At 43.3% G+C, this 72,089-nt stretch overlaps 1 protein-coding gene across 2 annotated transcripts; it reads right to left on the bottom strand.

Annotated features, from left to right (window-relative positions):
- Nucleotides 1–34,603: 34,603 nt before the first annotated feature.
- On the bottom strand, nucleotides 34,604–70,098 carry LOC137384868 (ankyrin repeat and SOCS box protein 13-like). Of its 2 annotated transcripts, none has more exons than XM_068059479.1 (6): nucleotides 69,975–70,098; nucleotides 51,130–51,317; nucleotides 46,796–46,946; nucleotides 43,446–43,580; nucleotides 42,713–42,904; nucleotides 34,604–39,356 (listed from the first exon to the last, which is right to left on the bottom strand). In XM_068059479.1, exons 1-6 carry the CDS (start codon nucleotides 70,027–70,029, stop codon nucleotides 39,229–39,231), a joined length of 849 nt encoding a protein of 282 aa, XP_067915580.1. In that variant the 5' UTR covers nucleotides 70,030–70,098; the 3' UTR covers nucleotides 34,604–39,228. The 2 variants fall into 2 exon arrangements, with proteins under 2 accessions (XP_067915580.1, XP_067915581.1); XM_068059480.1 differs by having other exon boundaries at nucleotides 42,713–42,853.
- Nucleotides 70,099–72,089: the final 1,991 nt, after the last annotated feature.

The raw sequence follows: 72,089 nt of genomic DNA, 5'->3' as shown, positions 1-72,089 counted from the left end.
CAGTGCGCCATTTTCCCACACTCTCTTGGCCAGTCTGAACATAGCAGTGGAAGCCTTACCCATGCGCTTGTTGATTTCTGCATCTAGAGACAGGTTACTGGTGATAGTTGAGCCTAGGTAGGTGAAAAAATATAAAAAGTAAAAGGCTGGTTAAGTAGTTGGATGTAAGGTGCACTGAAATGTCCTGAGGTTCTTAATGCATTATATAAATGCAAGTTCCTTCTTTCTTTTAATTTGGAATTGACCTTTTGTTCTATGGCTTATACCATAAGAATCATAGAATCTTATGGCACAGAAGGAGGCCATTCGGCCCATTGTATCTGCACCTTCTCCTTGAATGATCTATTCAATTTAGTTCCACACCCCAGTCCTTTCCCCATAATGGTGCAAATTAACCCTCTTCAAGTAAATGTCCAATTGACTTCTGAAATTTTCTATGGAATTTGCTTCCAGCACCTTTTCATGTAGTGTGTTCCAGATCTTAACAACGCTCTGTGTGAAAAGATTCTCCTCATTTCCCCTCTAGTTCTTTTACCAATTATTTTAAATCTGTGACGTCTTGTTACCAACCCATCCGCTACAGGAAACAATTTCTCCCTACTTGCTTGACCAAAACCACTCATAATATTGAACAGCTCTATTCCCTTAATTTTCTCTGCTTGAAGGATTACAATTCCAGCTTCCCCACTGTCTTTACAGAACTGAATTCCCTCATCCCTGATATTATTTTGGTAAACCTCCTGTGCCCTGTCCCAGGAAGAATTTGAAAATACTTTTTCCTGAACACGATCTTACTCTTAAATGGAGTGCGAGTTGAATATATAGAGTTGAAATGCTGTACTGAATTTGAGCAAATGTTTCATTACATTCATTAACCAGCATAACCTCTCAGGCTTTTGTGCCTAATGCGCTGCATTCCAAATATTCAAATGTCCTGGAAGAGTGTTTCTGGGTGAGGGGAAATTTACCTGGCAGGGGAGAAACCATGATCAGTGGCCTTTGATCCTGTCCTGGGTATGCTTTGGGTAAAATGGCTATAACCAATCTTCGAGCTTCAGGCCAGGGAGTGCATAACACCGTTCGGGTGGTGGTGAAGGACAAGGAAGGAGATGCACCAGTTGATCATACATTCTTCATCAAGAAAATCCTCATCGATTGCTGTGGATTCCAAGCTACGGACATCTTCTGCCTGCAGGACTTCCCCAGCAGTGGATATTTCGACGTGACATTTAAGAACGTGGCTGGATGCATCAAGTTCCTGAAGGTGTTCAAGGAGAAAGGGGACCGGGCGCTGCTGTCCATCCTCAAAGCGGAGCCACTCTTCATACTGCTGTCACAACGGGACCGGGTGGTGACGATTCACCTCTACAACCCCCATGTTCCTGTGGTGGATGTACTCACCTTCCTCGCCAGGTACGTCGAGGTGGCCGGCGGCAGCACTGATGTCAAGGACCCATATGGGATTTGGACCAGCAAGCGGCAGGTCAAGGTGACCTTGAAGGTCGGATGCCAATGGAGCCATCATCCACCCTCCCTCCAGCTTCGCTATTGAGGGAAGTTGAGGCTTCTTGGTCTACGCTGGGCAGCCCAGAGTTTGTCACACCTGTGGCAAATCTGGTCACACGGCAGCTAACTGCAGCACGGTTGTCTGCAAGAACTGCAAGAAGGAAGGCCATTAGACCAAGGACTGTAAGCAGAGTAAGTGCTGCAACTTGTGCGGTGAGGCAGGCCACTTCTACAAAACCTGCCCCAAACGCTGCCTCAGTTATGCTCAGGTGGCAAAGTCCAAGAAAAGGCCAGGAGAAGGAACAGCGAATGCATCTGGAAAGGAGACAAGCAACCCTCTCTGCAGCGAGGAAAGTCCACCTGAGAAGGAGAAGGAAGGGGAGGTAGCTGAAACCAGCGACCCAGCACCTACCCTGAGCCCGGAAACCCCTCCTCCACAGACAGAATCAATGGAGGAGGAGGCAGCAGATGGACAAACTAGTCAGTGGAAAGTGGTACAAAGGAAAACCACAAAGAAAAAACCTCCAAAAGTGGAACAGGCCACCACCCAAACCAGTGGCAAGAGGAGGCTACCGTCTGAGACAGACTACAGCAGCTCCTCCTCACTGCACGAGGAAGTGCCGGAATGACGGCACCTGCAAAAGAAGCGGCAGAACTCAAAAGGAGCTGGAAGATAAAGCCCCCCAGTCCCCGGGCACTGAAAGCTGTGATAGGCCCAGTGCACCCCAAACCCAAAGCGCCGAACCTAGCAGCATGGCCAGCGCATCCCAGCTCCGGGACACTGAGAGCAACGACACGTCTGCCGCACTCGAGCTCCAGGAAGCCGGGAGCAGCGATGTTTCCGAGGAGGAACAGAGGGGAACAGCAGAGGACAGCCCAATGCTTGCTGCCTACAAGACCACCCCCCCCCCCCACCCGATGTCACCCCAGCGGAACAAACCCTGCATGAAAAACCAGGAGGGGATTCTGAGCCCAACGATCGTGAAACAGCTTGCGTACACTACGGGTATGCAGGAACATACCGAAGGACTGAGACTAGCAAGGACAAATAGTATGGGAAGCAACAACTAACTTAAAAATAGGTATAAGATTGCTTCAATTAACGTGCGTCTCATTAAATCTACTACGCGATGTGTTTCAACCTTGGATTACCTCGCCAAGGTCAAAGCCGACCTACTGTTTCTGCAGGAGTGTGGAATACCACACCTCAGCACCTACAGGCAATGGTTGCGATGGTGGTCCCACGGGCCATCGATCTGGTCATGGGGTAATAATTCCTGTTCCTCTGGCCTGGGTATTCTGCTGCGGGGATGTAACTTCACCATCTCTGAGGTTAAGAAGCTGGTGGGCGGTCGCCTCCTCGTAGCAGATGTAATGTACAACAATGCTCCACTCTGGTTAATCAACGTGTACACCCCGGTTCAATGCAGCGAGTGGCTGACCGTGTTCCAGCAGCACCCACTGCTGCTGGCGACGTCCAGGCCGGTCATTCTAGGCGTTGACTTCAACTGCATCATCGATGCGGCTGGACGATCCGGCAGTAACGACAGCAAACTGGACGTTACGTCCAGATTCCTACTGGAAACAGTAAAAGATGCCAAACTGCACGATGTCTTCAGCAAACCTGCAGACGGAGCGCAGCGTAGGTACACCTGGTCAAAAACGGACGGGTCTGCCCGTTCCAGGATTGACTTCCTGTTTGTGTCCCATGCTGTCACAGTCAGATCCACCGACGTCAAGCCAGTGTTCTTCTCCGACTATTGTCTCTTACTGGCCGACTGTCACTTACAGGATGACCAGCGGGTTGGCAGGGGGACATGGAAGCTGAATGTTATACTGCTAACCCCAAGAACATTGAGGAACTCAAAAGGGATTACAAAGGTTGGAGAACCATGAAACCCCTCTTTGAGTCTCCAGTTCACTGATGGGAAGCGATCAAGGAGAACATCTTCAAAGGTGTTCAGAGGGCGAGAGTGAGACAGAGAGAAATGTCCCGACACCAGAGAAGTATGCAAAATCTGCTCCGGCTGCAGTCGATGGGGGTCGAGGTCAAGGAGGATCTCCATGAGGTGAAGAGTCAGCTGGCCTTGCTCTTTGCCACGGAGGCCTCCATGATCATCTTCCGGTCCAGAGTCCGCTCCATTGAGCAGGATGAGACGTGCTCGCGTTACTTCTTCCAAAAGGTACAGAGAGAAAGCTCTGTTATCAGCAGCCTGAAGGAAGAGGATGGCTCGGTTACGTCTTCGCAGTCTGACATAAAAGCAAATCCTTTTATACTGGGCTGTCTGACGCGAAGCCCACAGACAGCAGAGCCTCCCAGTCCTTCCTGTCATCTATCACAGAGGTCTTAGATGACAGCATGAGGGAGAGACTGGACAAGCCGCTAACTCTGGACGAGCTGACAAAGGCCATCAAGTCCTTTGAGACGAGTAAAGCTCCCGGAAGCGATGGCTTACCGGTTGAGTTGTATTCGACCCTGTGGGACTGGGTCGGCCCAGACCTGCTGGAAGTATACGAGAGTATGCTCCTGGCCGGCAGCATGTCAGAATCCATGAGGAAAGGCATCAGCACCCTCATCTACAAGCAGAAGGGGGAGAGGGCAGAAATCAGAAATTGGTGGCCCATCTCACTGTTTAATGTTGACTACAAGATTCTGTCAAAAGTCATTGCCAGTCGAGTCAAGTCAGCTCTGGAGTTGGTGATCCACCCCGATCAGACCTGTACTGTACCCAGCAGGAAGATCTCTGATAGTCTCGCACTACTCAGGGATACGATCGCCTACGTACGGGACAGGAGGGTGGACACCTGCCTCATCAGCCTGGACCAGGAGAAGGCTTTTGACAGGATATCGCACACCTACATGATGGATGTGCTTTCCAAAATGGGGTTTGGGGAGGGAATCTGCAATTGGATCAAACCGCTCTACACAAACATCAGTAGCGCAGTCTCAATCAATGGGTGGGAATCAGAAAGTTTCCCGATCCAATCTGGAGTCAGACAGGGCTGTCCTCTCTCCCCGGTCTTGTTTGTTTGCTGTATTGAACCCTTTGCTGAGACTATTACGAAGGATGCGGGCATAAGAGGGGTGACAATCCCAGGCAGTGGAGGCACTCAGGTTAAAACCTCCCTGTACATGGATGACGTCGCCGTTTTCTACTCGGACCCGCTGTCTGTGTGCAAACTGATGAGCATCTGTGACCAGTTCGAATTGGCCTCGGGAACCACGGCAAGAGCGAGGCCATGTTCTTTGGGAACTGGGCTGACCGATCCTTTGTCCCCTTCACCGTCAGGTCAGACTACCTGAAGGTGCTGGGGATATTTTTTTTAATTATTCGTTCATGGGATGTGGGCATCACTGGCTAGGCCAGCATTTATTGCCCATCCCTAATTGCCCTTGAGAAGGTGGTGGTGAGCTGCCTTCTTGAGCCGCTGCAGTCCATGTGGTTCGGAAGGGCCGGGGCGTGCACCAAAACCTGGAAGGAGCGAGTAGCCAGGGTACAACATAAGCTGAGCATGTGGGAGCAGCGATCTCTCTCCATTGTGGGTAAGAACCTGGTCATCAGGTGCGAGGCGCTCACGTTGTTGCTGTACGTGGTGCAGGTCTGGCCCATACCCCACTCCTGTGCTGTGGCGGTCACCCGAGCTATTTTCCGCTTCATCTGGGGATCCAAAATGGACCGGGTCCGGAGGGACATGATGTTCAAACCTCTGGATAAGGGCTGGAAAAATGTACCCAACATCGCCCTCATCCTGATGACTACCTTTGTGTGTGGCTGCATCAAGCTGTGCATAGATCCCCGGTACGCAAACATCAAGTATTACTACGTGCTGAGGTTCTATCTGTCCCCAGTGTTGCGAAGGATGGGCCTGGTCACATTGCCACGGAATGCTCCATCCAGTTGGACTGTGCCGTACCACCTATCCTTCGTGGGAAAGCTTCTGCGGAAAAACACCTTTGACCACAGGTCCATCAGGCAGTGGTCTGCACGGAATGTCCTCAAGGCCCTACGGGAAAAGGAGACGGTGGATCCTGTCGGGTGGTTCCCCGAGCAGACCGCCAAAGTCATTTGGCAGAATGCCTCATCACCAGAACTTTCAAACAAGCACCAAGACATAGTTTGGCTGGTGGTGAGAAGAGCCCTCCCCATCAGATCCTTCCTGCACGCCCGGAGTCTCACCCTCTCCGCACAATGCCCTCGAGGTGGCTGTGGTGGGGAAGAGACAGTTGCCCACCTCCTCCTGGAATGTGTCTTTGCAAAGCAGGTGTGGAAAGAAATGCAATGGTTTTTGTCGAGGTTCATCCCAGCAGCTCTATAACACAGGAGTCTGTGCTCTACGGGCTGTTCCCAGGTACGCACACCGAGATAAACATCATCTGCTGCTGGAGGACTATCAATTAGGTGAAAGATGCCCTTTGGTCTGCCCAAAACTTGCTGGTCTTCCAGCGCAAAGAGTTGTCCACAACCAAATGTTGCAGACTGGCACATTCCAAGGTCCAGGACTACGTGCTGAGGGACGCACTAAAGCTTGGGGCAGCCACAGCAAAGGCTCAATGGGGAAAGACCACTGTGTAAGGTCCCCCCACCAAGCTGAATGGAGGGGCTGGATCCATGGAAAACCCCTCGAACTGTATCCGGAATATATTTGTTTGCTGTAAAATGTACATGGCATGTAAAATGAAATGGAAGGGTTGTGAAGCAACTCACTCCTGTATTGAAAGAAACTGATCTCCTTTGCTCTCTTTGTATTGTCTGACTTGGTGCTGTTTGGAACTGTTGTGTAATGCATTTTTTACAGATTTTTATGAATAAAGTATATTTTGGAAATAAAAAAGTTTCTGGGTGAGGTTACCCAATAAACATCAGCTGCTGCAAAATTCAACTCAAGAACGTTTTGTCTGAATGAGCTTCACGCCTGGGGTGGATCTGTGTTTTTTTGCTCGTTAAACGGGAGAACATTGGATTTCTTCTGTAATTAATCAACCAGTAGTGGAATTACATTCCCGGATATCGGGCATTTAATAGCCGAGAGTTCTTTCAATTTAATTACTGGCTTGTTAACTGCTTTGAAATGCAGGAATTCGCCCACATTTTTCTATCTTAAAAAGAGAATTTCAGGCCCAGCTCATATTTGCCACATAGGCAGCTGATATCTTGATTCAGTTTGCAGTACATTAATTCACACCTGTAACTGAAAATGCGTAGATTTAATTTTCTAATGATTTGCTTTGTGGAGCAGTGCATTGGGAGCAGTAGTAGTCCCATGTAGTAGCAGGAGAGGGATTTGTGTCTGTGATTCCTTCTCAGATAGTGAACTACCAAACCCCTAATGAGGCCGTTATGCAGAAGACATGAGCAAAGGCCAGACATTTCCATACAAGGAGAGACAGTTGCAGACCAAGTCACTGCAGTCCATTCAAACTCCTACTAACTGCATGTTATTGGGTGCCATTGATTGAAACCTTTCGGCTGTATGATGTGGGGAGTTTCCAAGAAATGAGGAGGAGGGAATATGGAAAAATAACTTCATCTGACAAACATTCTGGTCAAGGGCATGCATCTACAGCAGGAAATGTGGAGACTGAACAGTATTCAAACAGTAACCATTTCCCAATAACACTGTCTGATTTGCGCTATTTTTAATATACAGTACGTGGAAACTCCTTTTTATGCAAAGGACTGAAATCCACCATTTATCTTTTGTCAAACAGAGTGTGTCTATAACAGGAAAGATAACCAATTACTATTCTTGTGCCCAAAGGTATAAGCCAAACTCAACCTATCTATCCACTTCATAATCAGTCCACGATGGACCCAACAACCTTTCAGTTCTGGTGTAGTCAGCAGTTATCCACTGAGAAAAGCAAATGATTCAGAACCAAAGTATAAATTATATTCTGGTGTTAAACCCCAGACCGAACCATTAATTGAACCTTGCCCATTGTGTACAGGTAAGGCAAGTGAACTTCAGTCTCAGATTAAACCAGAACCAAAGATGGCTATCAAAACTAATAATAATAATACTTGCATTTATATATAAGTGCCTCAAAGAACTTCATACAATGAACTGTGCTTGAAATGCAGTGACTTAGTATGTAGGCACTTACAGCATCCATTCTGCCCAGGAATGTGCCTTAAACAGCAATGAAATGAATGACGAGTCAGTTTGATTTTTGCTTTAGGCAGAACAGTAGGAGAATGCCCTGTTCAAATCTGGCAATGGAATCTTTAACATCCATCTGCACAGTCAGCAAAGACCTTTGTTTAATGTCTCATCATCTCTGACAATGCAGCACTCTTCTGGTACTGCACCAAAACGCCTGCGTAAAGTCATCTCAAAACCTGTGATGGGGCTCAAACCCACTTCCTTCTACTCCAGAGCCAAGACTGCAACCAACTGAACCAAGCTGAAACACACTTAGAACAAAAAAAGTTCATTTTTACTAGTTGCTTGTTATTGAGATAATTCTATCAAGGCCTCAGTGCAGGACACTTTCAACGATCAAAAGATGCAGGAAAAAGCATGAGATAAATTTATTTTCCAACCAGATGTTTCTCCAGTTCCCCTTTGCAAAGGTTTAATTCTCTCAGCCCCAAAGTATTTTGTTGGAAATTGGAGAGGCACACCCACAACTCTGTTTTGTTTTCAGTATTTATATCAATTACAAGACAGCCATTAAACTAGGCTAGACGATACAAAGAGAGACCATGGTTACCTGCAGAAGGTTCAGTTGATTTCAACCATGAAAAAACTTTGTTCTGTGAGCTCTTTGCCATTTAAAGAAGATAGATTTGTATTTATATAGCATCTTATCATTCTCTCACAAACATACAATTCATTACTTTGATGTGCAGTTACTGGTTGTTAGGTAAATATGGTGGACAACTTCTGCACAGCAAGATCTCACAGATAGCAATAGTTATTTCAGTTGCACACAGCCCGATCCCATTGCAACGACGCGTTGATTTATCTTTTGCTGATGTTAATTTGAGGAAGAGGTGATGACCTGGCTTTATCACACAGACTTCTAACACGAAAGAAAAAATTCTGTCTCACACACACACACACACACATGCACACGCACACGCACACGCACACGCACACGCACACACAGCCTTAATTATACAGCATGGCAAGAACTTTTGTGTCTTATAGACAATGCTACTGATTTTATGTTTTTGCATAAAAGCGGAACAGAATTGCAAAATGCAATCAGCAAAATAACAATAACTTGCATTTATACAGTGTTTTTAACATAGTAAAATGTCGCAAGGCACTTCACAGGAGCGCAATCAAACAAAACTTGACACCGAAGCAATTAAGGCGATATTAGGACAGGTAACCAAAAGCTTGGTAAGAGAGGCAGGCTTTAATGAGCATTCTAAAGGAGAAGAGAGAAGTAGAGAGGTGGAGAGGTTTAGAAAGGGTATTCCAGAGCTTGGGGCCTAGATAACTGAAGGCACAGCTGCCAATGGCGGAACAATGATTCAGAGTTTGACTTTTTTAAATCAGAGAATCTATCTGTAGTATTACCCATTGAGAGATTGGCAGGAGAAAGAATCCCTCACCTGCACAGTGTCCTACCAGCCCCACTTTCCCCTGGTTTCCTGCCTTGGTGCTGTTTGTTTTTGGATTGTATTTTCAGCAGACGGGCAACTCTGGGTACAGCAATAATGACTGGCGCCTATATCACATCATAAAGAATAGTCTTGGCTCAACCATTCAAGAACATGACCAACAGCTTTCATGTGCCAGTCTGCTGATCTCCAGGCCAAAACACTATTCCAGAAGTCATGATTTTTAAATGTTTCTCGTAAATGCTCAGCAAATGAGATTATGATGTCTAGACAAGCAAAGCACTGTATTAACTCTTGGTACTATGCTTGTTTTTACAACCTACATTTTACTACTTCAAAACTTGTGCTTCTCAGCAAGAATCTAATGCTGTATGGAGAAAGAAAACTGAATGGCACCCAATTTATTTCTTTGTTTTTTTCTGTCTGCTTCAGAGTGGTCCAAGGGCATTTTCATTGTGCAGGTCAAATGCAGTAGGCATTGTAGGACCATTGCATTATTATTTTATATCTTTTTAAAATGTGTGTTAATTCTTGGGACATAGTCGCTGACAAGGCCAGTATTTATTTTCCTTGTGAAAGAGGTGATGGGCTTACTTCTCAAACAGTTGCTCTCCCTGTGGTAAGAGATGGCTGTTAGCCTATGGGTGCTCTCCACTCTCCACCCTACTGAAGCATTGAAAATTTGCACTGTGGTTCAGGTCCATTGATTGGTTACATAACATCCATTAGCTTTGATCTTAGTCATCACTATTTCAATCCTACACGTAAACGAGAGAATTAAATATGTTCAGCCTTTTTTCTTTCACCTTCCTCTCTCCCAGAGTCATTTTTGTACAGTCTGTTGGATTTCTTATGCTGCCATTGCTATGGTAATCCTAAAATCTTTTTGTTTTAGTTATTGAGAGATCTTGATGAACAGCCAAGGCCCATAATGTAGGGTGCTGCCAGGTTTAAATAGGATAGAAGAGAATATGAGGCAAATGACATTGTAGTGATTAATTGGCACCAAACTTGGGTTTTACAAAAAGCTTGAGGGTGGCAGGAAGAAGGAAGCGAGATGGAGTTCCACACTTTTTGAGGTCTTGATAAACAATCATGAATGAGTCACAGCCATATGAAAATTGTGTGATGTTGTATTTTGATGCAATTAATGTCATATGTTTCTAAAAGAAAATGAATAGAGGTTTGGCAAAATAAATAATAAGGCAAGTGTCACTTAGTGAACATTTTAGACATAATAGAACTGGACTATAAACAACCAATAAGGGAAATCTGCCAAGTTACAGCACTTTTAACATGGTGCTGAGGAGCCACAGAATGTTCAGAATCCTTTAACAAACTTCCTCAACCTTCTGGATTGCTTAAACCATAATTGTATTCTAGAAGAATTGTAGTAAAATAGCAGAAGTAGAAATTAAGTGGTTTACAGAGTTTAAAGAAATGCCTTACTGTTTTAACACAAGCTGTCAATGAAATCAATGAAGGAGATACCCATTGACAAATGTTAAATTGGCACCTCTGCATGTATTGACTTTCCACCAGTGTCAGGGAGACTTGGCACCTTGGGTACACAGCCAGTATAGTAGAGCTGGGAAAAACTGCAGTACATGTTGTGCACAAATTTTGGCTGTAAGCTTATCCATAAGCCTAAGTGACAATCTTTGTTGTGATGAGCTGCAAAGTCCATCTGCAGTACTGTGTAATGTTTCTATAAATATAATTTCACTTCTATTGCAATCTCTTTTTCTATTGCTGCCTTTTTGCATTCTCTCGGTTCATTAGCACAGTTTGGGGAGAGGTGGAGGAGCAGCTTAAGTCCCCACATAGGACATTCCCACTCATTCTGAATTCATTCCTTGGATTGATTAACCCAATGTTGGCTCTACCTGGATGCTAGTGAAAATCCTTTGGCAGAGGATTTATTCAATTGTAAGAACATAAATTATGGTGCAAGAGAACTGGATGGTGTCATGGGAAGGTGATAATGTTTGTATCCCAGAGAGATACAATCAAATGGCTGGAAGGATGGCTTCATCTCGATTAATCTTATGATAATCTTATGTCTCACCATTCACCATGTTCCTCCTAGAAGAAGTATTTATTCTGCTCTATTATTGATGCTGCCCAAGTGATTTAACTTCCCCAACAAGCATTCAACTAAATGTCTCCCTGTTCCTAAAGGCAGATAGAGGAAAACTCCAGAGTGTTTACCTAAACTGGGAAATATATGTGGTTAGAAAGGGTTCAGAGAAGGGCGGCTTGGATTATTCCAGACTTTAATTTATGAAGAAAAGCTCAAGTGACCAAACTTATTTTTGTTCGAGAGAATACTGAGACAATGATACAACTCTTCAAAAGTATGTAAAGTACAGATAAGATTCAAGTGAGCTATTTAACTTGGACAATGAGTAAAGGACTGGAGGATAATGGTGCAAAATTCACACATTTTGAGCAAGATTAATAATAGGGTCTGGGGGGAAATCAATAATTAAAAATTATATTCTATATAATTATACATAGACTCTGAATGACCTTTTCCCATTCCCAACTTTATTACTTAACTTTTCCATCTTGATCCATTGTCTTCCTTGGTCTGACAATGCCATGATCGCAAACACCCCGAAATTCTTCTGCCCCATGTGTAATAAATTAGATCATATTAATAAGTCTTCAATAAAAATCTACTGCACCATGTGAAGTCAATGGTAAGGTTTCTATGGAAGCAAGACTGAATGCCATCATACAGCAAGACATGGACAACATTCTGGCTTGGGCCAATAAGTGGCAAGTAACGTTTGTGCCATACAAGTGCCAGACAATGACCATGTCCAGCAAGAGAGAATCTAACCATCTCCATGGCATTACCATCACTGAATCCCTCAACATCAAACATCCTCAAGGTTACCATTGACCAGAAACTACTTAACTGGACCAGCTATAAAAATACTGTGACTACAAGAGACTGGGAATTCTGAAGCGAATAATTCACCTCCTGACTCCCCAAAGACTTTCCACCATCTCCAGGGCACAAGTCAGGAGAGTGATGGAATAATTGTCTGGATGAGTGCAGCTCCAATAACACTCAAAAACTTCGACACCATCCAAGACAGGCAGCCCGTTTGATTGACACCTCATCCACCACTTTAAATATTCACTCCCTCCGCTGTAGGATTTCACTCTTTTTGATCTTGGTAAGAGATCTATCATGACAACCAAAGGCTGTGCCAGGAATACTTTATTGTTATAAAGTGGAGTTTAATTTATACCAATATTTAGGCAACGATACACAGCAGCACATGGATCATAGACTTCCCGTTTCGATGTTGGATGGAGAAACACGTGACCACGAGTATTGAAGTCCTTTTGTTCCTCTTCTTGTCTCTCTTTCTCTTGGGTCTTCTTCTCCCTACATTTCGTCAATGATACACCACTTTTATACTTTTCCATTCGCACCCCTCCGCCAACCCTTAACCAATCTTACACCTCCACAATTGTCCTATTCTAACCTTGTCAATCACTTATCACTACACATCGGGTGGTTACTTGTAATTGTACCATTTCAGCTTGCTCAAGCACATTTTTGTTACTTGACATATTTTCCCATCATGCACCCAAGAGTATAGATTACCTAAGATCCTACACCACCACTGGCGCACAGTGACAGCAGTGTGTACTATCTACAAGATGCACTGCAGCAACTCGTCAAGCCTCCTTCGACAGCACCTTCCAAACCCACGATCTCTACCACCTAGAAGAACAAGGGCAGCAGACACATGGGAACACCACCACCTGCAAGTTCCCCTGCAAGTCACACCATCCTGACATGGAGCTATATCGCCATTCCTTCACTGTTACTGGGTCAAAATCCTGGAATTCCTTTCCTAACAGCATTGTTGTTGTACCTACCCCACTTGGACTGCAGCAGTTCAAGAAGACAGCTCACCACCACCTTCTCAAGGGCAATTAGGAGTGGACAACAAATGCTGTCCTTGCCAGCGTCGTGCACATACCAGGAACAAATAAAAAAAACTATGAAAAATAACTTGTGAAATTAAGTATTGTCCCTGGTCTCTCTTAGTGCTCCTCCATGACCTGTCATTAGGAGGTACAGGTGTCTGACCCTTTAAGATTCCCTCTTTCCCCATGTGGACATGCCTTCTAGTTGACACAATTGAAGTCGTGAGCTACTCATGTGGGTTGTTGTGAGTGACAGCCTGTGTCCTATCACTCCACTGCAGCGATAGTTCAGCTGGTGCATTCTTTGTTCAGAATGTATTGAGTTATAAAGCTTGGAGAAGTCCCAAGTTCAATCCTTGGCCAATGCTAAATTGGATGATCTCAGAAAAGGTAACAGTACAAAGTTGCAATCAGTCTCAGCACTCTCAGGCTGGGGAAAGGAAAAGTCTGACAGAATTCCTCCTCCTGCTATCCAGTGAACTCCTGCTGAAAATGGGCTTGGCTGTGTTATCACATCACAGTTGATTAGCTTGTTGATACTCAGGGGCTCACACATGAATAATAGCCATTCCATTGAAGTATTTGAGGTTGGTGGTGGAACCATCGCCTGGTTTGAATGGCCACCTTCAGGAAAAGAGAGAAGAAAATTTGATGGGGAGGGAAGTTGTGGGTACAGACAATACATGAGTATGGGGACAGGGCTGGGGGATGGGACTGGCTAAATGGTCTTGCAGAGATCTAACATGGGCTGAATGGCCTCCTTCTGTGCTGTAATCATTCTATGAGTAATGATTGTGTCTTGGACTAACATATTCATAGCTTTTACAGATACAATCTGTGATAACTTTTATGGTTTCCAGCACTGTGTATTTTTTTTTTGGTCTGTATTTGAATCCTTAAGACTTCCCTTTGGAATTTGACCTTTACTCTGTCTCCCGCTCAAAAGGATTTAGTTCCTTGAAACGTCAAACACCTGTTGCCAAATTTCAAGGATAAGCAACATTGAAAATATCTTTCTCTGATCTCACCCAGCAGCCATTCAGTCAAATTCCCCCAGCAACAGGATTCATTTACAATAGCCTGGAATGATGTTTTGAGTTTTGTTTAAGCTTTCTTTATCCCTTGCTCTCTTTTCCTAAAGGCACTGCTTCATGCTGGGGTACTGAGCAACACCTCACCCAAATATTCATTCTTTATGGAGGAGCCTAGTCAATGGGGTTGGGAGAGGCATAGGGAGATTGGTTAAGACATCATAACTGAACCCCATCCTCTCCCTGCCTGATGCTGACAGGAACACTTTGCAGCAGGTCGCACCAAATAGTGAGTGGGAGTGGGATCCGGTGCTGACTTTTTCCACCCTTCCCATCTCCTATCCCAGGGGCACTGAACTGAGTTGTAGGTAGCCAACAGTTGGTCCAGCTGAGGTCACCTAACACAGCACTTAAAGGATCAAACATGGAAGGATCCTCATCTGCACGGCTGGGTACCGCACCACATGTTTTTTGTTATTCTTTCGTGGAATGTGGGCTTTGCTGGCAGCATATGTTGCCCATCTCTAATTGCCCTGCAGAAGGTGGTGGTGAGTTGCCTTCTTGAACCACTGCAGTCCATGTGGTGTAGATACACCCACAGTGCTGTTAGGAAGGGAGTTTCAGGACTTAGCGACAGTGAAGCAATGACAATACAGACCCAAGTCAGGATGATGTGTGACTTGGAGGGGAACCTACAGGTGGTGGTGTTCCCATGCATCTGCTGCCCTCGTTCTTCTAGGTGGAAGAGGTCGCGGGTTTGGAAGGTGCTGGTGAAGGAGGCTTGTTGAGTTATTGCAGTGCATCCTTGTAAATGGTACACACTGCTGTCACTGTGCACCAGTGGTGGTGGAGGGAGTGAATATTTAAGGTGGTGGATGGGGTGCCGATCAAGACGGCTGCTTTGTCCTGGATGGTGTCGAGCTTCTCGAGTATTATTAGAGCCGCATTTATCCAGGCAAGTGGAGAGTATTCCATTACACTCCTGACTTGTGCCCTGTAGATGGTAGAAAGACTTTGGGGTGTCAGCTGCTGCAGATGCTGCAGTGCATTTTGTAGATGGTACACACTGCTGCCACTGTGCATCGGTGATGGAGGGAGTGAATGTTGAATGTTTATTCCTTGATCTATCAGAAGGAGCTCAAACAACACTGCTGTCTTTGTCAACTGCTCTTTCACCCTCATCATGGGCTTCCCAGATGATATTTTGCTTGAAGCTTCAAACCCAAGAAACATATTATTTAAAGTGTGGCACTGTATTCCCATTGCAATGTAATATGGAGTGGCCAGATACCAATCCATACTCTAAACTCTCCCAATCATATCGTACTTGTCAATATAGCCGGAAGGAGAGATGCTGAGGGAAGATCAGCTGCTTCTCCCTAGGGTGCAAACACTGGAATGAGACTCACACTGAATGACTCTCAGTTCCTAGCGGGCAGCCATTGAGTGACATTAGTAAAGATCTAGGCATCAGCAAAATATCTCAAACTGGTTGCAAAGCATTGTGAAGAGAAGAATATAATAAAATCGCATTAAAGACAACATTAAATGTTTGGAAGGAAATAAGTACTGGGTATGTGACTGCTCATTCAGTACAAATAGTCTAGTCTGCATCCATTATATCAACACTTGTACTAATTCCTGTTAAATTAATACACTATAGCCTTGTGGCAAGATATATTTCAAGCTTATGTATGTAGTTCCTTGCATAGCAAGTTCCCAGGATTGGCTGGGTTGGTTTGGGGGAGGGTGAGCCACTGAGCAAAGGTAAATTTCAACAATAATACATGCTTACAATACGCTTGCATACTTACATGTTATCCAGCGGCTGCTTTGAGAATTGTGCCCTCTTTTCCAGCAAGGCAATACAATCTCTTTCCAAGCCAAGGCTCAGTGGTACTATTGTTAGCCCTGAATCATAAGGTTGTGGGTTCAAACTTCACTCCAGGGACTTGAGTACCATAATCTAGGTTGGCAATTCAGTGTAGTACTGAGGGAGCCCTACACTGTTGGATGTGCTGTATTTTTTGGATGGGATGTTTAATCAGGACCTTTCTGACCCATCAGGTGGACGTAAAAGATCACATGGCACTATTTGGAGAAGAACAGGGGAATTTTCCTGGGTGTCCTGGTCAACATTCATCCCTTAACCAACACCACTAGATCTGGTCATTTACATCATTGTGCGATGTTGCTGTGTGCAAATTAGCTGCTGTGCGTTTCATACATTACAACAATGACTGCACTTCAAAAAATACTTCATTGGCTGTGGGATGGCCTGAGGTGATGAAAAATGTTTTGGAATACAAGGTCTTTTTTTCTTTAACTTTACACTGACCTGAAAATTCCAAGTAAGCAATTGTTTCCTTGTTAATTGCTCCAGTATGGTTATAGGGTGTTCGAATGATGAGTATGGAAGGCCAGGGTACAGCACTAGAGAGTAATAGCAGGTGGGACTACATTGTTGGTAAAATACCATATACATTCCTTATCTCAGCTGCATTACTGTGGAGAAGCACCAAGCAGAGGGAGTCCGCTCCCTGCAGAAAGGGTGGGACATCAAATTTCTCCGTCAGTCATATCACCTAGTGCAAAAGTGGGTCAAGCAGACCCAATATGTTCCAGGAATGATTAATGGTGTCTGTTGAGATATAACTTTGTCATAACTGCAGTCATCGACCGACCTGAACATTAACTCTGTTTCTCTCTCCACAGATGCTTCCAGATCTGCTGAGTATTTCCAGCATTTGCTGTTTTTATTTCAGCCTACCGATACTTTCTGGTGAGGTTCCGATGTGAAGAATAGCCACTCACTGAGGCACATGAGGAGGGGACATGGTGCAGGACATTTTTAGAAACCTAACAGTTTGAAAATTACCAGCAAGGCTACAAAAATAAATGAAATTTCGCAGAAAGAAAGGAGACAAGCAACCAAGAGATTAACATCTGCATTTGGTAATCAAAGAATGTAAGTTCTGTAATTGGATTCACATGAAAGATCCTTTCAAGTTGACATTTAAAAGCTGGTGAAATTTCAGCCAACATACCAAAAACATCCTGAATTATTCATGTTTCAAAGACGTTACAAATTCCACATAAATGTTTGAACTGTGCGTGTATCGACCAAGTCATTCGGCACCCAACACTGAGGAACACCAGCACATCTCCACGGCCTCAGGTAATAGGCCCAAGTGTCTGCTCTGTCAATGCAGGGCTTGAACCAGCATTAGGGTTGGTGCTTGCGGCAGGAGTATAGGTTTTATTTTTGTAAACCTACAACAACTTGCATTTTACACAGTGCATTTAACATAGCAAAATGTTCCAAGGCACTTCACAGGAGCATTATCAAATAAAAATTGACACTGAGCCACATAAGAAGATATTAGGGCAGATGGCCATAAGCTTGGTAGGTTTACAGAGCATATTAAAGGAGGAGAGAAAGGTACTGAGGTGGAGAGGTTTAGGGAGAGAATTTCAGAGCACAGGGCTGAGGTAGCTGAAGGCATGGCTATCAATGGTGGAACAATGAAAACTGGGGATGCACAACGAACCAGAATTGGAGGAGCTCAGAGATCTTGAAGGGTTGTAGCACTGGAGGAGGTTACAGTGATAGGGAGGGGAAAGGCCACAGAGGGATTTGAAAACAAAAATAAGAATTTAAAAATCAAGGCATTATTTAACCAGGAACCAATGTAGCTGAGTGAGCACGTAATTTGTGTGAGTTAGGATATGGCAGCAGAGTTTTGGATGAGTTTAAGTTTATAGAAGGTGGGAGATGGGAGGCTGGACAGCTGTGCATTGGAATATTCAAGTCTAGAGGTAACAAAGACATGAATGATTCAAGTTAAGCAAATGATCTGACTTTTTGCCACCTTGCATGACATTGTTGCTTTAATCAGTGACACTGTCAGCAGTTGTAATTCAAATGTTATTTTTGAGATGCAGTTAAAATAAAAGAAAAATCCCACTTATATAGCGCCTTATGTTAATCTCCCAGAGCTTTACATAATGAATTACTTTTGGAGTACAGTGACTGTTTATATGGAAGCAACTGCAAAATGTCATTCTATGACAGAAATGCCCATGAACAGTAATAACCTGATAATTTCTGTTTGGTAGTGTTGGTTGAAGGTGGAATAATGGACGGAGCACTGGGAGAACTCTCCCTTTTTCTTTGAACAATTCCAGGGTAAAGAAAGAAAAAATGCATTTGCATTTAAAAAGCACCTTTGAGAACTTCAAGATGCCTCGAATTGCTTTACAACGAATTAAATACTTTCGAGGTGTAGTTACTGTTGGCATGAAACTTGGCCACCAATTTACACAGATAATCTGTTTTATGAGTTGGATAAGGGATAAAAATTTGGCAGGATACTGGGGAGAACTCCCCTGCATTGCTTTGAATAGAGCCATCTGAGAAAGCAGGCATCTCAGTTTAACATCTCACCCAATAGTTGGCACCCGCAACAGTGCAGCACTCCCTCAGTAACGTATTGAAGTGTCAGCCTACATTATGCTCTCAAGTCACTGGACTGGGGCTTGAATCTCTATGTAAGCCATTTGACTCAGAGGTCAGATTGCAACCAGCTGAGCCAAGACCTCCTTCCAATTTTTCCCACGGTATCTTTCATTTCTAAGGCTATTGGGACCTTGATTTAATGTCTTATTCAAAATGGAGTTTGAGGCACTTCCCTAATACTGTACAGGAGAGTTGGGACAATTCCTATGATGAAATCCTGTTATGGTCATTAAACTATTTACAGTAATGGCATGGTTTGAACCAGTTCTTTGTCACGAGATGCTTACATGTGGTAGATCATGAAGAAATCAAAATTGCGCCAGCGCCCTGCTCATAAAATGATGGCAGCAAACAGGGTTGAACGACATCTGGTGTAATAAATAACTTAATTGCAAATGCAGGCATTTCAACATTGATAGCTTGGAGTTGTGCTGTGATATTAGGTGCAAACTTTTAACAGGTTTCTGCACAATGATTTTGTTATTTTAGTTGGGCAAGTGACCTGTTGAGTTCACATTGGTTAATGGATTTTTTGAAAGATTGCATAGAGTTATTTTATACAAACATGCTGATATCACAAAGCACACAGGGTGCAATCAGAAGTGCTTTTCTCAAAGAATCATAGAATGGTTACAGCACAGAAGGAGGCCATTTGGCCCATCATGTCCATGCTGCCTCTCTGGAAGAGCAACTCACCTAGTCCCACTCCCCTGCCTTTTCCCCAGAGTCCTGCAAATTCTTCAGTCATTCTCAGGCTGGGCCATTTCAAAACAGGGCTGTTCAAAGGTTGATATAGCTCTTGCAATAAGCGGATGCAAGCTGAAACTCTGTGGTGCTGATAAATGGCCTTTATTTAAGTCTGTGCAAAGAAAGGCAATCCACTTTATTAGTCATGTTCTAAATATGCTTGGGGGAGGGGAGTGGCTCCAGAAATGGATAAACCTGACCAGACCTAGTGCAGCATTCCAGCTTGCTGACTCAACAACTCATCCTGGTTTTTTGGTTACATTGACCCTCAATAAAACACAAGCACACAGTCACACTCACTCATGCACACACACACATACATGGAGCCGCACACAGACAGACACTGGCACAGACACATACTCATTTACACAGACGCACTCACTCACACCTATTCACACACATACACAGACACAAAGACCTATACACAAGACATACATACAGATATGAACATAGACATTGGCACGGACAGACACTCATTCACACAGACACACACTCACTCACACACACACATATTCATACACAGACACAAAGACATATACACAAGGCATACACACAGATACAACAGATACGAACATAGACATTGACACAGGCACAGTCACTCACCCACACACACACTAAGACATAAACACAGACACACTCAGACGCAATCTGACACAGAGATACACACAGACATGACCACAGACTCATACAGACACACACACATAAACAGACATGACCACAAACAGATACCACCCCACCCCTCCACTACGGACACACACACACGCGCGATGCACGCACCAATGCACAATTAGGCACAGCTGAGCTGACACATGTTTATGTCTATCACTCTCTCAGCTTCTGTAACTAAAGCTCAGACCCTTTGGCTGTGAAATTCAACTTCGTAGCATGACTGTTGTCAGAACTACGGAAGCCCCAAACTCGAAAAATGGCAACCAGAGTCCTTCCAGTCACTTGCAGTACGACAGGGCACTACCAAGGGTGTGCCATGCATGCACTGGAAGCATGCAGAGTGGGCAGATCATGATGTTAAATAGCCTGAAACAATGATCTGGCACACAACCTGCTGTTTTGGACTGCGCAGGTCCAGTTCACATCCTTTCTTAATCACTCCCAGCTGAACATGTGTTCAACTCCACCAGGAACACCCAATAATGCTATTTAAAGGCCTATCCATCCAACTTCAGGATGAGGTGCTTTTTGCTGGTACAGAGTTAGTGGAAGTGCTGTGTATTGTGTTATTGGAGATGTTTTACCACCTCTTTGGATTTTCAAAGGACTGTTGCTGGATCTTGACAAGGAGGACAGAGGAGTTGTTGGGGCTATCGGGAGAAAGCCTGCTTCAGCAATGGGGCTACAGTTACAGTCCCTCTTGGGCTGCAGTATGACTTGTGAATGGAGCAGAGGCAGCAGAGGGAAGAAGCTGTGTGCAGAGGGAGTAGGAGGAAGACTCTCAATAGAAGGCTGTATCCACCAAGGGTCTTTAGAGAGCACTTTTCCTACCTCCACCTCAGCCAGGAGCAGTGTGTGAGGTGCCTGTGTTTCACCAAGGAGGTGGTTACTGAGCTTGTGCCACCTTCTACAGCCGGACCTGCATCCTCACTCAGGGCACTCTGACGTACTCACCATCTGACCCGCCAGGACAAACCAGAGGCTGGCCACTTGGTGACGAGGTATACCCGCTCTACACCAGGCTAATGGCTCCCCTCCACCACCTGACCACACGAGGACAGTGCACATACAATGAGAGCCGTGCAGCAACCAGGAATATCATGGGCAAACGATTGGTGTGCTGAAGCAATGGTTCTGCTGTCTGGACTGCATCTCCAGGTTTGTGGTGCTCTGCTGCATCCTCCATAACCTTGCTATCCTGAGGATGCAGCCCTTACTACCAGGCATATGGTGACCACCTTAGGAGAAGAGGAGGAGGAGGAAGAGAATGAAGGGAGCAGGCATCCGAGACCCCTTCACTCCAGACAAACTGTCCATGAACGGATATTCAGACTCCGATTTCCCTGAGATGTCATTCCCACATTACAATCGCTCCACAATGTGCCACTTTTCCAGTCCTTCTGCTACAGATCATCACAGCATCCTCTCGGTGAAAATCCTGAAATAAAATCCACCAACAAAAAAACCATTCCATGACAACTTTATCCAACAACTCTACCAATATAATAACAATTCCAATAAGGTAATGAAGATTTTGACCCAGCGACAGTGAAGGAACGACAATAGAGTTCCAAGTCAGGATGATGTGTGACATGGAGGGGAACTTGTGTTGGTGTTCCCATTAAAGGCCTGCTTGGGTCTGCAAATGAAACCCGACCCGAGCCCGACAGAACCACATCCGACCCGAGCCCGACCTGGCCTGAGTCCTTTCACTTTTTCCTGCACCCGCCCGACCCGACCCGACCACCGGAATAAATTTGGTTATATTAAAGAGGTTGTGCTCTACCTTCGATGGAATCCATCACTGAATACTAGTGCGGAGTGTTTCCCGCCTTGATGTCCTGGCTGTCACTGTATCCTACCCAGCCCGACCTGACCCGAGCCCAAATGCCGGACCCGGAAGAGCGACTCGACTCGATCCGAACCCGACACGTCGCCATGCTTTAGTTCCCATGCGCCTGCCACCCTTATTCTTCTAGATAGAGGTCATGGGTTTGGAAGGTGCTGTCGAAGGAGGCTTGGCGAGTTGTTGCAATGCATCTTGTAGATGGTAGATGGTGCTGCCACTGTGCACTGGTGGTGGAGGGCGTGAATATTTAAGGTGATGGATAAGGTGCTGATCAAGCAGGCTACTTTATCCTGAATGGTGTCGAGCTTCTTGAGGGTTGTTGGAGCCACACTCACCCAGGCAAGTGGAGAGTATTCCATCACACTCCTGACTTGTGCCTTATAGATGGTGGACAGGCTTTGGGGAGTCAAGTGGTGAGTTACTCATCACCGAATTCCCAGCTTCTGGCCTGTAGCCACAGCATTTATGTGGCAGCTCCAGTTAAATTTGTTAAACTTACAGTTAAAAGGCAGTACTTACTACAAAGCCTATTGGTTTGTTTGAGGATGCAAACATGTTACAGTTCTGTGCTCAGTGCCTTAGGAATTACAAATCCAAATACTCATTACAAACTGCTAGTTTTTAAACATTTCTCTCACTCCCTCTACATAGCAATCTATATAATTCTGCACTGCATAATTATATTGAAGTTAAATTACAACATCATATAAGGAGAATTTAATTGCCTATTCCTTAATAACTTCCCAATCAGCTAACAAATATCACACCCATACTTTGTTATATTATTGATAGTTTCTGTCTTGTTCCATATAATTGCTATTCTACCAAGTGAAACCTATAATACCTATAATTATAACTCCATCTTTGTTTCTGTATCATTCATACCAATTAAAAAGATGAAATATGTTCAGCTGTTTTCCTCTGCACTGTTATCAAATGATTCAGTATGCAGTATGGCACGTACCTCACCACTTAATAGGCACAGACTAAAGGTTAACATTACTCCAATATAAAGAGGAATCTCTCAATTACGCACTATACAGCCTCGTGGACTCAACGTTGAGTTCAACAATTTCAGAGCGTGACTAAACTTTTTAAATATTTTTTTATTATTTTATTTTATTTTATTTGTTAACCATGTGCCTGATTTTTCATGTGGACAGAGCTGCTCATTATTCTGGCGATTAACACTCTCTCTGGACTAATGCTTTGTCTTTCATCACAAGCATTAACACACTCTTTGCCTTTGTCCCATGACAGCTTTATTATTTAATCTCTCCTGTGCTCTGCCCTATCAAACACCTTCCCTTTTGTTCTCTTACCCACCAAACCACCCCCAACCTGCCCCCCTTCATTTGCTTAAAACCTAATTCTTTTTTAACTGTTGGCAGTTCTGATGAAAGGTCACAGACCTGAAACGTTAACTCTGCTTCTCTCTCCATAGATGCTGCCAGACCTGCTGAGTATTTCCAGCACTTTCTGTTTTTATTTCAGATTTCCTGTATCTGCAGTATTTTGCTTTTATAAAGAGGAACCAGTGGTATTCTAACAGAGGCTAGCCTGATTAACCCTTTCTTTCCAATTGTGATATGTGAGAACTTGATTCAGATTTCAGCATTTTCAATTCTGGGTCAGAAGTATGTGGGTTTGAAACTCGTGGTAGAGCCATTGAGTCAGAATCTCCACTGACAGTTCAGTGTCTAACTGAGGGAATGCTGCACTATCAGATTTGACACCCTTTAGATGAAACATTAAACTGAGGCCTTATCTACCAGTTCAGTACCTGGAGAGAAGTTCTCCAATGAACTGGCTACTTAAAAAAAAAACACAGATTAACTGGCATTTTGCTTCAATCCTGTTTGCAGGATATTGATGTTTGCAAAATGGATTTCCATCTACTTATGAACTGAGGGAAGATGTAAGGTGTTCTATGTTGTGGCATATTTAGTTGTAATTGGTTAAAATCAGCTGGGTTTCATCATCCTTGCTGATGTCATTTTTACCCACAAGTGTCAGATCAGTGTAAGAACAACTTTCCAAGCTGGAGTCATCTCTTTACAGTAAGAATTACAGAAACAGGTGATTATATTCACAGCAAGCTGCAAACATCACTGAAAATACGAGACTTGCCAGCTCTAATTTAAAGTATGTTGACTAAAAACCATATGTCGACTATAAACCATGATGTTTATTGGGTAAGTGGATTTGCCTAAATTGGTACTTGATCTTACATATTATAAAAAAATGTTTCTGGACACTTAAACTGGCGTCTCTCAGTCTTTGCTTTCCCGTGTCCTGGGCTCCAAGACGGCTGGCCAATAACAGTACGTGTTGTGTGGAGGTTCCCTGCAGTAAATCATGGTTGCACTCCAGTGATTTTGAGAATGGGAAAAGTTGCCCACAGGCTGCTACTTAGGAATTATAGAATCATTTATGGCACTGAAGGAGGCCATTCGGCCCATCAAGTCCATGCCGGCTTCCCGACAACTTTACTGTACAAAGAAAACTTCATGCTGTTTCTGGAAGGGGCTTTTCAGACCAAACTGGAGGGGAGATTTTGCACCACTCTACGGGCAACAGAATCAGGGTTGCCTTGTCCCCCTGAGCTCTTCTTTCTCCTCCTGAAACATCTTTTTCACCTGAGCCATCCTTCTCCTCTGTGTTTGAAGCGTGGGGAACAGAATTACTTATTTTACAAATTGTCATGGAAAAGAAATATATCTCCTGGGGAGACAATCAAAAATATTTATTTCATTATCACTAATCACATCTTTCTCAAACTTCCAAATGCTTTGAGTAGGAATGTCCTCTCTCCCCTCTCCCTACTCCACACTCTCCCCTTCCCAACCCTCCTCTATGCCTGCTCCCCGCTCCCCAACCCCTCCCCCTTCTTCCCACTGCCCTCTCCCCAAGCATAACCTACGACTGATGCTGAGAAAAAACATGGAGAATCTGCCCGAAACAATTTAAAAACTTGGTGTGCATCATTCAAACCTACTGACCAACAGTAATCACCTGATTGTTCTTCGTGTGAAGATACCTAATGATCCTTTTAGCTGCTGTTAACCAGGTAACTGTTCAGTTTGGCAACTAATGGTCAAGAATCTGCCAGAAGGCCTACAGCTGCTGTTGAATTGCTATCTGCTCCAGGTCAACTTCTTCTGAAATTTAATTGTTGCTCAGTGATCAAACCAAGAGCATCACCAAACAAACATTTCATTTGATTCAAAATTTATGTCATTCATTTAAAGCTTATTTTCAATCCAATGTTTGCACATTTTCTTTAGAATTGATGTAAGGATTGTTTTCCTTTCTGGTGCCATTTTATGGACATTTGACGTTTTTGTAAACATTTGTCATTTGATCTGATGTAATAAGAAAGAAACTAAAAATAAAAAAAAATCTGCAAAGATAAAAAAGGCAAGTTAATGCTTTGAGTACAGACCTTCTGACAGAACAAGATTTTCTGTCTGAATAAAGTTGCACATCTGAAATTCAGAATCTGTCTTTTCTCAACAGCTGCTGATTGACTTGTTGCATTTTTCCAGGTGATCTGTTTTTACAAAACATTTACTTTATCATTGTAACCACAGATCCAAGAAGGCTGAACATGCTTGTGTATTGTACGGTACTGTGTTGGATTAGTATATAAGTAATATATTATATATGTAAAAATTGATTTATTTTACCCAACAAATAAATCTGCCAGATTCGGGAATCTGCAGAATTAGTACAACTGACAACCATCTGTACCTATGTTATATGAAAGAAAAGATGTACTCTTTGAAGGCTGAAAAAGTCTTTTGGTATTCAAAAAATAATTTATAAATGACAATTGGTCTAAATACCATTACCTTAAAGGCCCTATCAGAAAACATGAATTACATAAATCTTCTCATTTCATTCCAGCAAAGTTAGCTCTTGGGCCATTTTCCAAGACACAGAAACTGTGTTGAATGTAAAGCTGAGGGGAAATAAAAAGTGAGAAAGTGGAGCTACCTGAGGTACGAACTGGTGAAGGAGGTTCAGCCTAACACTGCTATCACCTCCAATGTCATGAGGAATATGAATTATATCGCAAATTCTGTCTTCCAATGTATCAGGATTGCAGCTTCCCACCTTACTTGTTACAAATAGCACTCCCAGAAAGATCAACATGGCCATATGTTTTCAGATGCCTGATGTGATTTGACCAACAACACCATCATCAAATGCAGCAAATCCAAGTAAAACTGCACAATATACTGAAAAAAAAAACTATCTGTCCCTGGTTAGCAATTCTGTGCATTGTCAATCTGCAAATACTTGTACCAATATGTTGCATGGAAATGTCTGTTCATTAGCTTTTTATCAAAAACTTAAGCTCATGTTCTCCTTCTCTCCTTTTTGCTCCCTCTCATGCTTTCTTCATAGCTTGTAACTTCCCACTTAATATTGTCATTATAAAATATGAACAATGGCAGACTGGAAAAGAACCTCTAGTCCATCCAGACTTATCCCACACAGTTGCGATGCTTTGTGCATCATAATACATGGACTTTGCATCCTACTCCAATGCTATGTGATCTCCTGGGAGAGGTGTAAAACCACATAAAAACCCAGGCTTATGGGATATGAAATCTGTGAAAATCCTCTCCACCTACCCCCACCACCTTCCCGCACTTTAGGCCATCTAAACTAATTGAGGAGAAACCGAATACCAGATTATCCGTGAGGTACTGTCAGTCCAGTGTTAAATTCCAACAGTACAAATCATCTCTTTAAATCATTGCCGTCTAGTAACATTTCAAAGCTTCACTAATAGTCAAAATATGTTAGTGATGGAACAATGTCTATTATCAGTACCTGGCTCACATTGAAATATTCATTTGCCTCACTCAAGCATTAAGTTGGGTCAATGTGACCTCTCTTTGCATAAACTGGTGCGTAGCTTCCCGCCCCCCCATTGACGCACACAGATAAATGGTACGTTTCAAACTCATTCTTCTTTGTCAAAATCTTGGAAGATTACACTGGGTCTTGTTTCATAAATTACCACATACAACATGGATGATACGTCAGAGGAAATCGTGTTCAAACTGCTGTGAGCAGCCCATACCTTGAGCACTGTTTCCAGTATTGGTCTCCGAGACACAAGGGAGACATTCAAACATTGAAGAGAATGCAGAGAGGAGCCACATGGGTGATCCACTAGGGTCAAAGGTCTGAATTATGAGGCAAAAACTTGAGGAAGCTTTACAACTTTGAAAGGAAACATCTGAAATGTGATCTTAACTATAGTGTGGAAAAGGTAAATCTCAAAAATGACTTCAAATTAAATTGTTGGAGTAAAACCAGAGGCCACAGGTTCAAATTAGTATAAGGAAAATGTAGGACTGATATAGGAAGTTCTTCTTAAGAAAGAACAGACTTCTGGACAGAATCATGCAGACAAAAACCCTGGAATCATTTAAGGACCAAATTGATGCTGATATTGGGGGATTTTCAAGGTCTTTCTCAATTGGTGGATTAAATGGCCCTTGGTAAATATCTTGTAATCATGTTGATATAAAGAGAGAAAATAGTGGTTAGTATTTCAGGCTCAGCTCTTTCCCACAATTAAAAACAAAGGCTCATACTTGAAATGCTAACCTACCATTTCCGTTTCAGATATTGTGCAGTTTGAGATCCTTCTGTTCTATTCGGAATCTCCAACATGCTTGGTTTTCCTTCTAATTAAATACATGGGGACTGCATCTAATTGAATCAAAGAGCTCACACAGGCAAGTCGGGCCAAATAGCCTCCTTCTGTCTGTATCATTCTATGATTTAGTCCTTATTATTGGTTGACAAATCCTCGCTAGCACTTGTAACGTGAGGTCCGCACTATATCTACTTACAAACCTGGATGAAAATAATACTCTATTGTCCTTGTAAACTAAATTGGAAAAGCAGAAAGGGCACAATGGCAGCAGAGCATGTTGAAGGAGATTCATTCTGGACATTCATTATTTCCACTACCAAAAACTATATTATAAGAATTGCAACTGGTACAATATAAATATTCTCAAGACTAGACTTACAGGGTGAAGATTTCAGAGAGAAATTCATTTGTATGGCTCTGCTTCTAGCATTGATTCCCTGCGGGTGTACAGCAAACAAATTTCTCCCGTTTAATCAGTGCTCCAGGTAAAGTGAAATTGCAAATATGTTCTTTTCTTTAACTCATTCATGGGATGTAGGCCTTGCTGGCAAGGACATCATTAATTGCCCATCCCTAATTACCTTTGAGAATTGGGTGGTGAATGGCTTGCTAGGCCCTTTCAGAGGGTAGTTAAGAGTCTACAATATTGCGCTGCATCTGGAGTCACATATAGGCCAGACTGGGTGAGGATGGCAGATTTCCTTCCCTGAAGGACATTAGTGAATCAAATAGGTTTTTATGACAATCTGGTAGTTTCACAATCACCAATACTAGATTTTTATTTCAGATTTATATAATTAACTGAATTTAAATTCCCCAGGGGCCACGGGATGATTTGAACTGATGGCTCTGGAGCAATGATCCAGGCCTCTGGATTACTAGTTAAATAACATAACCACTATGCTACTGTGCCCCTTATTATAAACACATTTTGCTATAATATTAATTAAGTAGGAGCATGGTTTCTTGTCAAAGTTGTTAAAAAAAAGTTTAATAAGGAACTGAGTCTTGTTTTGGGACCAAACAAGAGGAGAGAGAACCAAATTACTGAGAGTCATTTTTAGCCAAGAGGCATTGAGATTGTTGATGCATGGGATCATGGGATAGGGTGATGGGTCTTTTACACGGACACTTGTTAAGATCAAATTTGTGAGCTGGCTTCAGGGATTTGTACTCACAGAATCACTGAATAATACAGTGCAGAAGAGGCCCTTCGGCCCATCGAGTCTGCACCGATGCATTAAAGACACCTGACCTGTCTACCCCATTTGCCAGCACTTGGCCCATAGCCTTGAATGTTATGACGTGCCAAGTGCTCATCCAGGTACTTTTTAAAGGATGTGAGGCAACCCGCCTCTACCACCCTCCCAGGTGCAGTTCCCTTAACCTGATGTAATTGGAGACCCACAGAACCCTGTGTCTAGGATGAGTGCCAGCTTTAGTAATGGAAAATTAAAGAGATAGTCTCCCACATTCTATTTAAAACAGTGCCAATATGAAAGTAGTTATGGCTACATACAATAATGCTTATGTAAGAGATTTGTGGAACAATTCAATTTGTTTTGAATACAAAAGATGGATTAACCGGGATATTCTGGGCTGTTCCAACCTGTTTGTACAGGTTTTATGCACCAAAGTCACCCTGACGTACACTGTCGATTAATGGTACATTGCTTCATTCTGTGTACGGTGGCCATTGTAGGCAATGGGTTTCTCTCAGGAAGTAATTATTATGTACAGAGTGTAAGGTGTTTTATATGCCCCTATTAGCAACGACACTAACTTGCACTAATGTAAGGTTATTACTGTAGCAAAATGTCCCAAAGTGTTTCACAGAAGAAGGGATTGAATAACAGACTGTGGGCAGCAGTAGGAGAGGTGATTGAAGGTGCACTGGAAAAGGTAGGGGCTTTTAAAGGCAGGGAGAGACGTGGTCAGGTGGAGGGGCTTATGGAGTTCCAGAAATTAGGCCACGATGTTTGAATGTTCTCTGTACCCCTGATAGTGGAAGGTAGGGATAGAGGGATATTGTGCAAACCAGTCAGAAGGGTAAAGGATGCATGCTGTGCCATAGGCATGAGGTTGCAAAGATGGGTTGGAGTAGGTGGTTACTGTACATGTGCGCTTCTGTACTTTCCACTGGTTAATTATAATTTTGAAAGTTACTTTTCCCACCCCACCCCTATCCCACTTAGCCTTGGCTAAGATCAACTCATTTAGTAATCCTTTATTATTTCTGAAGTTTTGACATTTAATCCCCATGTGACCTGAAAGAGTACAACTGCCTTGCTAATCCTGCAGTTCATTGTCAAAGTAAAATCAAAGAAAACAAAATAATCGAAAAATTGACCTTTGTCCTTTGGAATCAGATTGTGTTACAACTTTTTGCAGCACACAATCATCATGCAAAATGAATGTCCTTTTCACCACATTGAAACCCTTTGGCATTACTATGCCTTGATGAAAACAATATCGCAGGTCTGGATTGTTCATAGATGGAAAAACAGACTCTGAGCAGCAGTAGGAGAGGTGATTGAAGGTGCACTGGAAAAAGTAGAGGCTTTTAAAGGCATGATCAGGTGGAGGGGTTTACAGAGAGTTCCAGAAAAGAAGGCCATGATGGCTGAATGCTCTCTGACCTGCTGATGGTAGATGGGACAGAGGGACATACTGCAAACCAATCAGAAAGATGGGATTGAGTAGGTGGTTATCTGTACATGTGTCCTTCTGTACTTTCCATTTCTTCCAATATTGTCCCTCTTTATAGATGAGGTAGGGTCTAACGGGCTTGAGACTGTTTGGTTTTTAGGACTGTATCTATGCTTCAAGCAAGTTGCTCATTACTGACTGTTCCCCCTCCCTCTTGTCGACCTCTTCAATACAGCAGAGCTTACATTTTTCCACTTGTGAAAACAAGATGATTTATCATTTCTTTACACCACAGGTCAATCAGTTTAACTGTTGACCAGACTGCATTACAGTTCATGTGGTGAATTTATTTTCTTTCATTTATTTTCTCAATCCTCTCATCTTTTGTCCCTACTTCCCTTGAATTTTCCAAACTTTTGCTGGGGAACAGCACGGGTTCCCTTCTGGCATCTTAGCCAACCAACCCGACTACACAGAGCAGCTTCAACATCGAGTGCCATGAGGAATTTGACTGCAAGGGGCATCACAGCTGCATCAAGTCTTGTCTTCAGCCCAGGTCCACACACGTGCACTTTCAATCAGGAGCACGAACCCTGGCTACTAATTTTTCCCTTTTCTCCCCCTCCCTATTACTAAAGAACTGAGGCTAATTTGAACACCCGGCTGCCACCTGACATGAAATCAGGTAACTCGGTCAAGGCTGGGAATCTCAGCTGGGACCTTTCTGAGCTGTCGGGCTGACACCACCCACTGCTTTCCTTAAATGAACCATCATGGGAATGCCATTAGATTTTCACATCTCCAAGTTCTCTCTTCACCAATCCAGATAAAGCAATGAGATTTACCAGCGCAGGGACTCTCAGGCAGGGTGACCTGGTTAGACAAAGCATGAGTGGAAAACAAGATCCACATTAGGGTAATCTGTCAGATTTTAATGATAGTCAAATTCTTGGTTCAGTGAAACTGTCAATAAGGGATAAGAGCATAAGAAATAGGAGCAGGAGTAGACCATTCAGCCCCTCAAGCTTACTCTGCCATTCAATATGACCATGGCTGAACTTAAGCTTCAAATCCACTTTCCCGCCTGCTCCCCATATCCCTCGATTCCCTGAGAGACCAAAAATCTATCTATCCCAGCCTTAAATGCATTCAATGATGGAGCATCCACAACTCTCTGGGGTAGAGAATTCCAAAGATTCACAACCCTTTGAGTGTAGTCATTTCTCCTCATCTCAGTCCTGAATGATTGACCCCTTATCCTGAGACTGTGTCCCCATGTTTTAGATTCCCTGACCAGTGGAAACTATCCCTCAGTGTCTACCCTGTCAAGCCTCTTCAGAATCTTTTATGTTTCAATGAGATCACCTCTCATTCTTCTAAACTCCAGAGAATATCGGCCCAATTTTCTCAGCCTCTCATCATAGGGCAACCCTTTCATCCCAAGGACCAATCGAGTGAACCTTCGCTGTACTGCCTCCAATGCAAGTATATCCTTCCTCAAATATGGAGACCAAAACAGTGCACAGTACTTTAGGTGTGGTCTCACCAAAGTCCTGTACAATTTTAGCAATACCTCCTTATTCTTGTACTCCAATTCCCTTGCACTAAAGGCCAACGTGCTATTTGCCTTCCTAATTGCTTGCTGTATCCTGCACGCGAACTTGATCCTTCAGCCTCATCAGTATGAGTTGGTTACCCACGACCCCCCCACCCAACTCCATTAAAACCGTAAATGGGCAGGTTTGAGATGGGCTGGGTTTGGGTTGAGATTTTTTACATTTTTAACCCTATTTTGAGGGTTAAAAGTCCCCCCTGCAAGGCTGCGATTGTCTAGGGACCATCAGCTTAATGCCAAGTATAGATCTAGACATCAGAAAGATCCCAGCTTTAATTCCTGGCCTGTACTGAGTTAGTTGATTTTATCTCGCGTAGTAGCAAAGGTGCCGAATTTGCTACAGCAGGAGGAGAAACTGTCAAGCCAGGTTTCCAGCTCCTGATCGCCACCCAATGGCTGCTGCTAGAAAGTGTGCGTGTGTGGACTTTGGGTCAGGAGCAGATCAGGTTTGCTGTGATTTTCCTCAACACCCCACACATTGTCAGACAGCCTCTTTATGCTCAGATAGGAAGAGTGACTAAAGTGGGGGGGGGGAGAGGCGGATTGAAAAGTAGACCTGAACTTTGTATTTGTCAGTTTAGTCAGTTTTCAACTATAATCTTTCAAAGTGATTCTTGACAACGCAGCTGGCCGCTAACGTAATCAGACTGCGCTAAGATGCACACAAGTGCAAACAGGCTCCTGCTCTCTGTGCGTGTGCTGCGTTCTGCATTGCCAGGACTGGTTGGCACATGCGCAGATGACGACCGGATACGGCAGGACTGAAGAGCTTAGATGTGATCCGTTGGTTATGGAATAAAAACAAGAAATGCTGGAAATACTCAGCAGGTCTGGCAGCATCTGTGGAGAGAGAAGCAGAGTCAACGCTTCAGGTCAGTGATCCTTCTTCAGAACTGACAAATGTTAGTTATGGGGTCGCTTAGCTATGTCTATCACATACTGCTTGGCGCGCAAGTAGTTCTGGGTTGTAGCTTCACCAGGTTGACACCTCATTTTTAGGTATGCCTGGTGCTGCTCTTGACATGCCCTCCTGTACTCTTCATTGAACCAGGGTTGATCCCTGGCTTGATGGTAATGGTAGAGTGGGGGATATGCCAGGCCATGAGGTTGCAGATTATGATTGAGTACAATTCTGCTGCTACTGATGGCCCACAGCGCCTCATGGATGCCCAGTTTTGCATTGCTAGATCTATTCGAAATCTATCCCATTTAGCATGGTGGTAGTGCCACACAACACGAAGGAGGCTATCCTCAATGTGAAGATGGGACTTTGTCTCCACAAGGACTGTGTGGTGGTCACTCCTACCAATACAGTCATGGACAGATGCATCTGCGGCAGGCAGATTGGCGAGGATAAGGCCAAATATGTTTTTCCCTCTCGTTGGTTCCCTCACCACCTGCCCCAGGCTCACTCTAGAAGCCATGTCCTTTAGGATTCAGCCAGTTCAGTCAGTAGTGGTGCTACCGAGCCAGTCTTGGTGATGGACATTGAAGTTCCCCCACCCAGAGCACATTCTGTGCCCTTCCTACCCTCAGTGCTTCTTCTAATTGGTGTTCAACATACAGGAGTACTGAGTCATCAGCTGATGGCGGGGTGGGGGGGGGGGGGGTGGGGTGGTTGCGGTAGGTGGTAATCAGCAGGAGGTTTCCTTCCATGTTTGACCCGAAGCCATGAGACTTCATGGGGTCTGGAGTTGAAGTTGAGGACTCCCATGACAACTCCCTCCTGACTGTATACCACTGTGCTGCCACCATCCTGATGGTGTGACAGGACATACCCGGGGATGGTGATGGCAGTCTCTGGGACATTGTCTGTTCAGGTATGATTCTGTGAGTATGACTATGTCAGGCTGTTGCTTGACTAGTCTGTGGGACAGCTCTCCCAACTTTGGCACAAGCCCCCAGATGTTAGCAAGGAGGACTTTGCAGGATCGACAGGACTGGGTTTGCTGTTGTCCTTTCTGCTGGTTAGGTCGATGCCAGGTGGTCTGTCTGTCTGGTTTCATTCCTTATCGACTTTGAGATACAACCGAGTGGCTTACTAGGCCATTTCAGAGGGCAGTTAAGAGTTGTTGTGGGTCTGGACTCACATGTAGGCAGATGGGAATTTTATGACAATTGACACCAGTTTCATGGGCATCATTAGACTATTTTTTTTTTAAATTCCAGATTTATTAATTGAACTCAATTCCACCGTGGTGGGATTCGAACCCATGTCTCCAGAGCAATACGCTGGGTCTCTGGGTTACTAGTCCAGTGACAACACCACCACCTCCCCCCTATTGCATGCTGCTTCTGCTGTCTAGCATGCATGTAGCCCTGTGTTGTAGCTTCACCAGGTCAACACCTTTTTAGGCACGCCTGCTGTTGCTCCTGTCACTATCAAGAAAGGCGGAGGCTGCACACCCTCCAGATTTCCCTGCTGTGGGTACGATGCTGTATTAAATTTGTATGCAATCGCTATGCCTTCCTGCATCCTCATTGTGAAATTTTCCCCTCTCAAAACTAAAGACAGGTGAGTGAAAAATGCAGGATGAAAATCTAACAGGAAATATTTGCAGGGTTATAAAGAGATGAGAGTGCGACTAACTGGAATAGTTTTTACAAAGGGCTAATCCAGGCATGATGGGCCGAATGGCTGCCTTCTGTGCTGAGAGATTCTACACTCACATCCCACATCATTAACTGGCTGCATTCCACTTACAACAGCTTCAAGTAAACGTGGGCTGCTAAAGAGGCAGGACACAGAAACTGTACACTTGTACAATTCAATCCATTGTAGACAAGCATTTTAATGGTGATGTCATAGCAGTGGCCAAACTTCTCAAGCAACAAGATATCTACATATTTCACAGAGGGAAAAAAAGTCCTTTTCTGCATGGAATGAATGTAAGGATTCAAAAACTTTATTCCCACGCTTAGAATTTGCATTAACAATTTTACTTATTTTTAAAGACACAAATAATAATTTCTTGCTCTTGAAAAATATCTGTTCAGCTGGAAATAAGTCATCGTAGCAGAGGGGGATTGCTGAAGGTTGGAGTTAAGCTACATCATTCAGACAGGATGGCTGTGTTACGTCTCATCTCACTCTGCTAATAACTGGCGAATACTCAGTTATCTCCAAAATGTGCTCATTATAGATGATTACAAGGAACAGCAGCCTTTTAAAAAGTTGACAGTCCATCACTGTGACAATGGCAGAGAACATCATGAGCTTCTATCTCAGACCTACTAACATATTAACAGAAAATGATTACACAGCACTTTCCATTCTTTTGAGGTCTACTTAAGAGACGAGGACCACTTGATGGAAAGATTGAAGAGACTGTTCATTCTATCGATCTCAGTTCCTGGCCTTTCACCTCACTTTCTTCTTCATTGGTCCATTGGGGATCCCATGAGATTCAATAGCAAGTGTTATCATGGCTCAGTGGGTGGCAGAGAGTGGGAATCAGAAAGTCCGAGATTTGAGCACAAAAAAAATCAAGACTGACACTCCAGTGCAGTACTGAGGGAGTGCTGCACTATTGGAGTTACCATCTTTCAGATGAGCCTTAAACCGAGGTCCCATTTGCTTTCTCAAGTTGCCATAAATGATCCTATGGTACTATTGCGAAGAGGAGCAGGGGAGTTTCCCCTGGTGTCCGGGCCAACATTTATCCCTCAAACAACATCACAAAATCAGATGATCTGGTTATTAGCACATTGCTGTTTGTGGGAGTTTGCTGGGTGTAAATTGGCTGCCACGTTTCCTACATTAGAACAGTGACTACTCTTCAAAAGTGCTCCATTGGCTGTAAAACACTTTGGGGCGTCCTGAGGATGTGAAAGGCGCTATATAAATGCAATTCTAACATTCAAATAGAAGGATGGTTTTTGTTTCTCATTCAAGACTCCGTCAAATATGTTTTGAGAGGGAGATTTTCCTCTTTTCTGCATCTGGGCAACACTCTGTTTCCAGGTGAAACAAACAGGGTGGAGACTCAATATAAAGGTCAGGAGTTCACCTGGCCTTCGAGTTCACTTTCCTCTTCATGGGGAAGTTCCAACAGCCGAAAAAACCTAGTATTAGGGCTTGCGCCAGGGCCCCTGTAGACCGGATGGTCTGCAGAGGTCCCGATCAGCCTGAAGATTGAGGGAAAGTTTTAGAACTCCTTCCCCTCGGAGTTCCCTCTTTGCCTTCCCTCCCCTGCTATGGGCAGAAGTCAGCCCGGAGCGGAGGCAGTTGCACTTCTGTTTCTCTCCAATCCCCGCCCCCTCCGTGATTTCTGGTCAGAGCCCTTCCAGGGGCTGGACCTGTGGTGGGAATGCCCCCAACCTAGGAAGATGAAGTGACCAAAGATTCAAGGACAGCACTCCCTTTATAGGTGCAATGCACTTCAGGTATGCCTCACCTGGTGCCCAGCAAAGCTGGAGGGTTGGGGGGGGGGGGGGGGGTGGGGGGAGGGGGGTGGGGGGAAAGGGCACAGGATACAGAGGAGGAGATGGGATAGGTTCTCTCAGTTTCCAATCTTTATGAATGTCAATTTCTTCTGAAGATTTCAACCCTCTTTCAATTCTAAATTACCATCTGTACCAATGCAGTCTGGGCAAGTCAGGACTAAATGAATATAGATGACTGACAGCTGCAGTTATACTGTGGTACTAGTCAGTGAACGATTGGCACCTTGCTGTACTCCAATTGTACTGCAGACTGCAAACTTACACTTCCTCCATCGATAAAGAATGGGGGAGGGGCTGGTGGGGGAGTCACACAGTGCTCCCTGCCAGAGTTAGACAACTGATGTTGTATAGTGACTTTGCAACAAACACAAAATGTGAGAGTATAACTGCATTCCGAAAGCACAGAAATTGGCGAATCCTTCACAATATTAATTATAAACCATCCTCCGGCAGCTGGAAGGATTAAAACAAAAAAGTGCTCAACGGAGCAGTCTGACCAGACTCTGACTCTGCCACTTAATCTTGTGTAATTTACTGACAGGAAAACACTGCAGACAACGATTATGTATCTGCAGACATCAGAATGCCTTGAAGTGTCAGGAAAACACTGTGGTCAGTGGGTGGCCATTAAGACTAGTGTAGAACATTTGTTGTTAGGTTACTGTTTATCGCTAAAAATAAGAGATAGGTGCTGGATGACGTTGGGTCCATCGAGTGGGGAGATAGTGGCTTTACTCAGTTTAGTTATTAATCCCAACTGGGTCTTGGTGGGAAGGTACTGGGGGGAGGGAAGCAGCGAATAATTAGAGGGATTAATATCACTGGGCTATTCCTGCATGCTCCCTAGCAGCCACATCAAGAATGACATAAGTGGTCATGCTTTGCTTGCCCAAGCCCCAAAAATAGTGAGCAGAAGGAGCAAAAATAAATGCCCCAGCACCACCCCCACCTACCAAGTTCAAAATTCAAACTCATCAAAGGAAAGTAAAGGAAAAACAAAGACCTTGGGTTGTTGCAGCTCATCCCTCTAGTGGTCTTCATCACCAGCCCAGCCAGCATTCAACTGAATGAATGCCCCTTATGACCTGGAACTCTGCTACTTTTCCAAGCAGATTATGCATAATTTGGCCTGGGGGAGATGGTGGCGTAGTGGTAATGTCACTGAACTAGTAATCCAGAGGCCCAGACCAATGTCCTGGGGACACAGGTTCATATCCCACCACGACAGCTGGTGGAGTTTAACTTCAATTAATTTAAGTTCAATTAATTAATTATTTATTTAAAAAGCCTGGAATTGAAAGCTAGTCTCAGTAATGGTGCCATGAAACTAGGGTCGATCGTTGTAAAAACCCATCTGATTCGCTAATGTCCTTACCTGGTCTGGCCTACATGCGACGCCAGACCCACAGCAATGTGGTTGACTCTTAACTGCTCTCTGAAATGGTCTAGCAAGTCACTCAGTTGTCAAGGGCAATTAGGGACAGGCAACAAATGCTGGCCTTGCCAGCGACACCCACATCCCATGAAAGAATTTTTTAAAATGATAACACGGTTGAGCGGCTTGAGCCATTCTCTTAGGGTCCTTGCCATCACCAGATATTTCAGTAACGTAACTGCCTTGTAACGTTGATTCACTACTATATGATAGATCGATAGTCAAGCAGGGAATGTGATGCAGAAAAACACTCCCTGAGAAATCTACTGCATGAACCTGGGTTTGGAAATCACTCGTGACTCGTGACTAATTTGCATTTCAATTTTCTCCATTTTGACAGAGATGTTAGCATCTCAACCTCCAATACCTGGAAGGGCAAGACCAGCAGGTGCATGGGAACATCGCCACCTCCAAGTCATATCTCATCCTCACCTGGAACTATATCGCCATTCCTTCATTGTTGGTGGGTCAAAATCCTGGAACTCACTACCTAACAGCACGGAGAGTGTATCTTTACCACACAGACTGCAAGGGTTCAAGAAGGCAGCTCACCACCACCTTCTCAAGGGCAACTAGGGATGGGCAATAAATGCTGGCCTTGCCAGTGACGCCCACATCCTGAGGATTAATTTTTTTTATAAAAACACCTTGATTAGAATTGCAAAGGATTGAATCAAAGTGTGAAGTGTAAGTGGACACAAAAGTGTAACAAGCATGCTAAATATTTATCCAATATTGAAGAATGCAATTTCCAGGTTTTGAACTCTCCCCCTCATTAAATCATAATGGTTGCACATAGTGACATCACTATTCGCGAGCAGAATGGAGATGATTGGGTAATTTCCCCTGTCAATTATTCCCGGAGACTGCACCATTGCAATTGACTGGGATTGATTCTATTTCCATAATTGGTATGCAGCTGAGCTCCACTCACTGCATTTGCTGGAGAAATCCCCCTGCTTGTATTGGGAGAAGTTGCTGTAGTTTCAGTCACACGTTCTGTTTACTTCAGACTTACTTGAAATAGATTCCATAACTAGATTTCATTTGTTTTGTTGTTTGTCGAGTAAATAAGCCTTGCTTGCTGCAAAATATGTTGTTTGCCGTAAGTCCAGCTCAGTCTCCCACTCATTAACGGACACAATGTCAACAGAAACTCTGTAGTAATAGCTGCAGACTTCCATGGTGCCAAGTTTAAAAATGTCTTAATTATACAGGTAAGATTTAAATTTATCAATTAGGGTAGAGGGTTAAAAATGCTTTCTGTTGCCATCAAGAAAAACATCAGCAACGCGAAGTGGAATTGACCTTCAAAGTTGAGAGTCAACTATTTCACGGGGAGATAATTTCAAACTGCAGCTGCAGAGGGAGATGGGAGGAGCTATTGCTCAGTTCAGGGTACTTTACAGTCTCTTACCTTCTGTTGGCAGCAACTGTGAGGAAATGTATTAAACGTGGTCACAAAAATCATTGATCATGCATTTACTCAATACCGTTCAGTTCTTTTAAAGTACCCATTAATATTTTGGGAGTTAAAAACCAGGTTCAATCATAGCAGAGATAGCTGATGAGTCTTGGGGCAATGTTTAACTGGTAGATAGTGTGCAATCTCCGAGGGCCAAGAGCTTTCCTTAGGGTCATTCTGCAGTAGTGTGACAAACTCAACGGCGTCCCTAAAGTAAAAATACATTGGTTAAGAGCAATAATTAAGAGATGGACACACACACTCATCCATCCTATATAAAATCCTATATAAAATCCATAATATTTGAAAATATATCCCTGTTTGTCAAGTCACACTGTGTGTCACACTCTCTGAGTCACTCATAGGCATTACACTTTCTCACTCCCACTTCAACACATTTGCTCAAATTTCACTTTCAACAAATCATGAAATGCAACAAAAATCTTTTTAAACAAAGGTGGCAAACCAAATTACACAAAGCACTCTGAATTTTTTTGATAGTCATATCTACCCCCCACTCCTTAGCTTGTGAATTGTTATTTGTATTTTAATGGTGTTTAATTGTATGTAAGTTGTGGGCATTCACTGGAATTTCACTTGAGCACATATAAAGAAACACTTAAGACTGAGTAAAGATTGGCTCCAGTACTATCCTTCACCAAGTGGCATTCTTGATTACAGCATGAACTACCAACTGGTTAAAATACAACTTAACACGCAAATTCATTAAAATAAAAGATGGCAAAAAATATTTTAACATTTTAAACTGCACATTAGACTACTAATTACCATCAGAGATGTGACTTTAGATCTTCTCCTTGAGGCAGGGGACCTGGGGCTTGAGTTTGCGATGCACCATTCACAGCTCATATTTACCTGTCACACCTCAACATTGTCTCTACCCAATGATTCACCTTCCTTCCCACTCCCAACATATTCGGACACTCCCCACCTCTGCCTCCTACCCCCAGCAGTACTCCAGGACCCAGCAGCCTGGAACCCAAAGCATAGCCAGTTTTCCAGCATCATCTGTGCTTTAATATCAGATTTGCCAACTGTATGCATGTGACATAGGAACAGCTGGAGGCCATTCAGTCCCTTGAGCCTGCTACGCCATTCAATTAGACAATGGCTGAGCTGCACCTCAACTCCTTTTACCTGCCTTTGCTACATATCCCTTGATACACTTATCAAACAAAAATCCAAAGTTCATTTTGTATTAAAAACACTCAAAAGCCAGGACCTACGCTGACAGTAATGGCGTCACGAGCATTAGAAACAGGTCAGGGGAAGTCAGGTCATTTTGGTTTGGGACCCCTTCTCCCTCACTGCTGTCAGATTCCAGACCCATCTCCCCAAACTATTGTCCCCAAAGCCTGAATTTAAAAAGCTGCTTACAAGTAAAATCTGAAAGGACCTCAAACGGAACTAAAAAGTGGAGCGTTAACTCTTTCCCCCCAAAATGGTATTCTGTTAGCTTGCTGTACAAGAAAATGAGGGATAACTGCTGCCTATTCCCTCAAACTACCACACAGTGGCAGTATATTCACATATTAGAATAGTTATGTATTGTATAAGCACGGTTGAGTCAGAGGGTCTCAAACTATTTCACACTATGGTGGGGGGGGGGGGGGGGAGAATTTTAAAATGGGTGAGATTGGGTGTGGGTGGTGAGGCTTATACAGTTTTAAAAAAAAAAAATGGAAGTGCGTCAGGAACTTGTCTCTAATGCAGCATCTTTTGGCTTTTACTCTGGCAGAACAAGGGCAGGCAACCAAGCCACCTCCATTTCAAATAGGTCAATAAGGTTGGAAGCCTCGGATTTAACCTGCTTTACATGTTTAACTGTGGCTGACCTGCAGCAAAGTGAGGAAAGCTTCGGAGAGCACTCCTTGTGGTCCAGGAGGAGCAGGACTGCTTCCCCTCCCCTCTTCGCGACCCCCACCAAGCTCCTCTTCTCCAGTGTCACCCCCTTCCCCCCCCCCCCCCCACTGGAGGCCATGCCTGTCAGTTAATCAGGCTGACGTCCGGGCAGGAAAGCTGCCAGTGATATTGAACGCACGGTGTGGAATACCTGCATGCTTCTGTTCCCAACTCCCAAAAAATAAAAATTCCTTCCGATGTGTTGCTTTTGAAGTAGTGACTTATATTAGTAAATAAAAGGCCATTGTAAATGATATGAGGAATTTGGTATAAATACTGTAAAAGGCAACATTTTAAAAATTCGTTCATAGGATGTGAGCATCACTGGCCAGGCCAGCATTTATTGCCCATCCCTAATTGCCCTTGAGAAGCTGGTGGTGAGCTACAGATAGTTGTTGGTGATTAGAAACAATTAAAAACAAATAGTTTTATTATAACTAGACTTGGGAGAAAGCACACCCAGGTCAGGTATTGCACAGCATCTTCAATAATGTGCTAACTAGTGAATGTAGTGGTTTGTCCTAGGCTTGCCAACTCTAGTTGGACACACTCCTGGAGGAATTAGGATATCTCCAACCATGCCATCCAGTCAAGCATCCTCTCCCTCCTCCCCCACACTCCCATCTCCAGTAATTTTACAAATGCTCAAAGAAATAACACACATGTTTTGTAAATTATGAAAGGAGGGGAAGTAGCAATAAACTCTATTTCATCAGTAGGAAAGGGATTTCAGTAGGGGTGATCAAGCTGTGGAAACATTTATGAGTAGAGTTAAGGAATGGCAAAGGATGGGAGTCTCTGGTAGGTATTGCCGGCAGACCAGAGCTCCTGATGCTGTGGGGATAATATATGCATATCAGAGAAGCAGGTAGCAAAATGTGATTATATTAAGAGATTTTACATTTCACAGACTGGGAGAAGCAGAACAGCTCAAGTAGTAAGGCAATGAATTTCTACAGAGGTACAGTGCAGAGTCACCACATTACCAGGGCTTAGAGTTAAATTATGAGGACAGGGTGTTTAAACTTGCCTTCTACTCCCTTGAGTTTAGAAGGGTGAAGAATGATCTAATCAAAGTGTTTAAAGTAATAAAAGGAGGGGAATCAGGAAGTAAAGGGTGATGGAAATGAGGAGCTCTCACCCCCAAAAATCTGTGGGTGTTGAGTCAATTGAAATTTGTTAGATTGAGATGGATGGAGTTGAGGTGCTGATCAGCCATGATTCATTGAATGGCACAATCGGCTCTAGAGACTGATTGGACAATTCCTGTTCCTATGATTTTTCTCTTGGGCTGCTCACAGGATGGAAGACTCCAGGATGGTTGGCAAACTTGGTTTGACTGTGACGTCTGCCAATAACTACTTTCACTTGCTTTCCAGCAGGAATCAATGGATAATGATCAGCAGGGGGAATTCTGGCTGATTTCCCCCCCTCCCCTTCCTAATCCAGTAGGACCGAGGTCAACTGTAGCATCTGTACTGCCATCCTAGGCCAAATTAGCAACCATGCATAGACCGGTGATCAAACTTGGGATCTTCCTGATCGATATGACTGGGTTCACACTGGGTAATGGATTGAGCCATACGCCATTACTTTTTTAAAATCCATGCCACATAGTTACTTCACGATAAGCATCCTTACTCTGGTAGTATTCCAAGCACTCGGAGGATGGGGATCCGGATTGTGTATAGTCTAAAGGCATCCTCCCTCGATTGTCCTGTGCATAAACGTTGGCTCCATAGTCGATTAGCATTTTGATCAAATCTACATTCTTTGCCTTGGCTGCAAGATGAAGCGCAGTTTCATGGAGTTTAGCATTATTCACATTTGCACCTGAAACAGACCAACCACACTCAAAAACAGAAGGACAATCTTGCACAAAAACAAGAAATGCTGGAATCACTCAGCAGGTCTGGCAGCATCTGTGGAAAGAGAAGCAGAGTTAACGTTTCGGGTCAGTGACCCTTCTTCGGAACTGACAATCTTGCATTTACATAGAGCCTTGCACATCTTCAGCTGTCCCAAAGCACGTCAGAGTCTTCCACAATAATAAAACCCAATACAAACTTTATCTTGAGCAGACAGGCATGAGAAATGGATAGGTTCATTCTGGTGCTTTGGGGGGAGGGTGTGCTCTTCAGAGTTTGTGGTTAAGGTCAATTGCTGCAACAGAACGGGGCAGGTTTACCTTTTGCACCTAACCTGCCCTACAAGTGACCAGGGAGCGCATAACACCGACAACAGATGCGGAAAGTGTTCCATTCACTGGCACTGGTGTCATTGTAAGTGGCATAAGAATTCACAAAGAAAGCTTTAAATTTCAAATAGGGCACCAAAAACCACCTACATTACAGCTTGGAGAAAATTGCTCTACCTGCATTCAGCAACAGCTTTGCACAGTCAACATGTGGCCTTGCACAAGCCACATGTAAAGGGGTTCCAAAGTGGCAGTCATATGCTTCCAGGTTTGCACCTACATTTATGAGCAGTTTCATGCATTCCACACTACCTGAAACACAAAAAAGCAGAGGAAATTATCGTAATTAAAACAAAACCCCCAGTATCTTTTTGTCTCAGCTTTTCCCATCTCTCACCCTTTCCTTGGCCGACAGCACAGGTGTATAATTGGTCTCTGCTGGACACAACTGATCAGGTGGAGATGCACGGATCAGCTCAGGGTGAGATCGTCTCTAAACCCTGTGTAAGGAAGTCTCTAACAATCGCTTCCCCCACTCCCAAAATGGCCTACCTCAGAGGTCACTAACCCACAACATGGGGTATCATTGGAGATAGCAACAGCATTGTGGTGTTGCCTCTCCCAGTAACATTCAGGTACATTCATCAACTTCCCACCAGAACCTGCAAATTCCCCTCCAAGTCACACACCATCCTGACTTGGAACTATATCACCGTTCCTTCACTGTCGCTGGGTCAAAACCTTGGAACTCCCTTCCTAACAGCACTGTGGGTCTACCTACCCCACATGGACTGCAGCGGTTCAAGAAGGCAGCTCACCACCACCTTCTCAAGGGCAATTAGGGATGGGCAATAAATGCTGGCCTGGCCAGCGACGCCCACATCCCATGAACGGGTAAAAAAAAAATTCCCAACGATTGGGTACAGAACAAAATCAGCAGAGACCAATCGGTTTTGTTAGCTAGGAAGAAATTATCAAGTAAAAACAAGACATGCTGGAAATACTCAGCAGGTCTGGCAGCATCTGTGGAAAGAGAAGCAGAGTTAACATTTCGGGTCAGTGACCCTTCTTCGGAACCCTGTGTAAGGAAGAAATTTCTTGATAAGAAATTATCAAGTACTGTCGATACCTTCCAGTGTCAGAGAAGTTTCAAAGCCATAATGTAGATTCACTGTGACAGAAAATATCAGAGGGGAAAAGCTGCCATTGTACAGGCTGGTAATGGAAGTGCCAGATTTACAGCTTAGTAGGAACGGGTCAAGTAAGATGAATGACCACGTCGTATTGATAGCTTTGAACAAGGATATTGTCATAAAGGCAGGTGATAGGATCAGAGAAAGTGGTCATTGACTCATGGCATTAGTCCTCCGCCTCCCCACTTCCCAACCCCAAATATGCTCCTACCAAGATGAACCTACAGAGTTTGCGACACCTTCCCTTACTGAGTTGAAATCTTTCCAACAATTCAATTCAGCTTTTGCAGGATAAGATCTCCCGCACCATATTCCTGATATTAATCTATGGATAGGTGTTGAGGATATCAGATTCTGGACTACCTTAAGACATCTGCCACCGATGAATTTTCATCTAAACTCGATATGATTCACAATAACTTTCCTAGTTCAATCTATGCTGTTCCTGTTCTTTTCATGACCATACCATTGTAATGAACAGAGGATTCCATGGAATGCTCCTCAATAGATGAGAGCAGACCACTCAATAAACAGAATTTGATGTTCAGACCAACAATTGTATCTTTCCAGATTTCCCAAACATTGAAGACTAGAAATGCCATTGTTACTCTGGTCTCAAAATCCTTTGAGGTATCAATTCTACTTAAAGATATTTTAATTCAGTTACTTATACTAGATCCTTGTAATCCATGTGATATTTTATACACCTAAGACTGAATAAGACAGGCTTTCGAGGGAGAGGTGATCTCCAGCTTAGTTTTGCCTTTTCTCATTAAAATTCATCAATGTTTATTTCTGACTCCTCTTCTGTTTTAGCTAGAAATGCTGCACCGTCTGCAAATATCTATGCGATAACTCATCAATCTATATAATCATTCCCATTTCTTTAGTTGCTTGGATCATAACATTTTTCAAAAATACTTTGGGGGTTTTTGGGAAAGTGGCAACTTTGATCAGTTCCAACTAACTGGAAGTCAATATGTTAGATCTCAGCCAATTCTTGCATCACTTGCACCTGCATACAGATCCCAAAAAACATGAAGACTGTTGCCGTGCAATTGGGACATAGCTTAAGTTGATCTCACTGCTCGCCTCTGTCAGATGTTTTGTACGTGAATGAAAACACTGAAGTTCTAGGCAAAATGTAATAGATTTTTGGTCAAGTCTAAAGTTTGTTCTGATTGAGAAATATGGGTAAAGACTCAAGACCCACAGTGTAGCACAAAGATTGAAAAGGAGAGAAGACTAGATAGATAAAGAAGCAGTAATTAGGTCATAGCAAGCTTGGATTTTAAAAGCCTGTGTAGAGGATTAAGAGCTGCACAAAGTTTGTATTTTTGAAGTCCTGGAAAGAGTTAAGAGTAAGGAATTGTCTGAATAATCTTGATTTCAACATAGTAAGGATGCAGGAAGGAGGAAAAACAAATAACGATGATATATTTGGAGCTTGTAGGAAATTTGAGGGAAAAGTTCCATCCATTTTTGAAGATTTTTTCATTTGAACTTATCTAAAATTTTCAAGAATCACTTTATTGGTGTGGCAGATAGATTTGTATCCTGCAATGACTGCAATGCATACATATCCCTTTTTGGAATTATGCATTAATATTTTTTGATCATGGGATGAATAAAAGCATGCTATTATTATCCAAAACTCTGCTGCTCGTATCCTCATCTTTTCAAAATGGTCATTATATCTCCGTTCTTCAGAAGATGCTTAACTGGCTGTCTGTGCTGCTGCCTCCATAACAAATATTTATAGCATTTACATCAAGTCCCACTCGCCCATCACCTCTGTGATGGTGTGCCAGAACCTATTCTGGCTCCCGGTCTGGAAACACCTTCATTTTAGAATTCTCATTCTTGTTTTCTAAACAATGTTTCTGGCCTGGCCCCCCTCTCTCTCCATTAACCACCACCTCCAGCCCTACAACCCTCCAAGCTCTCTACGCTACTCCAATTCTGGTAACTTGCACATTCCCAATCTTCATTACTATATCATTTGCGACCATGCCTTCAGCTCTCAAGGCCTGAAGCTACGGAATTCCCTCCCTAACCCCCTCCATGCGTCTACCTCTCCATCCTCCTTGAAAACGCTCCTTAAAATCTAAATCTTTAACCAAGCTTTTGGTCACCTAATATCCCTTCTGTAGCTGCGTCAAATGTTGTTCGACAACATTCCTGTGAAGCGTCTTGAGATGTTTTACTAATAAATGCAAATTGTTATTGCTTGGTATTGAGAGGCGGGTAAGTGAAGTGTCCCATTTATCTCAGTTACATGATATACATTTTAATTACTGATAAAGACAACAGTATATGGTACTTGTAACTTACCGATCATGCAGGCCTCATGCAATGGTGATGCTGCGAAGAGCAGTGGGTTCACCTTCGCTCCGTAGTTTAACAGTAACTTGACACATTCAATGCTGCCAGCAGCACATGCATCACAAAGCGGAGTACTCCCATCAATGTTGCTAGCATCAACCTGAGGCAGATTGTAGGAGTATAGATATATTTTCACATTGCTGCTTTAATACAGAACAGAGACAGAGCAGCTAATATAGCAATTGTGGTTAAGCCACAAACTGTAGGTTTGCAGAGCTAATCGTTTGACCACAATGACAGTCCTGAACAAAGTTATAACTCAGGAAAAGCAAAAGGTTGCTGAGATAACACTGGAGGCAGAGACGGATGAAACTTTAGACAATTGAACAGGATACTAAAAAGAATAAGGCCCCCTTTGGTTGTGAGAGTGTTCAGCAATTTGTTTGATGATCTGAGGGCCATAAGATGGCCAAAGTTAAATTCTGCAAGAATTTAGACATCGTATGCTTATCTTTAAAATGATACAAAAAAGAGGGATACAACGTAAAACTCAGGAACTTTAGCTACCTTGAAGGAGAGATACCATGAACGGCCTGGACAGGTACTTGTTCACGATTCCCGGGGAGATCTTTCACACGCGTTTTCTAGATGTGGGACTGCATGTACTGCTCTGTGTGTAATGCTTTGAAAGGATAATAAATGAAGTTAATTGTCAGGCATATTCCTGTCTCTGGCTTTCACCAATCTGTTAGGAAAAGGATAAGGATTATCTGCCACAGATCACAGTCAAGTAATGTAACTCACTGGACACATCTGTAGTTACATGTGCACTGCATGGAAACAGAAAATAATGTGCTGAGGGAGTGCTGCACTGTCAGAGGTGCCATCTTTCAGATGAAACATTAAATTGAGGTCCCAAAATCCCATGGCACTATTCAAAGAGCAGCAAGGGCATTCTCCCAGGTGTCCTGGCCAATATTTATCCCTCAACCAATATCACAAGCAGATTATTTGGTCGTTTTCACATTGCTGTTTGTGTGCTCATTGGTTGCTGCGTTTCCTACATTATAACAGCGACTACACTTCAAAAAGTACTTTGGGGTATCCAAAGATCATGAAAAGCACTATATAAATGCAATATATTGACGCTTGCCCAAGATGGCAAGACCAGATTCATTGGTGCTGGAGGGAATCAATAGCATGAAACAGTTGTGCATCATTAATGCAGTTTATCAATAAGCTTCAATATTCCACTACATTGTTTCATCCGTTTATCAGATAAACATGTGCTGAGCAGCAACTGCCAGATGCCTGTACTTTGCTCGAGCACTTTTCCTTACTCAGTACAGCTTCCACGAGTGTTCCCTGAAGTAACATGATACTTTCAGCAGCTTGAGCGAGTGAAAAACAACTGAGGATTGCATCACTCGGAATAACTCCGCAGTAAAGCTGTTTGATGGCATACAGCAAAACATTTACTACGTAATAAGGTCATAGGTCACAAAGTCTGAAACCAAAAAAAGCTTCCTCCGATTACCATGTCAATCAAACAACAGAGGAACATGTAAAGACAACCAAGTCAACACTGAAAGAAGACCTTCAACCTACAATGCAAATTCACCCCTTGTAGCTGTGAGAATCTGCATGAAGCATTGCTTTCAGGGCCAGTGAGCATACTGGAGTTATAAATTTAGGTCATTATAATCTACTCTTAATTTGAAGTAGCTGTAATAAAATTGAGGAAGGGCAGGAATGAGAAGCATGGTGGCATTAATTCCATTACTTAATTTGTACCTCTTAATTTGAATTATTGGCTAACATTGAATTAAAAATTTTCACATCAAGTGGGTCTTTAAGAGTGAGATGTACCTAATGGCCCATACCTTGCTAGAAAAATAATGGTGTTTGAATGACGCTTGCCATTATTAATGTGCAAAACAGCCTGGAAGAGATACCTTATGAATTGTGAACTGACAGAAGTTGCTGTGCCAGTCTGCCCTTAGCTTCATAAAAATGTCACCTCACGCTTAAACCTTCCTGTGATTTCCATGAAGTTGCTGAACGTGCACATTAATTGCCCATTAAACACGCAACAGAAAGCTAGGTCGAGTAATTAACTGCATAAGTACCTATTTAATAATGCAATTATTGTTATTAAGTGCCAATCAACCTCTCGTGCCCAGACAGTGAACCATTAAAACTGTGATGTCTCATTCCTTCAGGCTGTGAATTGTTTTGGGAGTTTCTTCCTGTCACTTTTTTCTCTCTCTCAATCTAATCTATCCCTCTCTATTTCTCTATCTGTATCCAATTTGTCGTTGAGTTCACCCATTGCAGTACACCCTCCTTCTCTGAAATTCCTCTGTTTATTTCTCAATCCTTTAATTGGTTAAGAAGATACACTATTTGTCCTGTTGTTCATCACGGTCCCAGATGTACTGTTGCCCCCTTCTATGCTGCTATATGGAGTTAGGTCACAGATCAGCCATGATCTCATTGAATGGCGGAATAGGCTGGAGGAACTAAATGACCTACTCCTGTTCCTGTGTTCCTATCAGCTAATACGTCCAATAACTTTGTGGGCAGAAAAAGCCTAAACATGCATGAACAATTCCAAGCAACAGGGCTGCAAGGCAACCTGCTCCAGCAAAATCTGGGCCCTTCATTTAAAAGTCAAACTAATGGGGAGTACCAGATGCTCCAGTGTGGCTGCTCCCCCAGGGGCAGACTGGCTGTATGGGAATTCAGGAGGTTTTCAGAGTTTCTGTGAATGGCTCCATAGCAATGAATTATCGGACAATATCTGAAGGAGGGTGTTAAGGAAGTAATTCCACAATGTAGGGCCTAAATGGCACGGCGACCAATCAGAAGCCTTGCATGGGGCTTGGGTAACATCTTAAGGGTATCTAAGCATAATTTTCTGATTAGCTGAAGTTTCCTACAAACCAAACAAAAAAAACTTCAGCCCTAGTTCTATGTATCTCTCATTAAATACTTTCCATATCCCAAGTTTTTTTGTCATGTCTTATCTCTCATAATTTCTACGTATAACACATACTGAACCAAACACTGTGCCTTGCTGCTGACCAGGAGATTCACAAGAGAATGGAAGAAGAACTTTTGTTCTTTATTACAAAACTTCACCTCCTGCTCGACCAGTACAAGAAGTACAGCTAGTTTTACTATCACTCTGAAAATGTTCTGGGTCACAGAACACATTAATTCACAATTTCACAACAGTTGCCAAACAAGAGACATCCACTCTGGACGCAGTACACACGAAACATATTTCACATGGTACATGCCAGATCTCAGTTCAGATTAAGGCTGGGCGGAACCCAATGTATAAACAGGTTCAGGCGAAAGATCTTGTTCACAATCGTGGCTCTATCTATCCTCATTAATATGTAATCCAACAGCTGGCACAAAGGCTCTGAATAGGCACCAAACATGAATAAGATTTTATACGCCATGATTCAGCAGCCAATTTCTCTAAATGTATAGTGATTGATGCATAGAGCTCTTTCCTCACCAAGACATATTTTCCCCCCTCTACCGCCTGCACCATCCTTGTGAGGTTGTTGACTCATGCCAGGGTTTGAGGTTTGTGGCTGGTGTAATGTCGCAGTCATTGTTCAACTTGCTGAAGCTGCTCAATGTTAATTTGGAAAAGACTGATGGAATTTGTATTGAGTGAAGCTGGCTAGAATCGTGGTACACAGCCGGTATTGATTTAGGCTTTACCAGATGTCTCTGACCTTGGGTGAAGCTATATCATTTTTAAAAAACTTTTTGATACAACCTGGATTTACTGTGGTACACCAAAACTCTTTCTGGTCTTGACTATTGCTCCTAATTCTTCTAGCAATTTTTTTGTGCAAAAAAGTGCAAAATAACACATCATCTGATAGAAGATGTTTCTCTCACAACCTTTCTCTTCTCTGTTTATCAATACATTTCAGACTCATACTCATCTGAGCAGTGGTCTCATGTTCCTCTTGTGCACCAAACTACATCCTACGCACTCTGGTTTCTTCCTACATCCTCACTATGTTGAAATCGAGATTACACACTTCTCCAATCTTACTCTTTTCTATGCACTCCAAACTATGGAACTCTTGTCCTACCTGAGCTTTCCCTTCCCCTTACAAGCGACAAGTGATCAAAACTCACTTAACTACAACACTTGATTAACCTGGCTTTCTTTCCAACCCTTGGTGATGGTCTGCACTACAAGCCATGGTTCCTTTCACTCGGGGTTTCTCAAAAAACACCCTATATATTTATTGAGGAATAACAAACAATACACAACGACATTTAACAAACGAGAGCCCAGATTATACCTGCGCTCCTGCAGCAAGCAGCATCTGTACGCATTGGATTTGTCCCCGCAGACTCGCCTCATGCAATGGGGTTATAGAGTCAACGGTAACTAAATTCACGCAAGCTCCATTTTCAATCAGTTGCTTCAGCTTAAAGATTTGGCCTTCTTTAACTGCTTCATGCACAGGTGTGTGGTCAGCCCAAAAACCTAAAAAAGAAAATAAACGTGAAATAAAGTCACTTTTTAATAAAAAAATAAAAGTTTTGTTGTAACATAGCTGTTATATTCCAGAAAGCCAGTTGGTGATGGATAAAACTGCAACCAATGTTTACACACTTTTATAAGCAATATTTACAGAGTTACGCATTACAAGCATACATCTCCTAACCTAACAAGATTCTGTCTGTTTCTATTTATAGGGACACAAGTGAATCCCCAGCTAAAGCCCACAACCCGCATGCAATTAAACACCATTAATATACAATTAACAGATTCCCTTCTCTTCAAATAAAAATTTGAGTTTATACGTACAACCAAAATTTCAAAACAAATTAAATCAAAAATCTCCATATTCTGTATTTTAGTTTTTTAAAATTTTATTTGGAGATACAGCACTGAAACAGGCCCTTTGACCCACTGAGTCTGTGCCGACCACCAACCACCCATTTATACTAATCCTACACTAATCCCATATTCTACCACATCCCCACCTGTCACTATATTCCCCTACCACCTACCTATACTAGGGGCAATTTATAATGGCCAATTTACCTATCAACCTGCAAGTCTTTGGTGGTGGGAGGAAACCGGAGCACCCGGCGAAAACCCATGCAGACACAGGGAGAACTTGCAAACTCCGCACAGGCAGTACCCAGAATTGAACCCGGGTCGCTGGAGCTGTGATGCTGCGGTGCTAACCACTGCGTCGCCCGTATAAAGCATTACATTGCGAGATGCCCCTCCTCTAGGGCCCCCTAACAATTTCTTTGTACATGCATTTCTTTTTGTAAAACAGTGGATGATTTGCATCCATCCATTTAATTTTAGAGATATCCTTTCTTTCCAGCATTTGTTTCAAGCCAGCAAGGTCAATCCACAACATTTCTCACTCTCACTTTTCATGCAGTATACATTATCTCCTCTTTGCTGACGATGCTGCTTTAACATCTCACACTGAAGAGTGCCTGCAGAGTCTCATCGACAGGTTTGCATCTGCCTGCAATGAATTTGGCCTAACCATCAGCCTCAAGAAAATGAACATCATGGGGCAGGACGTCAGAAATGCTCCATCCATCAATATTGGCAACCACACTCTGGAAGTGGTTCAAGAGTTCACCGACCTAGGCTCAACTATCACCAGTAACCTGTCTCTAGATGCAGAAATCAACAAGCGCATGGGTAAGGCTTCCACTGCTATGTCCAGACTGGCCAAGAGAGTGTGGGAAAATGGCGCACTGACACGGAACACAAAAGTCCGAGTGTATCAGGCCTGTGTCCTCAGTACCTTGCTCTATGGCAGCGAGGCCTGGACAACGTATGCCAGCCAAGAGCGACGTCTCAATTCATTCCATCTTCGCTGCCTTCGGAGAATACTTGGCATCAGGTGGCAGGACCATATCTCCAACACAGAAGTCCTTGAAGCGGCCAACACCCCCAGCTTATACACACTACTGAGCCAGCGGCGCTTGAGATGGCTTGGCCATGTGAGCCGCATGGAAGATGGCAGGATCCCCAAAGACACATTGTACAGCGAGCTCGCCACTGGTATCAGACCCACCGGCCGTCCATGTCTCCGCTATAAAGACGTCTGCAAACGCGACATGAAATCGTGTGACATTGATCACAAGTCGTGGGAGTCAGTTGCCAGCATTCGCCAGAGCTGGCGGGCAGCCATAAAGACAGGGCTAAATTGTGGCGAGTCGAAGAGACTTAGTAGCTGGCAGGAAAAAAGACAGAGGCGCAAGGGGAGAGCCAACTGTGCAACAGCCCCAACAAACAAATTTCTCTGCAGCACCTGTGGAAGAGCCTGTCACTCCAGAATTGGCCTTTATAGCCACTCCAGGCGCTGCTTCACAAACCACTGACCACCTCCAGGTGCATATCCATTGTCTCTCGAGATAAGGAGGCCCAAAAGAAAGAAAAAGAACATTATCCAAAATGAATGATTATCTACATAACATTCAGTGGGTATACTATCTTCAATATGCCCCTTGTACAGAATGTCACTTACATTTTTTGGCAAATAGAATTGCATAACAACTGCCTCTGCAAGAGGCAGTGTTTCAGTAGCCAAAGTACTTTTAAACAACCATTTTTATTTTCTCAGCTTTCCAAAGGACATTTCCCAATCTCACCCATAAGAAATATTATGAAAACAGCTGCACTAAAATACCCATGAGGAAGATTAGCATGTGAAGCATCACCAAAAATGACTAGTTTCATATTCTTTGGGTCACCTAAGGATGGGAACTTAAGTATGCATTTCCCTAGATTTAATTTTTAATGTCTTATTTGCCCTTAAAACATTCTCAACTTTACTGTGTCTTGGAGTTAACTATGATGAAACATCAAAACTCGTATCTTGTCTAGTCTGCGTGCCCAACCTGTTCAACTGATCAATCAAGTTTTGCAATTGCTCTGCATCTTCTTTAGATATAACACCATCTTTCTGTGAGGACCTAGTATGATTAACCAGGATGGGAGTATCACTCTTTAAATAGGATTGTTGACTTCAAGTTATTCCAGACTTAATATCTAAACCTATATATTTAAAAGCCCCAATTTTAAATTCTATTCTAACCTTTATTAATAACACATTTCTCATCTTCCATAGTACCACACCAGAATAAATCATCAACATACATCACGAAGTTGCCTGAAAGCTTTCCTTTATGATACCAATAAAACACTACAGGATCTGTTTTTAGTTGAACATAAGCTGTTTTCAGCAAAAGAGATCTCACCAAAAAATACCACACACTGGAAGCATCATTAAGGCCATAGACACATTTGTTTAGTTTCCGTAGTTTCCCTTCTGCATCTGCTGCCTCTTTGGCAGTTTCAGAAACACTTCTCTTGGAAAAGTATCACCTTGCAGAAATGTGGCTTTTAAGTCGATTGATCGACATTCCCATGAATATGTGGCCAAAAGAGCTAAACAGATTTTCAAGATTATTTTTCCAGCTCTGGGAGAATCTACCCTAACATCTGTATCACTCAATCATTCTTCAAAACCCTTCGCAACTAATCTCGCTTTAGACTTATAAGTACCATTTGCAAGGACGTCTTCAAAACAAATTCATCTATAATGACAAGGCTGGTTGCCCCTTATCTGGTACTTCAGAATAAACTTCAACTCTCTCCAAGAATCCAATTTCCTTGTTTTGCCTCTCTTTAGTTTATCCTCAAGTTTACTGGCAGCCACCAAAACTTTAAGATCATGAGAACTTCTGCTTCTAGTTCTGTTCCAAGACTGCTCTGTCGTCATTTCAATATCTAATTTATTCAAGCTACAGCCTCTACTTGCATTTTTATGTCTGTCAGAACGACTACTGTGAGATCTCCCACCTGCAGTATCGAAGGGTCTTTTGTCGATATATGATCGTTTTCTGATGCAAGTCACTTCTGGACCCACCATCAGTGCTTGCACTGTGCTTTCTTACTCCATTCTAGCAGTCCATAGACTCCGTTTTGAGGCCTTCTTCTTGAATATTCAACCAATAATTAAACTTGCAGATTTTCCTGTACATCCCATAATTGTCACATTCTACCAGACCGCTCTGGAATATATGTCACCCAAGTACCCACTGTGGGTAACTAGCCTGTGGATGTGGTAGCTGTGTCATGTGTCTCACCACTCCTCACATTACCACTTTCCAGCCCTTGATCTATCACATTCTGTTCCTTGGGACCTTCATCACAAAACACATGAGTATTTAAGGTAGAAGGTCATAGAGTCATACAGTCAGTCACTTACAGCATAGAAGGAGGCCATTTGGCTCAGAGTCCATGCCAGCTCTCTGTGGAGCAATACAGTCAGTTCCACTCCCCGTTCAATTGCCGTAGCACTGCAAGTTTATTTCCTTCAAGTGCCTATCCAATATCCTTTTGAAATCATTGATTGTCTCCTCTTCCAACACCCTCGTGGGCAGCGAGTTCCAGGTCATTACCACCTGCTGTGTAAAAGTGTTTTTCCTCACATTCCCCCCACATCTTTCATCCTAAACTTTCTATCTGTGTCCCCTAGTCTGTGTACAATCAATTAATGGGAACAGTCTTTCCTGGTCTAACTTTTCTAAACCTGTCATAATCTTGTATTCCTCTATCAAATCTCCCCTCAATCTCTTTTACTCCAGGGAGAACAACCCCAGCTTCTACAACCTAACCTTGTAACTAAAATCCCCCACCCCTAGAACCATTCTGGTAAATCTCCTCTACAACCTCTCAAGGACCCTCACATCCTTCCTAAAGCGTGGTGACCAGAACTGGACACAATACTCCAGTTGGAACCCAGCCAGAGCTTTGTAAACTTCAGCAGAACTTCCCTGCTTTTTTTTTACTCTATGCCTCTATTTATGAAGCCCAAGATCTCAAATGCTTTACTAACCACTCTCTCAATATATCCTGCCATGTGCAAAGATCAATGCACAAGCACCCCCAGGTCCCTCTGTTGCTGCACACTCTTTAGAACTGTGCTATTAAAGTCTATATTACCTCACCCTATTCCTTCTGCCAAAATGCATCACCTCACACTTGTATTAAATTCCATCTGCCACTTGTCTGCCCATTCTGCTAGCCTATCTATGTCTTGTTGCAGGCGGTTTATATCATCTTGTTTGCCACACCTCCAAGTTTGGTATCATTGGCTAATTTTGAAATTCTACTCTGTATTCCAAGATCCAAGTCATTTACATATAGCAAAAAAAGCAGTGGTCCTAGCATTGACCCTTAGGGAACACCACCGTCTACCATCCTCCAGTCTGAAAAACAACCATTTACCACGACTCATTGTTTTCTGTCCTTAAGCCAATATTTTCCATCCAGTTGGATACAGACCCTCCTATTCCATGAGCCTCAATTTTGTTAACCAGCCTTTTATGTGGTACTTTACCACACACTTTGTTAAAGTCCATAGAGACAACATTGAGCGCATTCCCTTCATCAAGCTTCTCTGTTACTTCATCAAAGAATTCAATTAGCTTAGTCAAGCATGTTTTGTCTTTTACAAATCTGTGCTGGCTATCCTGAATTAACTCAAATCTCCCCAAGTGCCTGTAGATTTTTTTCTAAGATGTTAAACTAACTGTCCTTACATCCTTCCTTGAATAAGGGTGTCACATTTACCACTGGCACCTCCCTCATATCTAGGGAAGATTGGAAGATTACGGCAAGCCCTTTTGCTATCTCCACCCCCACTTCCTTTGGCAACCAGGGATGCAAGCTATCCTAAGCATAGCCAGCCTTTCCAGTACCTCCTGCCTCATTTATTTCTATCAGCTGCTCAGAGTCCAGGATTTTGTATTTAGTTTCAAATCATCATGAGGAATGAACCTTAATAGTTTGATTGCCATGTTTGATAAGTACTGTCTTACCACCACGACCCATTAGCTCACCAGGGCCTTTACATTCCCTATGACTCTTTCTTTTAGAATACACCAAATCTCCTGAATTAAATTTGGTCTCAGATGGTCTTATATGATGCCTCAGTGCTGTCCGAATTTTCTCTGAGACCTCAGCATTGATGAACACCCATCTCCTGACATGTAAAGCATTCAAATGTGAAGAAAATTGAATTAATTGCAGTACCTTCTAGAGCAGGAGGACTATCACACAGAACAGTAGGCAATTTGGGATTTTGCCTGTAGACTAATCGATAGGGACCACACCCTTCGACCATCGAAAGTGAAGTCTTTGCATGAACCTCCCATGTCAAGGTCGGTTGGCAACTCGCAATCTGATCAGCTAAACTTTTATGCAGCATTTCATTGATCACCTTTTCTTTCAGAGCACCCATTGCTGAAAGGACTTTCAGCTGCAGTATTCATAACCATGATATTCATGTTTTCACACATGTCTCTGAACTCACTGTTGGCAAATTCACCTCCACTATTAGAAACTTCACTGCTGCCCCAAGTCCAGTCCCTATTCATTTATTTTATTTGTTAGTGATACAGCACTGAAACAGGCCCTTCGGCCCACCGAGTCTGTGCCGACCAACAACCACCCATTTATACTAACCCTTCAGTAATCCCATATTCCCTATCACCTCCCTACACTAGGGGCAATTTGCAACGGCCAATTTACCTATCACCTGCAAGTCTTTGGATGTGGGAGGAAACTGGAGCACCTGGCGAAAACCCATGCAGGCACAGGGAGAACTTGCAAACTCCGTACAGGCAGTACCCAGAATCGAACCGGGCCCCTGGAGCTGTGAGGCTGCGGTGCTAACCACTGCGCCACTGGGCCGCTATGGTTATTATAGGCAAAATCTTTTTCTCCTTACCATGTGTTAGTTAAGACTAAATCTGGTCACCAGGTCTACAAAATGTAGATTGAAGACATTTGCCTTTGTCCCATTCCTTTAGATCTATGGCAACCACCTCGTTAGTTACATGTGAATGGAAGAATGGAAAGCTTTCAATCGGACACGGCAGCATCCTCCAATACTTTTGGAGATTTCACACTTCTTACCGATCTCTTCTATTAGCCTCATATATTCATCAACCACACCTGCATCCTTTTAACCTTTGACAAGTAGGATGAGTAAATTATTGATCTAAGACAATTGTTTTTTTTTTCCTCTCTGATTCTTATTACCCGATGCCATTGATACTTGTCTAACACTCTGATAAGAATCATCAGGTCTGGTTAATGCCCTGACTGAGTAAACAGCAGATCCACTGACTTCCCAAAAGTAATTGCCTTATCATGCTCCATATCAAGTTTCATTTGTGACTTTTTCCAGAGAAGGTTTACTCAAAGGTATCTCACTAGGGATTACATCAATACTTAAAAATAGCTTACGCCAGCTATTTCACATGGAATTATAACTCTCTTTAATGACCTCAATGTGTTGTCATCAACCTAAAGCAAGTAGTACTTTTAGATTCCTTAACCTTGTGTAGATCCTCACTACTTAGTGAATCAAGGTAGCAATGTCAACAGTCTGTGTAACAGATTGGTTAAGTGCAAGTGCTATCTAGTACTGCACAGTTAAAGAAGTCTGCAACTAACACATTCATCACAGGACTAAAACTCCTTGTGACAATTTGTTTGGATACACAATTCACCGTCTTCTTCAGAATTCTCTGTGTTTCATTTCAAAGACCATGCCTCTCCGCTTTGGGCTGTTCACCGCATAATGATACTTTTATCACACCAGTGTGCTTATTAACTGTTCCTTGGTCATTCCTGGGATTCATTCACCTATTATTGCTCCCCCAATTCTGCCTTCTGCTATAATAGTCAGATCTACTAAAGGTGCTTTCATCCTCATTCTAACTGTCTTTAGTCCTTCCATTGTACTGATGCGTGCATCCAGTACCAGGACCATTTTGAAATCTGGCAATTATTGGGCATTGGAAACAAATGGGGATTCCGAGCCCTCAGTTGCCAGCAGCAAGACCAGTGGCACAATCTTCCAGGAGGCAGCCTCCGCGCTTCCCATCCTATTAAGGAAGGCGGGCGGGCTCCCAATGCTGTAGGTCCAGAAAGCCGGCAGCACTGAAGCCTTAACAACCCCGCCAGAAAAGGTGGGCACTGCTGAAGCAGGTTGGGGACCACGAGGGTGCCTTAACATGGAGGCACCCTTGATAGCATGGATCCAATTCAATAATTATAAGAGTTGAAGCCAATAAGCACCTAAGCAGAGGGGAAATGCCTCCAGATGAATCATGTGGGCTACAAGTGTGGCATTTCCTGCCCTCGGCCCCGTCATTGGGGCATGTAGCCTCAGGCTCTCATGGACAATAACCTGCCACAGGGAGACCACCTCCACTGAGTTGGTGGCCTCCACACACAGGGGGAGGCCACTCCGCAGTTGGGAAATGCCAGCCAGGCTGGAAAATCACCTCTACTTTGGGATCCTTAACCATCTTAATTGGCTGCCTGTCTCCATGGAGCAGGCATCTTATCCTTGTCTGAACCATGGGGCCAGGAAAATGCAGCCCATTGAGTCCTCCACTTTTTGTGTCTGCTTCTTTCTCCACAGAAGCTGCCAGACCTGCTGAGTATTTCCAGCATTTGTTTTTATTTCAGATTTCCAGCATCTGCAGTATTTTGCTTTTAGTTTCAGTCTCTGTCTATTTACAGGGGCACAAGTGAAACCCCAGTTAATGCCCACCTCCTGCATATAATTAATATACAATTAACAACAGCCTCTATTTTTTCCATCAAGATCTGGGCCATTTCATGCATTTCACGGTTGCTGTTCTGTTCATTGTCTTCCTTTATCAATAGTAAGGGAAAAAGCAAGGAAGACACCACCTTGAATGACTTTCAAGTAACTCTGTCAAGGTCAAGCTCCTCAGGAATTTGATGTTTCCATTGTCCTTATATAGCTCAGAAGACACCTAGCAACAATCTGAATTGGAAAGATTTCAAACAGGTAAAAGCTAGTACACTGAATTTGGAAGGTACCCAAATTTCCCTTTTATAATCTGCCCATAACACACCCTACCACTAGCCAAGGCAGGCAATGAAATAGAGGAGAGAGTGCTTCACTTTTTTTTTTATTCGTTCATGAGATGTAAGCATCACCGGCAAGGTGAGCATTTGCTGCCCTTTCCTAACTGCCTCAAGAAGGTAGTGGTGAGCCGCCTTCTTGAACTGTTACAGGCCATGTGGTACAGGTGCACCAAAAGTGCTGTTGGGAAGGGAGTTCCAGGATTTTGACCCAGCAACAGTGAAGGAAGGGCGATATTGTTCCAAATCAGGATGGTGTGTGATTTGGAGGGGAATGTGCAGGTGGCGTTCCCATGCACCTGCTGCCCTTGGCCTTCTAGGCGGTCGAGGTCATGAATTTGGAAGGTGCAATCCAAGGAGCCTTGGTGAGTTGCTGCAATGCATTTTCTCAATGGCACACACTGCTGCCACTGTGCATCAGTGGTGGCGGGAGTGAATGTTGAAGGTGGTGGATGTGGTGTCAATCAAGCTGGCTGCTTTGTCCTGGATGGTGTTGAGCTTCTTGAGTGTTGTTGGAGCTGCACTCATCCAGGCATGTGGAGAGTATTCCATCACACTCCTTACTTGTGCCTAGTAGATGGTGGATATGCTTTGGGAAGTCAGGAAGTGAGTTATTTGCCACAGAATTCCTAGCCTCTGACCTGCTCTTGCAGCCACAGTATTTATATGGCCAATCCAGTTCAGTTTCTGGTTAATGGTAACCTCCAGAATTTTGACAATGGGGGATTCAGCGATGGTACCGACGTTGAATGTCAAGGGAACATGGTTAGGTTTTTGTTGGAGATGGTTATTGTCTGGCACTTGTATGGTACCAATGCTACTTGCCACTTAGCAGCACAAGCAATGAATGGTAGTCATTTGTGCAAAGTGTCGGAATGTGTGCTCACAAGCTGGATTTTACTACAGGCTTCGGGACCCCGACACAGGACCGAGCCCACACTTGTCAGCAGCATGCCTGCCAGCACAATCTTTCTGGAGGTGGGCTCCTAATTGACCACCTCCTCATTTGCTGTCCGACTGAAGATGGCAAGTGGGCTCTGGATACTGCCAGCCCAGAGGGCCAGCAGCTCTGGTACCTCAGCAGCCCCACTGGGAGAGGTGGACGATTCTGAGGCAGGTAGGGTATTGCGAGAGTGCCTCAACATGGAAACATCCTCAGAGGGGTTCATGAAAATCAAGTGGTGAGAGCCAAAGCCTGTAGGTCCCTCGGTGGAGAGGAAACACCCACCCTGGAAAAATTGCCTGGTCCATGGGTGCCGCCTATCCTGCCCCCGGCACCGTCAATGAGGCATGGAGCTTCTGGCTCCGATGGACCCCCAGCCCACTGCAGCGAGGCCGCTCCATCGCGATGGCAGCCTCTGCTGCAGTGGGAGGTGGGGGCCACTCCGCTGGTGGCAAAATGCCAGCAAGGCCACAAAATCTCCCTTAATTGAGGCCTTAATTATCTTAATTGGCTTCTGGCCTCCATGGTGTGAGCAGCCAATCCAGTTCCACACCCACCGTCAGGAACTTGTTGGGCAGCCTTTCTGACGTGTCTTCCCCCATTTTCCCAGACCCCCACCCCTTTTCCTGAGGGCCCAGAAAATCCAGCCCCACGCTGCCCATATACCTCATTATTTGGGATCAGCATGCAATGCTCTAAAACAGCTTTCAGTTCACTGAACAGGGTTGCTTTGTGAAGCAGGCCTAGTTGAAGAAAGGCCATTCGTCCATGTCTTAAGGTTCTGGGACATGTTGGTTTGGTCACTGTTTATAGCAAAAAGGTGACTGAAGAGCTTAAGTGGACCTTACAACCATGTCAACTGAATCATTTGGAGAGACTGGGATGAACAGTATATCTTCTTGGTTGCATGTTATCTGAAGTCTGCTTTGTCTGCCTTTTGATATATTGTAATTTAGTGTCAGCATGCATGGAATGTAGAGATCAAAAGGTAGAATTGGTATAAGTATTTTTGAGTAAGCCATTGTTTGCTGTAGTCATGCTGAAATTGTGAAGCTTGGTACCTGACTTCTTAGTGTATTGTAAACTCAATAATCATATAATCATATAGAATTGTATTGTATGATTTGACTGAAAACGTATGTTGGATTGAATAACATGAGCTCTTTAAAGACAAAGATCTGATTCTGCGGTTGTTAAACTGACATCTATTTAAACTAACGAAACAAAATAGAACAGAAAGCAGTCGAACACAAAGTAACAAGTCATTAAGTACTGAGGTTAATTATGGCCTGATTGATATCCGCTAATTCATCACCCATCAGGATACCTGTGTGCATCTCTACTTCACTCCCACTCCTCACCCCAGTGCTGCTGCATTCCTTAACATCTGAATGTTTTCTGCCTTATGTAAATTCTAACTTGTCCAAAATCCCATGACAATATCCTACCCTGCTCATACTATCATCACTGATTTCCACTGACCACTTTCTTTCAATGCACCAAATTCAAAATTCTTGCACTTGTTTACATTCTCCTGTGCACTCCCTTTCCTAAATCACTTTCACCTGTTACTTGGCTCCCTGCCTGTAAAAGCCTGTTGAAACCTAACTTTTTCACTGTGCTTTTAATCTCCTCGCTTAATTTACTGCTGCCAGTTGGTCCTTTCTCTTAAATGTGTAATTATTTGTGATATTTTACTGTATGCAAAGTGCTATGCCAAGAGGAGAATGTTGAGACACAGCGTCAAGGGGAAGAAACAGTGTACATGAAGAATACATGAGAGAGGAAGAAAGAGTGAGAGCAAAACTAAAAGAGGAGATAGGGAGATCAAACGAGAAGCAGAGTGAGAAAAAAATGAAAGGATAAGTAAAAAGAAACAAAGTAATTTAGGAAAGAAGTGAAAGATGAAGCAAATTGAAAAGGAAAAGTACGAAAAAGTGTGCAAGAAGGTACAGGACAGGCAGACAAATAAATTGAAAGTGCTACAGACAAGGAAAACCAGTGAGTGTTAGAGAGAGATACAGAGAAAAACAAAGACAAAGAAAGTCTTCCGATGCTTCCCTGACTATTCTTGTGCCAGACAGACAAAAGGACTGAATTGAGGCTCAGTAAAGGGAGTTTCAGGAATTAGCAGTAAAATTAAAAGAGCGGGATCTTAAGAGTTGCAATCTCAGGATGACTTCGGATGCTACATGATAGTGTAAGTATAGTGAGATAAGGAGACAAATGCATGGCTGGCATGATGGTATATGAAGGAAAGATACAGATTTTTGGATATGTAGAGAAACAAAAGTAAAAGAAAATTCAAGAACTAATAATTTACAAAAAAATCAAGCATAGGAATTAGAGGGAAGAAAAAATGAGAAAGGATATTTGAGAGAGAATGAACGTGTAAGATCAAGAAAGTGAGAACATCTGCACAAAAAGAAGTGTGTACAAGAATGTTACTACAAAAGTGAAAGTTAGAAAGATAGAAAGCAAAACAAGAGGACAGTCAGAAAAAGAATGATGGCAAGGAAGAGGGATTAGCAAAGAAATGAAAGGGACAGTAATTGAGTAAAAGGAAAAGATGGAAAAACAGTAATTTAGAAAGAGTACAAGATGAAGCCAAGTGTAAATGGAGTGAGAGAGAGAGAAATTGGAAGTGAGAGAAAGAAAGTGAAAGTCAGAGTGAAAGTGCAGGAGAGAAAGTGAAAGCTGAGAGAAGGGAAGCAAACAGGAAACCATGCCAGAAAATGATTTAGACGTGAATAGAGGAGATATGATCAGTAAGTTTGCAGATGACACGAAAATTGATGGTGTCGTAAATAGTGAGGAGGAAAGTCTTAGATTACAGGACGATATAGATGGGTTGGTAAGATGGGCAGAGCAGTGGCAAATGGAATTTAATCTTGAGAAGTGTGAGGTATGCATTTTATGAGGACGAACAAGGCAAGGGAATGTACAATGAATGGTAGGACCCTAAGAAGTACAGAAGGTCAGAGGGGCCTTGGTGTACTTGTCCAGAGATTACAACAGGCAGCAGCACAGGTAGATAAGGTAGTTAGGAAGGCATATGGGATACTTGCCTTTATTAACTGAGGCATAGAATATAAGGTTATGACGGAGCTGTACAAAATGCTAGTTTGGCCACAGCTGGAGTACTGTGTACAGTTCTGGTCGCCACACTTAGGAAGGATGTGATTGCACTGGAGAGGGTGCAGAGGAGATTCACCAGGATGTTGCCTGGGCTGGAGCATTTCAGCTATGAAGAGAGACTGGATAGACTAGGGTTATTTTCCTTAGAGCAGAGAAGGCTGAGGGGGAACCTGATTGAGGTATACAAAATTATATGAGGATTAGATAGGAAGAAACCTTTTCCCTTAGCGGAGGGATCAATAACCGGGGGCATAGATTTAAGGTAAGGGGCAGGAGGTTTGGAGGGGATTTGAGGAAAAGTTTTTTCACCCAGGAGGGTGGTTGGAATCTGGAACACACTGCCTGAAGGGGTGGTAGAGGCCGGAACTCTCACAACATTTAATAAGTACTCAGATGAGCATTTGAAATGCCACAGCATACAAGTCTACGGGCCAAGTGCTGGAAAATGGGATTAGAATAGATAGGCTTGATGGCCGGCATGGTCACGGTGGGCCAAAGGGCCTGTTTCTGTGCTGTATAACTCTATGACTCGAATGAGACACAAAAAATGAGGGAAAAGTGAAAAAAGACAAACTAAATGCAAGTCAGAGAAAATGATAGATGGATTGAGGTAGAAAGGAAAGAGAGAGCCTGAATGACATTCTCTTTTACTATGAAGTGTTATCGCTCCCCATTCTCCTTGACCTTGCTGCAGTATTTGACACAGTCAACCACACCATCTTCCTCCAATGCCACTTCCCCATTTGCCAGCTGGTGGAAATGCCCTCACTTGGGGCTATTTTCTTATCTGATCGTAGCCAGAGCACCTCCATCAATGGATTATTTTCCCACCCAATATTTCATTTTGAGAATTCACCAACAATCCATCCTCAAAGCCCCTCCTCTTCTATATGTTTCCCTAGGCAGCATATAGGGGGTCAGCTTCCACACGGATGCTGAAGGTATCCAGTTCTACCTTTCCACTGCCTGTGCCAGCAGACTGGCTCCCTTATATCCAACCTTGGACAAGGTGCTATTTTCTCCAGCTAAACATTGATAAGACCAAAGCCATTGTCTTCTGTCCCCACCATAAACTCATTGCCCTTGCCATTTCATTCCCAGTCACTGTCTGGGGCTGAAGCAGGCTGTTTACATTGGTGGCACCCTAAATCACCCTGAGCTGAGCAGACTCTATATCCACTCCATCACAAAGACTACAATAGGTTCCACCTGCATACCACCTACCTTCACCCCTGGCTCATACCGTCTGCCGCTGAAACCCTCATCCGTGCCTCCAGACCCAACTATGCCAATGTTTTCATAGCCAATCTCCAATCCTCCAACCTCCATCAACTTTAGCTCAATCCAAACTACTACCTATGTTCTTTTCCACATAGGGACCTACATCGACTCCTGGTTCCCCAACACATGTTTAAATCCCTTCAGGGCCTCACCCCTTCTCTATCTCTTTCAATGCAACAAACAGCCCTGGATCTGCAATCCTCGGACTCTGACCTCTTGTGCAAAGGGGATGTGGGATGGGGGGAAAACTGAGGAAGGGGATAGGAAAACAGGGGATGAAATAGAAAGTGATAGAGGAAACAGACAAAGTGAAAAGCCAACATGATACTGAAAGGGAGAGAGAGACACACACACACATACAAGAGAAACTGAAAAGTAATGCAGTCAGAAAGTGAAAGTGAACAGTGGAAAGTGAAAATGAGACAAGAACAGTAAAAGAGCAGCAGCCAAGACTGAATACATTCAGTGACTGCTTTGTAAACTACTAATCAGCCATCATTTCATAGTGTAGATATATAATTATATCCCATTTGAGTTAATTCATTTACATTTAAAAGAATAATTTCACATATTTCTGCTCACAGACATAAATTGATCCTTAAATTTCTATTTATCAAATACACGTCCATCCACTTAATTGATCTAAAGCCCGTGAGTGCTATCAATCTTCCTTTGGTTCAACATTAGGTCACATAGCTCATCATCAACAGATATTATAAATATATACTTAGTCCTTAGTCTCATTTATCCACAGCATGAACTGCAAGTCAATTTGTGTGTAGACTGATTTCCTTCAAAATAGATTTTATTAAATGTTAGCCAATTTTTTTCTATCCTGTCTTGAGTGAGCTGATTTTTTCTGGCATATAGTTCCAAGGGTTTTGGAAGTTCACAAGTCAAAAACTTACATAGATTTTCGATTTCATACCTTTCCTCCACCCCTTCACTGCCAATCTTATCTCCTTCCCTCTCTTCTCGATGTTGACTCCTTGCCATACTACAGTTCTACAGGTGTCATCAGTCTTCAAGTGATGAAAGACTTGCGACTATAAAGCACCTTTCACGGTCTCAAAATGTTTCAAGAGAGCCTCCATAGATGGCTTAACTGATATCTCTCTTGCCTATGAGTCAGAAGGCTGTGGGGTCAAGTCCCACTCCAGATACTTGAGCGCATAACTTATGCTGACAGTTCAGTGTAGTACTGAGAGAATGCTCAACCATTAGAGAATCCATCTGTTAGCGGAGACATTAAACCAAGTTCCCACAAGCCTTCTCAGGTGGACGTAAAAGATCCCATGGCATGGACTTGATGGGCCAAATGACCTCCTTCTGTACCATTATAACTCCATTCAAAGAAGAGTAGAGCAGTTCTCCCTGGTATCCTGGCCATTCTCTGATTATTGATTGTGGGATCTTGCTGAGTGCATATTGGCTGCTGCGTTTCCTATAGCAGTAACTGCACATGAAAAAGTACTTTGGGGCACCCTAAGATCATGAAAAGCAATATGTAAATGCAAGGCCTCTCTTTTTCATGCTTGCCCAAGATGGTAAGACCAGATTCATTGGTGCTGGAGGGAATCAATAGCATGAAACAGTTGTGCATCATTAATGCAGTTTATCAATAAGCTTCAATATTCCACTACATTGTTTCATCCGTTTATCAGATAAACATGTGCTGAGCAGCAACTGCCAGATGTCTGTACTTTGCTCGAGGACATTTCCTTACTCAGTACAGCTTCCACGAGTGTTCCCTGAAGTAACATGATACTTTCAGCAGCTTGAGCGAGTGAAAAACTACTGAGGATTGCATCACTCGGAATAACTCCGCAGTAATGCTGTTTGATGGCATACAGCAAAACATTTACCACATAAAAAGGTCGTAGGTCACCAAATCTGAACCAACCAGAATAAAAGTTTTCTCTGATTACCATGTCAACCAAATGATATCACTAAAACAGATTATCTGGTCATTGTCGAATTGCTGATTGGGATCTTGCTGTGCACAAATTAGCTGCCACATTTCCCTATATTACAACAGTGACTACATTTCAAAAAGTACTTCATTGGCTGGAAAGCACTTTGGGACATCCTGAGGTTGTGAAAGGTGCTATACAAATACAACTTAGTTCTTTTTTTAGTGTAGGAAATGCAGCAGCCAATTTGCACACAGCAAGGTTCCACAAACAGCAATAAGATCATCTGTTTTAGCAATGATGGTTGAGGGATAAATGTTGGCAACGACACTGGGAGAACTCCTTTGCTCTTCTGCAAAATACCGCCATGAGATCTGTCACCTCCTCCAAGGGGGTGTTTCTGACTTGTGCCCAACAGCAAGTCTTGGCTTGAAATTTGAATGTGGGGAAACCGAATTCTGTGCTCACCCAAATTCCACACTGATCCATTTTCCAGCACGAGTGCAATCTGCAGCTCCTCTCTTAGCTCAGCAGATTTATCCAGTGTAAGCTGTGATATACAGGCCAGGCAGTGCCCAGGTTTGATCCCTGGTCTGTGCTGCATTAGCTAATATCAGTCGACACCAATGCCATAATCTGCTTGTGACAACGGCAGGGTTCTGTCCCTAAAAGGACATTAACGAACCCATTCAATTTTTAATGACAATTTTACTTTTTGTTTTAAACTTAGCTCTTGTTTTAGATTTTATTTTAACAGAATTCAAATTCTCACACTGCAATGGTGACATTTCCACTCACGTTTTCTGGATTATTAATCCAGTTTTCTTTACTACTGGTTCAGTAACAAAATCACAATGCTACTGTACCCAGATATCCACGTTTACTGAAACATTCTGAATGAGGATTAATGGCAATTAATTTTTTTTTCTTCTGCCCTCTCCAGGAAGCTGACTTGTGCTGAGTTTTGGTTTCACTATTAGGATCACCCAAATGACCGATGCTCAGGTGTAATCCTGTACAGTGTGCATCAACAGGCAATTGGACATGAAATGCTGCCACCACAGCCTGATTCTATCCTCAGCTATCCATGAACCTTTCACCAGGGGGTCACTGAAAAGCGACAAGGATAATTAACTTTTCTATGCTGAGACCTGTTGCTGCATGAGAAGTTAGCACAACACAGACAGGGCTTGTCCAGGCAATCACCTTATTTTTAATGTAAATCCAGTTTATCCTGTAAAGATGTCAATTACAAGTGGTGTGTGACACAAATGATATCCTCTGTGGCTGTGACAATGGTAAGCTATCCCTTCCTCATCCTTCTAGACCTCTCTACAGCCTTTGACATGGTTGACCACACCATCATCCTCCAACACTTCTCTTTCATTATCCTGCTGAGTGAGACTGCACTCACCTGGTTCCACTGTCCTCTATCAAGTCGTAGCCTGAAAATCACCTGCAATGGCTTCTCTTCCTGCTGACACGGTTACCTCTGGTGTCCTTCAAAGATCTATCCTCAGCCCCTCCTATTTCTCATGTACATGCTGCTTCTCAATGGCACCATGTCAGGTTCCACATGTATGATGATGACATCCAGCTTTACCTCACCATCACCTCTCTCAACCTCTCTATTGTCTACGATTTGTCACGTTGCCTATCGAATATCCAAAAAGACTTGCATTTATATAGCACCTTTCACAACCATAAGACATCCAAAGCGCTTTACAGCAAATGAAGTATTTTTGAAGTGTAGACACTGTTGTAATGCAGGAAACACAGCGGCCAATTTGCACACAGCAAGCTCCCACAAACAGCAATGTGATAATGAGCAGATAATGTTTTTGTGATGTTGATTGAGGGGTAATTACTCTCCAGGCAGGACACTGGAGATAACTCCCTTGCTCTTCTTTGAAATAGTGGCCATAAGGTCTTTTATATCCACGAGAGGACAAATGGGGCTTCGCTTTAACATCTCATCCAAAAGATGGCACCTCCGACAGTTCAGCTCTCCCTCAGTACTACACTGGATCCAGTCCCGGAGAAGCCAAACTTTCCTCCGAAAGTAAACATTGGGAGACCAAAATGTTTTTGGCCCCTCTCATAAAGTCAATTTCCTTGCCACTGATTTGATCCCCATTCCTGTCCAGTCTGTTCGCAATCTCTGCGTCCTATTTGATCTTGAGCTGAGCTTTCAATCCACATCCTCACCATCACCAAAACTGCCACTTCCATCTTGGCAATATTGTTCATCTCCACCCCTGCTTTAGCCCATCTGTAGCTGATACCCTCATCCATGCCTTTGTTTCCTCTAGACTTGATTATACTATTGGTGGCCTAACCGGCCTCCTATCTTTCACCGTCCATAAACTCACTCATCCAAATGTTTGCTGTTCGCAGCCTAACTCGCATCAAGTTCCATTCACCTGTCACCCTTGAGCTTATTAATCAACAATGACTCCTGGTCCACCAACATCTCATCCATTCCCACAATCTTCCAAGAACTCTGCGTTCCTACAACTCTGGCCCCTTCTGCATCCCTGATTTCCTGCCCTCACCATTTGTGGCAGTTCCTTCAGCTCCCTTGGCCCCAGGCTCTGGAATTCCTTCCCCTTCCCTCTCCTCCCTTAAGATGCTCCATAAAATCCACCGCTTTGACCACGCTTTTAGTCACCTGCCCTAACATTTTGGCTCGGTGTCAATTTTTGATCTGATCAGGCTTCTCCGGGTGTTTTACTACGTCAAAAGGTGCTGTATAAATACAAGCTGTTGTTGTTGACAAGCAGGTAAACAGAACGCGATTAAAAAATAAAAGAATTCTGCTGCAGCACAGGACAAGGTATCTCCACGGATAGCCTCAGTCAGTAACCACACGGTTGGTAACGTTACCCTAACTCTGGTGCTACTCACAGATGTCTCCCATTCCTCTCTGCACGGTTGCGGCGCCACTGCTACCACTTTCCATCTTCGCATCAGCTGTGCGCCGTCACGCGACTCAGGCAACTCGCTACATTGCGGCTGAAACATCAGGCAGCGTCTGCGCATGCGGAAATGATAGGCACTGCGAAATTGACATGCGGAAGTGAGATGTATTTGGGTTTGGTTGTGAGCATGCACCACTTCAATGGGCGGAGTTGGGGAAATTAGACTGAATGAGTCTGGGAGGCTTGAAGAGGGAGGGATTTACAAAGAGTCAGATTTATGGTTTTAAGAAAATATTCCGCCTGACTGCAACACCATGGAGTGTTCTTGGGGGGGGGATGCTTTTTCCCAAGTTAGAAACATTTTTCGGTCAGAGGTGAATGAACAGTGCGAGCGAAGGGTTCAGCAGGTTCTTCCTTACGATGTTTTATGTCCTCCATTTCGAGCCAGCAGGCAGTGTACCACAGTTAATCAATAACATTTCTTCCAAATTACAAAAAAAAATGGGTTTCACAAACATTAAAGCGATATTAAAACAGAAAATGCTAAAAAATACTCAGCAGGTCAGGAAGCATCTGTAGAGAAGAAACAGAGTTTATGGGCCAGATCTGGCTGTTGTAATGACGGCGAAACTGTCAGCGTTCACTGTCATCACAACTCTGAAACCCACTTGTGCAGTTAAATGTGGAAATCCAGAAGTTGTTGTCAGTGATTCCTCGTTCCTCCGCAAGGTGCACTTTGAAGTCCCCACAGATGGTAATCTTTAATCACTTGATTTGGTGTGAACTTCCCTGTTTACACTAAACAAAACCCTGAAATATTATGCCCTGTTGAATGAGATGTAACTGAGTTTCTAAGTGTACTGTTAAGACTGAGGCAGGAGTAGTGCACTGTTTATTCTCGTCCCATTTCTGCACAGGTCACAACATATATTTAAATTATCCCATTTGACAATACGGCCAGTCATATACTCTATTTTTCCCAGAATAAAACACACCAACCAGGTTTCTTTAATGAACAACAAAATTATCAGTTTATTATAAAACAAGTCTTAACCAGTAATCAAGTAAAGCATAAACACACAGATTGAAATTTTAAAGATCCCTTTTTACCTTAGCCCCTCATACTCACATACACGCGCACATACTTACACCGGTTAAGCGGAAAAATAAAAGGTATTTTTGTTTGGAGCTCTGTTACAGACAAAAAAAACACTTGCACTGAATACTTGCTCATTCTTGAAGAAAACAGCAGATGAGATATGTTATGTTCCAAAAATGGCATACAGTCTGGCCTCTGAGTACATGTAGATGGGTCACTGGGATCTGATAGAACAGTTCTTTTCAGGCGGTGTTAAGAATTAATTTAGCAGGCTTTTCTTCAAAGACAGGAGACAAGATGAGTTGACACAATGGACATCTCAGGGTCTGTTAGAGAAGTGCTGGAAAACTGAGCTAGGTTGTGGTCTTCTCTCCCTCCTTGGGAATTCTCTTCTCTCCTTGGAAATTCTCTCTTCTTCAGGCTTTTTAAAGAGGTGGAACAGGCTGGGTTGAGCTGGGGTTCTGTCCTTCTGATCTGTCACTTTTTTTTAAAGAGTTACAGCACTGAAACAGGCCCTTCGGCCCACCAAGTCTGTGCCGTCCATCAACCAATCCTATACTAATCCCATATTCCTACCACATCCCCACCTGTCCCTATATTTCCTTACCACCTACCTATACTAGGGGCAATTTATAATGGCCAATTTACCTACCAACCTGCAAGTCTTTTTGGCTGTGGGAGGAAACCAGAGCACCCAGAGAAAACCCACGCAGACACAGGGAGAACTTGCAAACTCCACACAGGCAGTACCCAGAATTGAACCCGGGTCGCTTGAGCTGTGAGGCTGCGGTGCTAACCACTGCACCACTGTGCCGCCCTACACACATCTTCCCCAATTACCAGGGTTTCTGTTCTATTTTTAACTGGAGTCATGTGACAACCAGTAAATGTTGCTTTCACTAAGTCCTTTCAGTGTTCTCTTGATGCGCCTCTTGAAACAAAACCTGGTCCAACATTTCTTCATTTTGAGAATGAATTCCCAAAAAAAAATTCAACAAAAAC

The sequence above is a fragment of the Heterodontus francisci genome, chromosome 27 (genome assembly GCF_036365525.1).
Source record: "Heterodontus francisci isolate sHetFra1 chromosome 27, sHetFra1.hap1, whole genome shotgun sequence".
Classification (NCBI taxonomy): Eukaryota; Metazoa; Chordata; class Chondrichthyes; order Heterodontiformes; family Heterodontidae; genus Heterodontus; species Heterodontus francisci.
Note: the sequence above shows the minus strand (reverse complement) of the source record. Positions and strands in the feature narration are given on the sequence as shown.

Bases quoted from the DNA above. Each gene is read 5' to 3' on its own strand.
- LOC137384868 (XM_068059479.1), bottom strand. From the start codon at position 70,029: ATGGAAAGTGGTAGCAGTGGCGCCGCAACCGTGCAGAGAGGAATGGGA. The intron at 51,318-69,974 runs GTGAGTAGCACC...TTTCTTTTTTAG, and splicing joins GAGAGGAATGGGAGACATCT to GTTTTTGGGCTGACCACACA. The intron at 39,357-42,712 runs GTAAGGATGCTT...TTTTTACTTTAG, and splicing joins GTGCTTGGAATACTACCAGA to GGACGCCGTTGAGTTTGTCA.